The following is a 69,775-nucleotide window of genomic DNA, read 5'->3' as shown; positions in this document are numbered from 1 at the left end:
AACAAATCAAAAATCCAATTCATGCTTGATTAGGCAACTGCTCTTGGCTAAATGACGCCAGGAAAGAAGTGCACATTGTTCTTATAATCATATACTGCAACTGTTTCTCTGGTCCTTATCTCTAAACAATTGCTACCTTTCAGTCTAGAAACGGTTACTTTTTAGCACTGGGTGATGTTAAATAAGTTCCACTGGCATAAAAACATTCCCCAGATGATTTACAAGTATTATTACATGAATCTTACTAACTGTCATTTATTTACATTTTTATAAACGGGGGGTGGGGTGGGAAACTGAGGGTGCAAAGTTTACAATCTGAGTCAGTGGCAGCAGCAAAAATAACGTGAAGCAATTCTAGACCTCAGTGGTGTGGGTACACACACAATGACAAATTATTGAGGTTGAGGGAGAGACTTTCCTCTCTCAACAAGACCCACGTCAGCTGTTGGACCCACCACCACGAACACGGCATCTGTTTTGTTTAAACTGCAGAAATTCTATGCAAAAGAAATGCTAACAGCTGCAGGAATCAGAAGCAAACAGTAGTGGGGAATTGTTAAGGCTTTTCTATAGGACATTAAGAGCTAGAGGGAAAAAATAACTCAGAGCAATCATTACAACTGTCAGGTTCTTTGATTAAAACCTACCATCCACTAAATAATACAAAATTTCACCCCTTCAGATACTAAACGAATACCTGGTTGCACTCAACCAGAAGGCTCCAGCCCCACAATCAGCGCAACTAACGAAACTCCAATTTTTAAAACTCATTACTTTTGTAACTTTAATAGACATGAACTGGGTTTTGTTATCTCTCTTGAGCTCCCAGTTGTTGTGACATAGATAGGGACTGTGTGGCTTCAAGGTGAGGCTTCTGATTTCAGGTCTGAATCCAACTAAGTAAAAACAAATCTGACAAAAGCAAGTACCCAGACAACATGATACCTGAGCTTTGTTTCCATAGAAAATCAGGATATGAAGAACATTAACCACTATACCCAGAACAAACAGTCTCACAGTCTAATCTTCTTACACAGTAATTCAACTCAGAAACCCAGAGGAAGGCTCTAGACACAAAAGTTCTTAAGTCAAAAAGCCCCGGGAGCAACTCCAGGAGTCTTGCTTGAGAGGCTCATGGACTGAGCTTCCCAGCAGGCAGAATACAACTACTGGAGAGCACCAAGGACCAACTGCTCCACCAGAGCAGAGGAGCTGGAAGGGGTGGCAGGGCAGGGGCCTTAGCACCAAGACACACAACCCCACACTGGGAGCTCTGGCACAGGCCCCAGGCAAAGAGGGGAAGTTCCAGGCCTTTCCCAGCTCTACCTCACCACCCAAACACCTGCACGGGCAGCCCAGATCACTGGAGAGGGACCAGGGGCACTCAAAGAATCCAAGATTAATTAACTGCTGGAAATTACAAACCAGAGTCAAGTCGTTTAATCCAGCTAACAATAAGCCTAAGCCAAAGCACTGCCACGCTAATGAACACTCTCTCTTTGGATTCTTACACCGGCAGAAATAAACGCTGCAGAGTCTGGAGGTGGCAGCTCCCAGCTGATGTTTCGAGGCATTCTATACCTGTCTCCATTTCCTTTACTAGAGTTTCTTAATTTAAAACCCTTTAAATCATTTTCATGGATATTACTTCTGGCTCTCCACAGCACGAAATGATTACAAAACACAAAAAAATGATGAATGCTTCCTTTTTTTTTTTCCCAGCTAGCAGGCTCCTGTGTTTATGGAGGGAAGCATTCATAATGTAAAGCACTGTAGAAAAAGAATTTCCTCGTATTATACCCCCGTCGTTTGCTTTTCCAGCATCTTTGAGTTATGATGAATTCAATAACCACTTTTAAGTATTAAACATTTAACACTCAAGCCGAATGTGAGTCTATGGTACCCTCTTGTGTTCAACAATAATATATCAGTTTACTGGATTTTTAATCTAGATTCAATAGTTTTTCTCAGGAAAAGCTTTTTGAAAACAAATTAATCTAATACTCTGAGCTACCTCTATTTTATTGCGAAGATCACTAAATAGCTAAGAAATTAATTCCGGAGAGAACTGACTAAAAGATTAAACAAATGCCTGATATATTTAAGTTCTAGTTTGTAATGATGTAGTGCGTTGCAAGAACCTCCTGGGCACAACTCTTGCATTAAAATGTAAGAGAGAAATTGAAAATCAAGAATTGAACGCCAAGAAGAAACACAAAGACAGAAGAACATGGAGTAGGAAGCAGAAGGAAGAAGATGACTGTGTCGTTAGAGAGACAGGCTGTGATTATCCTTGTTAGATTCCCAGCTAACAAACATCCTGTGAATTAGTGAGGTGCCTAAATTATCCTGTGACTCACATTCCCATCTGTGAATGCAGGTACTTATCTCCCCGGGTACGGTGGCTGATTTCATTGCTGTGGAGACTATGACCCGATACTTCCACCGTGCCATGGCAGAGGACACAGTCAGAGGTTGAAACACTGATTCATTGCTTGCAGTTGTATCAATTTCTTATCCTTGGCCTCTTCTAAGCCACAATATTGCTTCTGGATATGAGGAAAAAAGGAAACATGCTCACAAGCAAGTTCCTGAATGAGCCAAATAGAACAAAGGGGCACACAGGGAGAAGAGGCAAGGAAAAACAGGACAGGACAAGCTGGTGACTTTCCTGAGTTGGTGATATTAACATTTACATACCTATCACTAGGGGAGATTGATACCCTCATCTCCTTTACATTCCACTTCTACATATAAAAACACACAAAAACTGTTCAATGAGATGCACAGACACAATTTTAGATAGTGCTTCTCAGGTCAAAATCTCAAATCCAGGTCTGTACATCTATCTTAACCATACTGCTGTTCACCACTTTCCAAAAAAAAACCAAACCACCTGGTTGAGGTCCTTTCAAATTTCAAATGTGAAGAGATTTGGACGATCTAAAATTGTTCCAATAAAATGCAGTAGTGTTACAAAACTGGTTTAAGATTGTTACTGAAAAAAGCCCTTCCACTCACAATCAGAAAAGACTTGGGAATTGGTACTAGTGAGACAAGACAACCAGAAACAGAGCAAGCCTTATGGAAGTGGTACTTCTGAAGGTGGTGTACTGGTTTGGGCTGGAATGGAGAGTTTTGGGGTTTTTTTTCAATAGCAGCTTGTTTGAGGCTGTGTTTTGAATTTATGCTTTAAACGACCCTGATAACACACAAATGTTTGTTATTATTTATGTCCTGCCCTACCAGTGAGGAGTCTGGGGGTGCAGGAACAGCTGGGAAGGGACACGCCTGGAACAGCTGACCCCAACTGACCAGAGGAACAGCCCAGGCCACAGGATGTCATGCTCAGCAATAAAAGCTGCTGGAGGAAGAAGGAATGTTGAGAATTATGGCATTTGCCTTTCCAGCTAATTGTTAATATGTGATGGAGCCCTGCTTTCCTGGGGATGGCTGAAAACCTGCCTGCTAATGACACAGATTTCATGTCAAAATGCAGAAGCTCTGGCTGAAAAGCATAATCAAATAAGGCTTCCTTGTATTCACCTTCACAAACTCCACTGTTATTATGTTCCATTTCACAGTATTAGATGCAGGAAAGAAAGTGAAACACAAAGATGTTTATTTCGTCCATGGAGGGGAAAGCCACATGTAAATAGGGATGTTTTCCCCCTTTATCCTTGCAAACATGAAAGACTCCAGAGGAACAATAAAACACAAACGTTGAAGAGAGAGTGCCTGTGTGAAAGAGAGCAGGAGGGAGAGAAGAATCCTCAAACGTGCAATAAATAACACTTGACACCGCTTGTCAAAAAATATTTTAATTTTAACAAAAGCTCAGCATCATCAGTCTCACACATGAGAAGTTACAGGGTGACATGTAATGCATTCAGGTGTTCTCACAGTAAAGATTAAGTCCATGACAAAGATTCATATGAGTTTCCATAACTGTCATGCCTTATATAAAAATACTTTTCAATTTCATATTAAATATCAGTGTTCCCTGTTCAACATAAATTGTTTCTATATTGTAAGGGGTTTTTTTATCCTAAATTAGTTTTAAAATAGAGGAACAGTAAAAAGTACCTTCCCCCCTTTCTGGAGAAGGAAAACTTAATAAGTCACATAACAAATATTTTCACAAATCATTCCAGTATTTGAGAAAAGGAGTGATATAACAACAACATTAAGATGTAGGGATTTTATATGAGAAATCCCACTGTTCTGTATAAGAATCTGCCTTTAAGGTGTCTAAATTCTCACATTCTAAGTCAACTAATATTTGCTCATTGTAAAACCAACTTAGTTGTTCATAAATAGTTTTTAGTGTTTGTGAACTTAGCACACAGCAGATGAGAAAGAACGTAAAAAGGTGTTAATTTGGGGTTTTTTTGTGGTTGTGTGCAAGTTATTTTAACACAGAAATAACTACGCACACCTTTCATTAATTTTCATTCTCTACAAATCATGAATCATGTGTGTCATACTGTATTGCTTATTTTTCACTTCTGGGTTACTAACCCAGAAGTGATGTGTAAGGCTTCCAAACCCAAAAATCTTCTCAGTTCTACTGTTGAGGGAAATAAAAACTGACACCTTGCCGAAGCTGAAGATTTCAGAATCCTAATCAGAAAACATTTATCCTTCACAACAGTGTCACTGAATTTACAAGCCACTACACTTCTTATACTCAAGTCAGATAGATACTTGAGGTATTATCAGCCTGCTTCTATTAAAGGGTCAGGGCATGTAACCACTGAAGAGGTACCAAGAACTTATCCTGAGGTACATGTACAGTTTGCATAAATACAACTGTATCCTACAGCACATTCAGCATAGGCAGCAAAATAAAAAAATGGCTCAAACGAGCGAGTGTATCAGCGTGCAAAGGAAATTCTTAACAGGATTTGGGAACTCAGCACATCATTTACCCTCGTAACACAAGCAGTTCTTTCCATTCCACTGAGCCAAGTCAGCTGAGCCATCCTGTGGTACTTTGCCATAAAATTCTAAACTAAACTGGTTATTAAAAATAAAACGGAATTGGAGAGTGCTCACAAACAGATATTATTCAACTAAGGCATTGAAAGCTTTAGAACTGGACTAATCCTTTGGATTCCAGTAAACACACTACTTCTGAATGCAGACCATCAGCCACCTTTCCAAAATCACATCCAATTAATAAAATTTAGTTATGGCTCACGCACAAAGGTTTTTGAGCACGACATGATTCAAGTTAGTGAGAAGTTAAATCTGCCTTATAAGGGTAATGCATGCTCATTAACAATGTGAGGTGTTTGATTTACTGTGTTATTAATTCAGCTCTACAATACACAGGAAAAATAAATCTTTTCATGAAACAGCCGAAGTAAATTCATTTCCACATCAGCATCACACGGATCTTCTGCCACCTACAAGGAGCAAGAATAAGAGTGAAATGATTGCATAATTGCTGACTGAGCTAAAATACATTTGAAAGTTTTGAAGACTAACTTTTATGTAGGCAAAAGAACACAATTTCTCTATACTTTAATATCATAATGATGGATTCAGCAGCAATTTTGTTCTGGAATGTATTAGTGATATTGCTGCGATCCCATTAATACAGCTTCATAAATGCTGAATAGTCTTGCTGCTTTTAATCATCATCCCAAAACATCATCTGTCTTGCAATTAATTCAGAGGACAGTGACTGTGCCCACTCTACAGGAGTCCCTCCTCCCAAGAAACGACTTAAGCTGAGGCGCAGTTAATCGTGTACAGTTCTACAGATACTATATTTGATATTGTTACACAGTTGGATCCCCTATTCAAACATACCTTATGACTTCAGACACTGCATCCAGTGGACCACTTAGAGAAAAGACATAAATGCACATAAAAACCAGAGACAGGTAGTATATAGAACATACTGTTAACAATCAGGAGAGGTTTTACAGGTTTCAAATACAGCGAGGGTTAGGCATGAAAAACTCCAGTACTTACTAAGGTTTGACACTGTAATATTCTTCTGGTGTCACAATTTTCAATCCACCAAAGTAGTCGAGGACCCAGATGTTTGTGATGTTGAATTTGGCAAAGAACCAATCGTGATCCTTAGGCCAACTTTCCATTTCAGGGTGGCGACTGAATAATGCTTTTTTTGCCAAGACTGCTTCTGAATCATTCACCTAAACAAAAAAATAGCAAAGTATTACAGTAAGGTAGTCACGTAAAGACAGATTTTAGTTTAAAAAAACCCCACTGCTGAGTGTATTGTGCTCTTTTCAGTTCTGCCATGCTCTGTCACAGGGGACTCGTTACTGAGGCAGAGTCCACTCATCTTCAGCGTGGTGTATGTGAGACAGACAAAAATTCCAAAGCAGCTGATTTTAACATTAAATCAAAAAGGTGCTTTTAAAGTTAGCATGAGCAAGAAAGTACTTCATCAACATAAGAATAAGTCTTTCAACAAAACACAGAACAGAGGAGTATGGATTCTTGCTGAATTATTACAAAGTGATGTTTTATGTGCAATTTTACCTCCTCTGCACATGCTCATTCAAACTGACACAGATCTCAGCTGTGTTCAGTCCTCTGCAAACACACACACACACAAATAGGATGGTATAGCAGAACCTACAGAGAAGGGAAGCTGAAAAGTGTGACAGCACTTAACGTGCAGTGTGCAATGTGCAAACGTTTAAAGAGTTAAATTAACAAGTTGGAGCTCCGAGTATGGTATGAGAAGAATTAACTAAAATAACCCAACTCCATTATCAATGAGAAACTCAGGAAAGCAACTGAAAGATTGCTGAGTGCAATGTGCAAACACAGAGGTGTGAAAACACTAACATTTAGACTATTATCATCTCAGATCTAAATCATCCAGTGATGACTGTTTCTCATCCTCAATCATTGTCCTCAATGACGGGATTAAAATCTTCAGTGAATAACACGTGCAGTTCTAAAGTACTGGTACACAAAAGCATACTGCCCTGGCAGCAATGCCATCAGATATACACTGCACTTTTTTTGTCTCTAATACTGTAACTTTATTGTTGTAACTTTATTGCTCTAATATTGTGACTTTAATATTGTAACTTTATTGCTCGGGCCAATATTTACTTCAACAAAGTTTCAGAAGCACGTTTGTCACAACGCATGGACCAAAGAATTTAGTTGGGCAGGAGAGATGTGAATGAAGTATGAAGCCTTTTCCAAGGGAGTTGCCTTAGATTTCTTAGTTTCAGAACACATCTAGGGGAAGGAGGGAGACTTCCTAGATTACAGTGTTGTCCCCTCAAACTCCTTGTTAAAGACATGCCAACAAAGCTCCTGCAAATATCAACGCAAACTTCATTTTCCTCAAACTACGAACCAGCCTTGGGATATCACAGCACATAACATCTCTTCACATGCTTTTGCACAGAATTTCTAAACCTTTCTCTTCTCCTCCCACTAAACAACACTACTTGATGCACACAGCCTTGTCCAGTGCCAGCTTTCAGCTGCTTACCTTCACAATGCTCCCAACGAAGATTATGTGGGCACAGAGGGGGTTCTGGGGATCATATCTGTGCCTCCTGCAGTAAGGAGTCTGTGCCAAAGACACAGTTAAGGAGGCATTTGAATTGACCTGAAATGCAAGAAGTAAGATAACAGGTTTACATCCTTTTTGCAAGAAAAATGTCATCCCCACCACATTCTCAGCTCTTGGTACTTTATTCAGCTCTTGGTAGTTTCTTCAGCTTTTGGTACTTTATTCAGCTCGGTATTACTGCCAAAAAGAATAAAGCTGTCATCACCTTTTCCTGACTGTATCTGAAAGCCTACTTAGATGAGCTCTGAATCTGAAAGAATGCCCAGTTTTGAAGTGTGCTGAAGCTTTTTAGCATAAAATGCAAATGTCACAAAACAGCACTCCTCAAAACTCTGAACTCAACATACAGTCCAGCTATTTCACCTTCAAATGATGGCATATTCTTATAACTACACACAGAACAGAAAAAAAGGACATACAGTGAACTTCATTAATTCTGGTGGAAGGACAAAGAGTAACTGAGAAGGTAACCAACTGAATTTCACAGCTGTTAATAACATTAGTTAAACCAAAATCAAACAACTCCTTCCTTCAAAACAAGCTGCTGTGAGCCAGTCAGCTCTTTTGAAATTTAAAGTGAATTTTAGACACACTCTTAAAACCTAAGAGAAACATCTAACCTGAAAAGTTAAAGAATCTGCATCTGATTGTTTTTCTAAAACTAATTCGGTGAGCGTGGCTTGAAAAGTACTGGTGCAAAACAGGACTCCCTGATGCAGAATGTCACATACCAAGGTTCATTATCTCCCAGCAAGGAAAGTTCACCTGCTTTGAGAACTTTCACTAGAAGAGCTCATGCCCAAAAGAAACCCCCAAAAGTCACTCAAACACTACGCAGAGTGCCGGCGAACTCCTGAAACGGGAGCCACCACCTGACAGAGAGGAAGCTGCTTAACTACAGAAAAAGCTGACTCATGATTACTCGGCACCTTCTCCCTTGCACGTGACTATCACACGTCAAGTGCCTCTGCCCTGTAACAGCAAAATAAGGATCTGCTGAGGAGCCTTCTGAAGGGAAACGTCCAGCAGCAGTTCACACCGCAGTTTTTAGGTTTTTCTGAAAACAGAAGGCTGTAGCTGGGGGTGGAGGGGGAGATACTATACAAGATAAATTTCTACAGCACTTAGATCCATAACTAAAGCATTTTATTGTAATAAAGTAAAACCCGGCCCGGAACAAACAAAAAGGGTTTATGATAAAACAAAGTCAATAGAAAATTTTTGATTATTTTGTGGTTTGTGTTTCTTTTACTAACACTGCAACAGCTACTGGAACAAAAAAAGTTTTCTTGTAAAGGAGGCACACGATTGCTATGTCCTTAAGCTTTTAGTCAACTCCCTTGGCCACAGGCAGGCAAGAGATCTGGGACAAGGCCAATTACACACACTCAGAGCCACAGTATGCCAATGCTGCCTCTCCTTGTGCGCTTCCCTTTACGGTAAGCTCCAGAGATTACTATTCCTTCTACTAATATCTACTAATAGATCACTATTCCTTCAGCAGCCTGTGTAGGAAAGTCCCACACTGTCAATTTCCAATCTTTTTGATTTTTATTTTGTTTTTTGTTGGGTTTTTTTTTTTTTTTTTGTTTTGGTGTTGGTTTGTTTTTTTTGTGTTTTTTTTTTATGACGTTCTGTGGGGCCTCATTTCTCTGCTCAGTGGTGCTGGAATTTCCAGCCACTGCCTCTATTTGATGCTGCTTCTGCCATTCCTCAAGGCCAGGATGAGCAGGAACTTCTCAGGAGGCCTTTTGAGTGTCAACACAGACAGCACTGCTCATGCTCAGCTGTTCAAGGGATAACAATTGCTCAAGGGATAATAATAAATGAGGTGACATCTATGGAACAGCCACAAACTAAACCACAAGAAGTGTTTCACCTGAACACAAGGAACGACTTTACGCTGAGGGTGGCAGAGCACTAGAACAGCTGCCCAGGAAGGTGTGGGGTCTCTGGAGACATTCCAAACAGCCTGGATGCGTTCCTGGGTCACCTGCTCCAGGTGACCCTGCCTCGGCATCAGGATGATCTCCAGAGGTCCCTTCCTACCCTAAGGTTTTGGGATTCTGTGAACTCAGTGCTGTCGCTCTGCCTTCGCAAGGCTAACGTGAACTTAAAAAACAAAAGAAACTCCAACCAGCGCTTGCCAGTGAGATGAAAAAGCGCAGGCAACCAAGCAAAACCCGACACTCCCTCAGTACCCCGGGCGCTCCTCTGGGTGTCCCGAGGGTGGTCACCGCTCACGCTCTTCACACCCCTTGCCCCGCTCACCTCCAGGTCCTGCACGGAGATCTCCATGTCCGTCAGGTACAGGTAGGGGACGCCGCTGCCGCCGAAGGGCCCGGGAGGCCCGTCGCTGATGGAGAAGATGTTGGCGAAGGGGCGGCCGCGCAGCCCCTCCTGCGCCGACAGCGTGGCCAGCGCGCCCCAGTCGCAGCTGTGCAGGACGAAGCGCGCCATGCGCGCCGCCTCCTCGGGCGGCGGGATGGCCCCCACGGCCGCCAGCAGCAGCGCCGAGGCCGCGCAGAGGAGCAGCAGCCCCGCCATCCTCCCCCTCTCAGCCGCGCTCTCGGACATCGTTCCCCGCAGCGTCCCCGCCACCGACTGAGGGGCCGCCCCGCCGCGTCCCGCACAGCCCCGGCCGCGCGCCGAGGGGGCGGGGCCTCTCCGCTCCCCGCCAATGGGAACGGCGCTGCCCTCCCGCCTTCACCAATGAGAGGCAATTCTGGGAGTGAGGGGTTGGCCAGCCGGGCATCAGCCAATGGGCTCGCGAGGCTCGCGCTCTCCGGCCAATGAGAAGCGCAAGGGGCGGGCCCAGGAGCGCAGATGTTGTAAACAACCTTGAGGGCGCTGACACGGCGCCCGGCGGTCCGTGAGGGAGGGAGGGAGGCGGGGCGGAGTCACCTGCAGCCCGGCAGTTACCGAGAGGTTACAGGTCACAGGATGAATTAGGTGGGAAAAGACCTCTGAGATCACCGAGTCCGACCTGAGACCGAACACCACCGTGTCAGCCAGACCATGGCACTGAGCGCCACGGCCAGTCCGTCCGTAAACACCTCGAGGGAGAGTGACTCCACTGCCTCCCTGGGCAGCCCCTTCCAATGTCTGATCACTCTTTCCATGAGGAAATTACTCCTAATGTCCAACCTAAACCGCCCCTGGCACAGCTTAAGGCTGTGTCCTCTCGTCTTACTGCTGGGAGACGAGCCCGGCCCCCACCTGGCTACAGCCTCCTTTCAGGGAGCTGAAGAGAGTGATAAGGTCATCCCCGGGCCGCCTGCTTTTCTTCAGGCTGATTCTCCCCGGCTCCCTCAGCTACTTCTTATAGGACCTGTGCTCCAGACGCTTCCCCAGCTCCACTGCCCTTCTCTGGACACGCTCCAGCGCCTCAATGTCTTTCCTGGAGTGAGGGACCCAGAACTGGACGCAGCGCTCGAGGTGCAGCCTCAGCAGTGCCGAGTACGGGGGGAGCTGATCCAGCTGGTCACACTCTTCCTGATACAGGCCAGGATGCCACTGGCCCTCTTGGCCCCCTGGGCACACGCTGGCTCGTGTCCAGCTGCTGTGGACCAGCACCCCCAGGTCTGTTCCACCGGGCCGCTTTCCAGCCGCTCTGTCCCCAGCCTGCAGCGCTCCATGGGGTTTTTGTGACCGAAGCGTTGGTCCTGTCGAACCTGGCAGCGCTGGCCTGGGCCCGCAGAATTCCCTGGCAATCAGTCACCTGTCGGTGGGGCGGCAGGAGCGGCTCCCCCGGTCCAGCGGGGCAGGGATCCCGTCGGGCTGCGGGGGGCGCTGGCGGGACGCGGCTCCGGCGGCTCCCGGGAGCGGCTCCCGGCCTTTCTCGGCGGCTCCCGGCGGCTCCGGAGCCGGTCCGTCCTGCGGGGCCCGGGTGACCCGGGATAGCCCATGGCACGGTGCCCCGCAGCACCAGTCCCCTGGCGTCGCCCCTGCCTTGTCTGCCTGTGGAAGTCTGTCAGATCCTGGAAGTGTTCAAAAAAACTCGCGTGGATATGGCACTTGAGGACGTGGTTTAACGGTGCACGCGGCAGCGCTGGGTTAGTGGTCGGGCTTGATCTTAAAGGTCTTTTCCAACCTGAACAATTCTGCGGTCAAAGGGTGGTCGTGGCACCATCAGCCCCGCTGTCCCTACCCACTGCCAAATCAGTCTCAAGGGCTGGTTCTGTGTCACCGCAGGTGTTTGTGGCCCAGCTTTCCCTAAGAGAAACTTTGTCATTAATTACAGCAAGCGGGGACTATCTTGAACTGGTTTAGACACCAAAGACTATAGGATGATTTGCTATTGGGCAGAGCTCAGGTCTTATCTCTTGCACACTGCAGGCTCTGTATGTCAGAGCCCTCTCTTCTGGTTTTCCTAGTTGAACACCATTCCATTGAAGGCCACTTAATTGCATTACTTACCTAAATAAACACTGCTGTCCTATACAGGTAGAACCAAATAATTTTTCCTCCAGCATTCCCCTTGCCTGCAGAGCACGGACAGAGATTCCTGCCTCTCCTCTGGATCCCAGACACACAGAGCCTTCTGCTGCTGCCTTCTCCTGGAAAAAGAAAAAGAAAAAGAAAAAGAAAAAAGGGTGCTCTGAACCCCCTGATGTGCAGACATTCAGCTCAGGTAGGTGGTTGAGCTTGGGAGTGACAACCACTCCAGGAAATAAAGCCATACAGGTGGCCTTGTGTGTAGTACAGGACAAGGGATATTTCAGGGCAGAGTGCTGAGGAGAAAACCAGAGGGAGAAAGGGAGTGAGTTATGAGAGAAGAGACTGTGCTAAAGGTTGTCTGTGTATGCAGGATTATACAACTTGTTCAGGTGAGGGGCAGGAGTGGAACATGTTGGAGGGGAAAAGACAGGAGCTGCTCTGCACGAGTGAGAAGAGTGTGGAAGAAAGGGTCAAAAATGGTCTAGAAGAAGTATCATAGAAAAGAAAAGGGGATGAGGAAAACAAGATGTAACAAACTCACTTTGTTAAGAGTTTTTTATGGCTAAAACAGAGACATTATAAATTGCTCTTTTCTGTCCCTACCAACATGTGTGTGCACACACAGAAACTGCATGTGTCTCTCCATTTTCAGTCCTGCCCTTGGAGAGCCTGGGAGCTCTACTTGACCTATTTGATGCGGCCAAAGGGATGAGTGGGGGTGGTGGTAGGGTATAAGTGTGTGAATGGTGTTACTGGGGAACAGCAGGACATGACAGGGAACAGGCAGGAGGTGGTTGGTGGGGTCAGCACAGGAAAGAAGGGATACCATAGAGAGCATGTGGAAGTAACAAACAATAAGTGCCACAGGGGGAGGAAAAAAAAAGGATAGTAAGGAAAGAAGATAGGATGTGGCAAGCAGGGCTAGCAATTCTTTATTATTGTTATTATTTTGCTCAGAAAAAAAAAATCATGTTCTAGATTTAGATATATGTATTTGCTGAATGTGGCCATCCCTCCTGTTATAGGAAGGGTGCATGTTAATGGAACCACACAGCCCCTGTGGCAGGAGAGTCAAAGTGAACCTCGTAGAGAGAGTGGGAGATCATTCCTCAGTCCCCCTGCCTCTGCTGGGAACACATGGTGGTATCTCAGGTGCCAAGAGAAAAGGTCTGCCAAACAAGGTCTGCCAAGTTTTCCTTGCCTCCCCCTGCCCTTTTACAGCCTTGTGGCACATCTGCAGCCTTCCCTGTCCCCAGCTGCCAAGGGCTGCTGCTGCCTGACCCCAGTGGATTTGGGCTGATGAGTCTGGTGGGAATTCAGTGCTCGGCAGGATTTATGGAAGCAAATAGCACTGGCTTTCCTCTACGGAGAATGGGATTTATTAATCTGAGTGGTCTCTGCAGTGGACAGTGCACAGTGATGTATAGAGTGTCTTGAACATTGCAGTGAAAAAAGAGGGCTTGTTTTGGTGCCCTATTTCTTGGATGGGCTGTGTGGAGTGAACCTGTAGGATGAGGGATAAGGTCTTTAAGTCATTCAGCTTGCTCTGAAAGGATGAGTTAAGTCAATCTCCAGGCTCTCTCACTTGCTCAGCTGGATCTCAGAGAAAGGAGAAGGATTCTCTCTGCTCTGGTGCAATATGTCTAGGGGCTCTCAGCACCCTTGCATAACAAGGTCAAGAAAGTATTGCCAGCCAGTACTTCTCATTTTCAACTCATGTGCTTTATTGCATGAAAAAACCCAGTAAATAGGCAGTTAATATCTCACCAAAGATGGAGCCAGTTTACTCCTTCCTGCAGGAGTTGGCCAGCTCATGGATCAGTCTTTATTTCACTGTGTTTTACATGTGATGGGCTCCAGGCTGTGTCTCTGGAGAAGGTGTATTTTAGCCAGAGAGTGGGCTAGTGTACCATCATGCTCTGTCTGCTCTCTTCACAGTTGGATTTCCCCGAGCCAACTCTCTCTTTAGACGGCCTGGCTGTGGGATGGGCTGGGCAAGGTTTGGCTCTGGGATGGGCTGGGCAAGGTTTGGCTCTGGGATTGGCTGGGCAAGGTTTCTCCTCAGACAGCAGTCTGGCTGTGCACTGGTCCAGGCTTCCTGTCTCAGTCATGCAGTCTGTCCGTGAACAGAAACCTGCCTGTGTCCAGATAACACTTGCAGGCTGTGCAGCCTCGCTGTGTGTAGAGCTTGGCCAGCTCTCTGCATCCAAATGACAGCCAGAGTGATTAAAGTGATTAAAGCCACTTGCCGCTGTGTGTGACAGACTGACCTGTGAGTCAGCTCTGGCAAAAGCTGAAGCACTCAGTGCTTTGAAGTGCCAGCACTCGGTGCCACATGAGACCCACCATGCAAATTGTTTCTAAAAATGTTGGTTAGATACCCTCCTGAGGAGATATCAGTCCCTCCAAACAGTGTAGCACTGCTGCTGTTAGGAAATGGCACACAACACAGACCTTTGCTGAACACAAAAAGGTGTTACGTGCTTTGTTCTTACCCTCAGAGTTCCCGAATTACCTCGGTTGGGAATTTAGCTTTTTTAACTGACCTTTTCATCAGTGTTGTTTTTAGAAGATAGTTACAATGAACGTAGTGCTGGCCTGGTATTCAGCTGAAAGTCCTCTTACCTTTTTTAGCAGCCACCACACAGGCAGTGGCAAGGCAAGCTTCCCTTCTCCATAACCAGTTGGGGATCAGAAATGTTGTCCCATTTTCAGTCAGAAAATTGTGCTGTTCAGTCAGCACTTGAGCTGAGGAAGCTGTTGACGAGGGCCACTGCTTGTGACACTGTTTTCTAGGATGTTGAGAGACGGGCAGTGGGACTGGCCCGAGAACAGTGTAATCAAAAACATGGTTGTATCCGACACAGACACCTGGGATTGTATCAGCACTCATGTTCTGAGTGGTTTTGTTTGTTCATATTAAGCTTTGTTGTGTATTAAAACTAGTAACTGATAGAGGAGTTGTTCAGTCTGGAAGCAAGGTTTCAGTGGCTGATGCTGGTAGTATTTGTCCCATCACTATATTAATACAATGGGTTGCAACCATGCCTCTTAATACCCCAGCTCACTTTGTTCTCTGAAGTTAAGCAGATCAGCAGTGAAAGAAGAGCTTTCCAAAGAAAGAGGTGACACCAGCTGCCTGTACACCACCCGCCAGCCCCAAGTGGCCTGGTGTGAATGAGGGTGAGCCACCTCAGTGTGACCTCATTACTACGAGCATCACAGGTGAAATGCTCCCTGTACCATACAGCATCTTCCTAACTTTACTCTGCTTAGGGACAGGCTTTTGCTCAGAGCCTGGGAATTAAGAAGCCTTGTCCATGTGAACCATGATTTTAGCACTCAGGTGCCAGCTGGCAGTCAGGGACACGTGAAATGATTCAATATTTCAGTTAGTCTCTGTCACCTACTTTTCTGTGTATGAAAAACACACGATCTCACACTCCCTGTCCAACACAGCTCAGCAAGAGTCACTTATAACCTTTCATTTAATGCAGGCACCTTTGGTAACGGGGCTTTCTTTCCCTCTCGCCCCGGTTCCCAGGGGTGCTCAGTGTCCGTGTGTCCGTCTGGGTGCTGGCACGGTGTGTGCCCCTGTGCTCCCAGACGTGCCTCGCTGCAGCTGCACGGCACAGACCAGAGAAATGCCGATGGTACAGAGCGTTCCAGCTGACTTCATTTCCTGCTGATAACTCCCCGAAGAGGAGGGTGAGGCTCGGCGTCGGCAGCGTTAGTTTAAAATGCTGAGGGGCGAGGGCAGAGGCTTCAGAGCACAGTGAGCAGAATGGTGGGTTCAACAAAGGGAGTTTCCCCTAAAAAAACGCTGCTCACGTTCGCTTCCTGTCAGGTTGCCATTGTCAGAGGGGCTGGTGTGCAAAGCCAACCCAAAACAGGATGTTGGCTTTTAGAGTTGATTGATCTTTGAAATGCAAATGCTTTTTTTTCCCCGTGGTTACCTTATCCCCCTTTTTTTTTCAGTTGAGAATTGAGTTGCTTGAGTGGGAACAGGAAGGGTTGAGACCCGTTTTCAGGCAGTCAAAAGCTCAACATAGTAACAGCTGCTGGGTAATAGTATGAATTCTGGGAAATCATGTGGATAGCAGCAGCCAAAGCCAGACAGAGAGGTGGACAGAATGATTTCAGATACTGGCATTGACAGGTGAGCTCTACCAAACCCTCGACAAATGCCTCGACAAAGTACAGAATTTCAATCTGTCTTTCAGGAACCCACAGCTCCCTCCACCCTTTGCTCACCCACCACCCTGACAAACATACCTTCCCAGATTTGGCAGCTACGCAGACACACCCGAATGAGGTTGCTGTGTGGGCACAAATGCCAGAGTCAAAGCTTCAGATGCCCTCAGAAACTTTTTTTACTAGCTAGTCTCTGAATAAAGAATTGCCACATCCCTACATCTCCTCTCTGTCGCTCACTCCAGCACCCTGTGGAGGTTCCACTGTCCATCCTCTACAGCTAAAATGCAGGAGGCCAGCAAATATTAGAAGTGGTGTTTCTGAGCATGGCAGAACTACTTATGCTACCTGTTTTGCAGGAATGCCAGGATAAAGGAGTTCCTTGCACCTCTCCCCCATGTGGTGCCCGTAGCAGGAGTACCAGTTCATTTGGCCTGAAGCAAACTTGCTGGTTTGGCCTCACATATCTTGAAAATAATGAGCTGGGAAGCTGCAAAATCCAGGCAGCCACAGTTGCAACATTTTCTCAGTCCAATGAAATTTCCCCCTACAGCCCCTTTTAACGGCACTTGTACTGATGAGGATGGGGTTTTTTCCCCCAGAGCAGAACAAATGTAGCAACTTTTTTTTTTTTTGCATATAAGAACAAGTTAATCTCCTAGACACTGCTGTATCCCAGAAAGTCTCTAAGCAGAGATATACACAGGGATGTAGAGAGTCATACTCACAGATACCTCACATTCGTACTTGCATATGTGCATCATGTAAAACACCCAGTTTCTCAGTATAACCTCCCTTAATAATGTTTGTTACAAAGTCCTGGCAGTTGAAACATGTGGGTTGTTTGCTCAGAATTTCTAGTGTTTTTCAGTCCAGAAAAAAGAAAGAGGATAATCAAGCCACACTTCGTGTCTTCCTGTGTGGAGAAAAACATGCACCTTATTTCTGTGCATTCTCTCCTTGCTTCAGAAGGAAGAAAGATTTAGCATTAAAAAACTGAATACTGTGCACCGTGCTCAGAGCAGTGGCGTTTGGGAATCCTGCTGGCAGAGAAGATTTGCTCTGTGGCAAGATCCTTGGGAGCAGAAATAGAGTGAAGAATTGTGGTGGGGGCAGCTGCAACTACCTTTGCTTTATTGGTATGGGTAAAGTGATACTGGTTCTGTCTGGCGGTTTCCTTTTCTGTAGAACTAAGCAAACAGTTTCCTCTGCAGAGTACAGCCCCTGAAAGCAAAAAGAAAATACCAAAACAGAAGGTGAGCAGCATGAAGCAGCCATTGGAGATGTGATTTTGACAGTCTGTTACATGACAGAAATCTTGAAAACAACACTTGTGACCCATATCCAGTGAAATCCCTGAGCTTGAAATCCTCCTTCTGTCCTGAGAGCAAGCAAAGCATGGGCAGGAGAAAAATCCTGCCCTCCCTGCTTCTCAATTCAGTTCCTATTCCCTCTCCTGACCTATCATTGTCAGGACTTGAAGAAATGAATAGGATTTCCCATCAAGCAGTTTCATTTTTATGTTTCTTTTAGGTCTTTAATCTCTCTTCTTATATCTACAGTTGCAGTATCTTTTGGTTACTTGCAGCAGAGGGGTTTCAACTAATCTAGTGTTTCAACAACTGAAGATTAATTAGTCCTCTTGCCCAATCTTCAGATTGCAGCAACTCAGCCTATCGCTCTTTTGGCTGGGGACAGAGTAACTGTTATATATTGAATTTGGGAGATAATGAGATCACGATTTAAAGCTGCTAATTCCACAGGAGTCCCACAGCTTGCAGTACAGCAACAGTTAACTACACTGTAAGGACAAGTGTTGGTAACAGTGAACTGGGATATCACGGTGCTCGCATTTAAATCCATTCTGGAGTGTTTTCAGCCATAGCCAGCAGGGACTTGTGAAACACTGCAAAGCAAAAGTATGCATCCCTTTTAGAAAAATATGCTTTAACCCTCTTCTGCCCCCAAGGTATCCTGCCAAAATGACGATATGACATTGTGTCACTCTGCAGCTGCACACAAGACAAGGAAGCCAGCAGAAGACAAAGGGAGCGTTTCCAAATTCCTCTGCACCACCCTGCTCTGAGAGGTGGGGACTGAAATTCTTGAGAAGGAAGCATATGCAAACAGTTGCTAAAAGAGATGTCCGGTTTGCAACACTGTGATCAGAATGGAAAGGGAAACTGTAGCAAAACATTCCAGAGGCTTCGTTTTCCCCCATCTGAATTTTTCTATCGCCGTGGAAGCTTCTCGTTTCCAGTGCACAAGTTTGTCCATCCCTGTGGAGGGAGGGAAGAACAACCTGCACCTTCTGATCTGGTGTTGTGAGGCACAATCTCAGGGTGGAAAGAGCTAGTCCTGCTCTGCAGCTGGACAGTGACAACCTTGCATGGAGACCCTCTGCTTGTGCCCACATTTGAGCAACACCCTGTTGTCTCTCTGGGGAATCACCCAGCAGATATTGTCCTTCCTGGGGGTCCTAGCACCAGGACATGAAAGCCTTAAATTCTGTTCAACCCCAATACCCTCTCTCTCCTCCTATTCTGCCTCTCTAACCACTCTAAAGACAGTTCACTGCTGACCTAAATTACTGAAACGTGTGAAGGAAGAGAGAAGGGAAGCTGCAGTTAGAGGGAAGGAGATCGTCCTCACAAACGACGAGGAGGAGACCCTGCAGACTTGGAAAGGGAAGCGTGGATAGGGGAGATCCAGGCAGGGACGCTGGGGCAGCAACCAGAAGGAGTGGAGAGAAATAAAGACAAAACAGGGGTGGGTGGGTGGGAGGGGAATAAAGATAAGGTGATAGAAAATACAGAGGGGAGAAAGAAAGGAAGGGAGGAAATGCACATGTGGTGTCCCCAAGTTTGGGCGCAGCGGCAGAGTTTGTTGCTTGTTGTCTCCTGAGCCCAGCACTCCGGGAAGGACAGTATCTGTTTAGATTTGTGTCTAAATTTAAACCCTGATTGCCTTGCCTCCCCCTCCTCTCCCCTCCCTCCCTTCCTCTCACCCACCCGCCCTTCTTCCTTGTTCGTAGTGCAGGGCCACTCGCTGGGCTCTGTCCGTTTTCAAGCTGAGCAGGGGCTTGGATATAACACTCCCTCCACGGCGGCACGATTTTGCTCTGGCTCGGCTGAAGTTTTCCCACAGATAAGAGGGAAAGGGGTGGGGAAGAAAGATTGCCCCGAGGACACCTCTTTCTTGCAGGACATGGAGGTAAAGAAAACTTTTATTTCCACTAGCTTGTGACTCGCTCCTCGATCTGCTTTAGCTCCACCTTGCAAAGCAATTTCTCACTAAAGGCAGCTTCAAAATCTCTCTTCGCTGGAGTTCAGATAAAGGTCTCTTCCCTCCCACTCCCCCAGCCCTCATGCACCTCAGACTATTTTGTGGGTTTTAGTCCAGATTTTGAAAGTAGGGGGATGTTATGGGAAGAAATTACATCTGTGAAAGGGGAACGAGGAAGGACTGCCATTTACTGTTTTAATCTCGGAGATGGGAAAGAGAGTTAGATTTTAAAAGGTATCGCTTTGAAAGGGGGTTTTAAGAAGCCTTTAAAAATGGGAACATAAGGAGAAGGAACAAACCGTGCAGGCTTGGGAGGCTGCTTGGGGTTGATTCCTACCCAACCCATGCAGCAGCAGCAGTGATTTGGACCCCGAGCTGTGTGAACCCCCTCGTTCCACGTGGATTGGGAGGTGTCACTTTCGTTATCAATAGAGCATTTTGGTTCATGAAAGAGGACCCAAGAACTGTTGCTTCAGCAAGGTAGATGAGTAGCACACCCCCGGAGGGTTTCTAGTCCTTTTTTCTCCGTGCCACATGTCCCGTGCTTCGGGAGAGTTGGATCTCGTGTCTCGGTGGGGGGGGGTGGGCACACAGCTGGTGGACAGCAGTCTGGCTTCCTTGGTATTTACGTCCAAGCCTTCTCCTGTGTAACACCCTCTTGGGCAAGGCAGTTCATCTCCCCTTGGTTCTTTTTCCATTCATTCAAAATGGGAATGATGGTGCTGGTCATGTCGGACTGGATTTGCAAGCTTTCCGAACAGTTTTTTTTTAAGTGGCAAAGGAATAAAAATATTTATTTTTAGGAGGGGCACAGGAAATAGAAAGGTGATTACAACATTGGCAAAACCTCAAATGACGAAAGAGAGGACATTTGGTATTTCTCTTAGCTAAAGAGAGATCTTACTGAACACTTTATATTAGATAAGCATTTTTCTGCATGGATGCAGTCCCAACAGTTGCAGGCGACACGCAACAGAGCCAGGGAACAGAGTGCTTGAAGCACCACTTAAGTTTGCCTTTGAAGATTTCCAATGCATAGCTCAGCTGGGCAGTTCTGATAACACCCAGGTGCTCACATTGCCAGCCTTGTTATCTGTGCTGACCGTCCCCACAGGCAAGGGTTAAAGATCTGGTGTGTTCAGGCATGTTCATGACAAAAAAAGTCCTCAACCAAACTATCTCAATAGATTTTGGGGTGGAGAAAAGACCAAGCAGTGATCAAACCAACTCAGCACAGACTACATGTGGCATGACAGATGTGTAGCTTTATAAGGGTTTTCAGGTTTGACAGAGCCCGATTCAGTAACTGCTAATACTCCTTTTATTCTTTTTCACTATATAATATCCTGGGATGTCTCAGAGGGGATGGGGAGCTGAGCTCTTAATTTTTATGTCCTCTATGCACAGTAAGCCACATATGGAGCAAAGACTGACTTGGGGCTGAAGCAGATATTTTGTCATGTTGAGGACACTCTCCCCTACCCCCTCTCCTCTTCTCCTCTCCACACACAGAGGACTGCACCCCTTGAGTATTTTCTGTTGTCTGCCACAGCGGTGTTTTGGAGTAGGAAGTGACAGACCTGCCATTTCCTTTGGGAGATGTGTGACACATGTGACACATGTGGAAGGTCTGATGATGGTCAGGAAGCTTCTCTGAAGTATCCAACCTAAAAGTTCCCTGCTCTTGATTTTGCCCCTTTACCTCTATTTCACACTTTTTGCCCTGGTTACCTTTTTTTTATCATCTATAGATTGCCGATTCCATTCTTATTTTTAAAACATCTCAATTCCCAAGCTATTTTATAAGTAGTGCATTTGGTCCTGCCCCAAGCCTCCGAAAAGCTGTTTAATGTCCCAAAGGTAAGAAGATATTAGACAAAAATAGAGTCAAGAGCAAGAACTTGAGTTCCCATCAGTTGATTTTCTCCACTCTGTTTCTTCCTGAGGGCTTTTCACAGGCATTGTAAACAGGACCCAGGGATTCAGCACAGTCTCTTGCTTTAAAACCAGATTTAATGATCCTGTGCAACAGGAACGAGAAGTCCTGTCATTTCCCCCTTTGCTTCATCGTTGGCAGGCAGGGCTGCTCTGTGCTTTCCTGCTGGCATAACTGGTAAGCTCTTTGCTCTAATGGGACACATGAGGATTACCAGCATTAGGGGAAAAAGGGCAGAGGGCTGACCTAGACAGCTGATTTCCATCACATCTCTGGCAGGAAGACCCTAGTTTTGAAAAACCCACAGAAGTGAGATAGCTGGGATTGCTTTCTCGGAGTGGTTAGTGTGGGTTTGCCACTCCTTAGGGACTAGTACCTTAACCATTCTGCTGTCAGAAATGTACCACATCGAAAGAAGTAACTGGAACCATTTAAGACCCTGAAGAGGGAGAAAAAGGCAGCAAAATGCTGTTCTTGCAGTTCATGTAATTTTGGGAGTCTGCTGATCTTCAGTTTGGGATTTTTTTTAAGATGCAGCTTCTTGATGCAAGTTAGATTTCAGAATCATTTTTCTTTTCAGTGTTAGGACTGATGAAAGGAACTTGAAATCACGAAGCTTGTACCAGAGCCTGTTAACATGAGGAGTTCATATAAAAAATGTGTAAAGCTGCACTGATGAAAGCTAAGCCATTTATAAAACACTAAACATTCTTTGCACTCATGGTACAAAAAGGATCAGAAATTTTTGTGTTGCTGTGTTAGTTTACATCTTCGGATTTGGTCCAAGCTGTCTAATTCCCAGAGCTGCACCAAACCTTGCTGCAGATGTGAGCTAAGGCATCCGCTGAAAGTGCTTGTGGCTTTCTGCAGCCCAACAGCAGTCATGGCATTCCTCTTCCCAGCCTCTCTGTAGGAGCTTGGGAGCATGGAGACACTTGAACTTTGTTCACACAGCAAAGGGAAGCAATCCAAGACTGAGTTTTGCTTTAGGGGCTCCCTGTGGTGTGATGGGTTCCTAAGCCGCAAAGGTGCAGCAACCAGGTTTATTTTGGGAAAGCTCCCCTCTTCTTTGTGCCTACCAACAGCTGTAGTTTAATTCTGTGACATCTCCATTCCCATGTCTCTTTTCTGTAAGTACTCCTGCTAGATCTTCCTTTTTCCTGTTGATACACTGGCTCAAGAGAGGGACAGCTTTTCCAGGGCTGAGGGCAGATCTCTGCTCACTTCACCACTTCCCTTCTGGGCAACCTACTGGGCATGGCTCCAGCCCCAGACCCTGTGCTCTCCCTGCACCAGTGTTTTCATCTTGGTCATCTTGAGTAACTGCTTGGAGTCACTGCTTTTTTCAGTAAAGCCCCACCTCCTGTGTCAGGTGAGGATACCACAGAGGGGTCCTACCCCACTCCTCCAGTGAGCAGCAGAGCAGTGTGAAGAAAATTCCTGAGTCCGCCGTTCTCCATCTCACTGAGAGACTGCAGAAACTTCCTGGGGTTCAAACACATTCCTTCCCTCAACAGGCAAGGTCAGAAGCACTGTTTTGCTTTGTGCTGTGGTCTGCCAGACATCACAACATTTCCAGGTCCAGTATCCCAGTTGCTGCATCATTCCCACGGCCACAAGGAATGACACCCTCACCCAAACGACAGGGCAACTTGCTTTCAGAACAGGCACTTGCCCTGTCCTTAGGAAAACTGCACGAAGGATATGTGACCTGTCATCCAAGAGGACTGAAGTGGAGGGGATGTGCAGTTGATGGGGCTGAAATGTGTGACCATCGTGGTCCTCAGAGCAGCAGGACAGTAGGTGAGCTGGGCTGAGAGAGGTCTCTGCCCACCCTTGCAGCTGTGGAGCAGAGATTAACAGGCATTATGCCATGGTTAGGCCTACCAGGAAACAATTTTCCTTTCTCAGGAAACTCTGATGCTTGACTTTCACTCTGAAAGTTAAAACAATAATTGTCCCCTCTTTTTGGTTTTGCTTACAGAACAGTTTAACCTCAAATACACTTGTTTTCAGTGTTTCCTCCCAAACTCATCAGAGTGACACATTTGTGCAGGGTGTCTGTGTAGATTAAGGGAAGAGTATTTAAATACATCAGAAGAGGTACCATATGACCCTATTTTATTCCTCAGGTCTGGGCAGATTTAGGACCTGCATGTCTGCAGCAGAGGCTCCTGGAAAGGATCAGATTTGCCAGACTTCCATATCACAGCAACTGGAGGCCTCTCACTTAAAGGACAGAAAACAGCAAACCCAAACCTCATGGGCTGTGCTGTGACCCTTTCTTGTACCTAGCAGAGACCCCAGAGTAAATGGAATTCAAGCTTTTCCCGTGTCACCAGGGAGGGCTGATTCTTCTGAACCCCTCCTCACTCCCCAGTGTAACCTTTGGTTGTCTGAGTGTCCCAAGTCATGGGATTGCATTTTGGAAACACCTTCTATCCTGTACTCCACAGTCTAATTGAGCAGCATATTATGCATACCTTCTCATACATTCCCAGCATTGCCTTATCTGAAGAACAGGGGGAAACATCAGCATTGCTTTATCAATACCTGCTGCTAGAAAACCTTTTTGTCATGGAAATAGCCAAGCCCATACTAACTAGGGTTGATTTTCCATTCTGTTTTCACCTGGTTAGTTAACAGTAGTTAACAGACTTGCCAGATTGACAGCTGGTGTAGATGCATGGCTTTTTCTTTCGTTCTTCATCATCAAATTTCAAAAGAGCTCAAAGCCTATGCAACTTACAAAGTTGTGAGCTGGTTTTTGTTGCATACAAGAGTCCTCAGGCAAATAAACCTGTTTGCCCTCTGTAACGAGATGCACACAATATTGTGGTCAGTGTGGATTACTGGTGGCCAGTCTGCAAAGGATATTGATTCACCACTGCCAGCTTCGACAAAGTTCATCTCAGGCTTCTCAGATGCACAGAGAATTGTGAAGTGTGTGGTTTGGAAAGCCTAGGTATCTGAAGGGTGCAGACCAGTGACTTGTTGTGCACAGAAAGGCAGAAAAATGCAAAGAAGGAAATCTGGCTCAGGAGAATGGAGTTAAACAAGTCAGTGTGGCTTCGCAGGGAGACAGAGAACAGTAGTCTAAAACTTTCAACACAGAGGAAACAGAAGGAGTTAGTGCACTGGAAAAGCAGCATGCCTGGGAATAATGGGATCCAATTAAAGGGAAGATTTATATCTTCCAAATAGCAGGAAAGATTTGTAACATGAGGTCTGGCAGGGTTTGGGATAGTGTGCTGGAAACCAAATGTAGTGGAAATCTCTTTCCCATGAATGATTCAAAAATAGACTGAGCTGACCATAAGAAAGATAATGGCAGGAGTGATCTGTTGTATTCAGGCAGTAGCATTGACAGGGCCACCAGAGGGGCCAGGACCATACTGTTTCTGCATTTCTTCCACGTGTGGGGCTGCTGGCAGAAGCTAGTGGCTATTCAGCATCAGGGCCCAAAAGTGTTTATGATTCCTCCCTGCTGCAGTATATTGTTCAAGCCCAGCAAACTACTGCCTGTGGGAAGCTTAGGTCAAAATAAATTGGCATCACATCTGCAAGAGTCTGGGAATGGTTATTTTATTGCCTGTGTAAAACACAAAACCAATTTTATTTTTATTCTTTCTTCCTGTTTCTTTATCCTTTAAAACTGTGTACTGCAACAGCAATCATGGCTTATTCAAGTCAATCATCTGGAAATACCTTTCTGCTGAGTGCCATGTCCCCCTGATGTAAGTTCAGGTGAAACATGTCCTGTTTTAATATACACACACTTGAGCTTGTGTGCCAGGCTTCCCAGGAATTTCAGCCCTTGGGCCCTACAGCGAGTGCATGTTTAGCTTGTGAAATGTGCCCAGTTTAATTTGATTTCCCACTTGGTCTTTGTGAAGTTGTCAACACGGTCCCTCCACGAAAACCCAGTGTTTTCGTTCCCAGTTTGGAGCTCTTTGTTCCCAGTTAGAGGCAGAGGGGCTCTCCATGCAAACAAACATGGGCATGCACATGGTCCTCAAGGTGGAAGCCGGAAACCTCTTTTTGTAGCCCATGGGAGAGAAAAGCTATCGAGTAATGAAACTGTCATGCTTTATTTCTTCTGACTCTGCTCTGCAGCAGAAAAATCGTTGGCTCATTCCAGCAATTCCAGTGGTTGTAAGTTGAATATAATTTTTTCTTCTCAATACCTTTCATTTTAAGATCTGTGAATTCAGTGACATGCTGGCCAGAGCTTCCTGGTGCTGCCTTGTTCCCTGAGCAAGTGGTGTGCAGGCACTGAGCCCACACTTCCTGGACACCTGGTTCTGGTGGCCCAGCTTACGTCTGGAGAAACTGTGCCTGAGGTTGAAGGAACTTAGTCCCTCTTCTTGCCACAGAGAGAACGGGTTTCAATCAGCCAGCAGGAAGAAGAAACAGAGCACTGAAGTAGGTAGAGTGTTTTGAAGCTCTTACAAACGTTGGGTTTCTCCGTTACAGCATTTGGGGAGATTTTTATGATCAGGTTTACTCAGAAACAGAGATCATTATCTTCTTCAGATCACCCCAAAAAAATCTACATCGAAGGCCAAGCTGCAGCTCAGGAGTTGCTTGTGTGCATTTTCCTTAAGGTATATAGAGTCATTTAACTATGGAAAACACTAGATTTCTAGTGCATCATTATGGCTGACCCAGACTGGGCTGAAAATTCACTTAGGCATTTTCAAATATAACAGCAAATTAAAGCTGCCTGGGTGCATTTGCCTGGAGTAGGACCTGATTTTCAGGGGTCTCACAAACTGGAGACTCCAGGTGAAGTCAAAGGGTGCTAAGACCTGGATCCTCAGTGCTGCTGGGGCTCCCCAGGGTCCCACTCACAAGATGCCTCCGTGGGTATAACTTAACATTCACACCTCAAGCTGGCTGCCAGATGAGTGCTTGCTATCACTTTCCTCCACTCCATATCTGCATACCTTTTGAGACTAAATTCCTGGCTCAGATAAATACGAACCCCCTTCTCTGATCTGCCTGTATCCAGTGAAGACCTAATTTAATAGCAATGTGTTACAAAGATAGCACAGTCCTAACTGATGAGTCCTGGAAGCTGCAGCAGTTGGAAGCTCTGTGTAGGCTCATTTACCCTTGTGATTTTCTATTCCCAGCGGGATAAATTAGGAGGAGTTGAATCCCTTTGCTGCTACAACTAGACTGTCTCTAGTGTTGAGTTTAAATTGGGAGGTACCACAGTCTACTTACGCCATTTATCAGAAGTGTTTTGAACTGTCCCTGCTTCTTGCATTCTCTGTGTCCCTTTGGCAGTTCAGTGACTTCAGTTTTTAATTTAACCTTCTGAGTAGCTTCAGATTAGATAATTTATGCATATTGTGTATGCACCTGCTTAAAGTCCATCCTCTTCAACCCCTCCTTTAGGCCGAGAGCAGCCTCTTCCTCATCCCACCTGAAGCATCTTGAGTCTGAGCCTCCTCCTGTTGAAACTCACCTTTTTTTTCAGATCTCTGCTAAAAGCGGGGCTTTTTTGCTGACCCCAAGCAATGGAGAAGCTAAGCTGGGTAGCAACTGAAAGGTGAGACCTTCCCTACTGCAGGGATTGTTCCACTCGCTCATCCCGCTTCCTTCTGGACAGCTGCCCAAGTGTCTCCGTGTCCGTAGGTGAGAGCAGGGTGTAGCCTCACGTTGGGCCTACAACTGCAGGGCTGTGTGCATCACTTAAAGCAAAACTGTGATGGAGATGGCACAAAATAATGATTTTCTGCAAGGCATGTTTTAACCAACAGAAAGCTTCTCATCTCAGAGGTTCGGTATCAGAAGGTAACCACGGCTCATGCATTTTATTCCCCACTGAAATAGTGCACGCGCAAGTCCAGCCTTCCTGGCCAAATCTCACTCTGTGTCTTAGTCTAGAATTCTTTGCTCTCATGAGATTGGATACACTTGCCCTGCAGACTGCACTGTATCTCCTCTCCCTGTGGGCAGCCTGGGAGGTTTTTCCGGTCGTTCCTCCATTAGCTCACCCCTTATCCTTCAGGAGCAGCAAGAACTGCCCAGAACAAGGCCTGGAAGTACACACAGAGAGGCACCAATTAATTTGGGGAAAGTTGACAAGCTGTGTACAGTTCCCAGACCATTAAGAAAAACAGATGTCTGGGAGGGAAACATAGGGAAGCTGAGAAGGATCCTGGGGAAAACCCTGGCCAGGAATAGAGCTCCATAGAAGCAGCTGGTGTGAGCAGCTCACTAGGAAAGCAGCTTCGTGTTATGGTGGCCACCTCTGCTCTTCATCAGAAGAACTGCCATGTCACCCATCAACCCATGGAGGAATTTGGTACTAGTGAGAGTGAGTATCTCGAGGGCAGATCCCAGGTCCTGTCTGTACAAGCTGCTAAGGACATGTGGGAAGCAATAATCTCCTGGCCAGCCAGACCGACATCCTGCTCACAGCTGTTGTCGGCTGTAGATCAGGACATCAGCATCACTCCACCAAGGGTACAGACCATTCCACACAGGGAGTGTCTGTGGATTCCTAAAACAACACAGCCTCATCAGTTTACTTTCTCAGTGGATAATTTCTGAGAAATAACCCCTTTTTCCCCACATGCCTTTCATGTGTATTATCTGCAATTTAGATGTCTGCAGTAGCTCATGTCTGGTTGTACCAACCAAGATTTCAGGCAGCATTTATTGCTAGAGGGGTCCCATCAGATGGGGAGAAGGAGTTAATGACAGGACTGTATATCCTGCCTGACACACCAGGAAAGCCAGACATCTTCCTGAACTAAGCTGAAAGCTGCGTAGGTGTTCATCTAATTTAATTTTTGAGAAATGAAAAGTAGTGCTGCTTGAAAGAGAGTGGGGATTTCAATTATTTAGGAAAGTGGTGCATTAGCTCTCAGATGACACTGGAGTCCTGGTGCCAAGTTAATCACAAAACTGTTTAGGTTGGAAAAACCCTCTAAGATCATCAAGTCCATCTGCTAACCCAGCATTGCCAAGGCCACCACTAAACCATGTCCCTAAGTGCCACATCTACATGTGGACTTTTGAACACTTCCAGGGATGGTGCCTCCACCGTTCCCCTGGGAACCTGTTCCAGTGCTTGACAACCCTTTCAGTGAAGAATTTTTTCCTAATATCCAATCTAAAACTCTCCGGGGCAACTTGAGGTCTTTTCCTCCTGTCCTGTCAATTGTTTCATGCCCACTGTCCTCCTTCATCGTGACCTTCTTTAAGAGACAAGCTGTGGGCTATATTTGACAGGGCATTTCAGAGTAAGGGACCTTGTTTTCAGTGTCCCAATCCAAATTTTCATAACCTCAAATAATAGGAATGCTTAGTGTATCTGCTGCAGGATTCTGGCTTGCTGGCAGCACTCACGTTTAAGAGGCACAAAGTATTTCCCAAAAACCACTTAGAGTTATTGTGAACTTTAGGAGCTCTGGAGCTCTAGAAAATATTTCAGATGCGTTACTGGTGTTCATTTGGAGCAAGGAAAGAGCTCTGCAACATCGACATTGTTCTTGTAAGGCCAAATGGTCTCATTATAATGAGAAAAAAAAGGGTTTTTTGAAACTGTTTGTTCCAGATAAATACAGCCCTTATTTTTAAAACAGACATATTAACTCAAAGGAAATATCAGGACACTGAGTTTCCAGTGCTTCATAAAGGGAGGAGGCATATAAGTCTAGCCTTCTAGTACAGTCTAACTTAGTAATTGCAGAGATCTTTGTTAAACTTGCTGGTTTTGTGATTCAGTGCTTAAGATTACTGATGGCTGAGCTCGAGTTTGCAGTGGACAAGGTAACTCTGAGCAGCAGTTGGATGGTTGGAAACAGATTTCCACCTACAATAGCCACACAGTGAACTATCAGCTTTTGAATCTTTCCGTATTTATTTTTTATTTCTCGTATTTATTTCGATCATCTTAAATACCTCATCCTCCTCTAAAAAAAGCGTGTCTTGCCCCCACTGCAGCAAAGTCCTGAATGGAGACACTAAGTGCACCCCAAAGGCTCAGGAGGGACAACCCCTGAGGTGTGGTATGTCTGGGCTAAAAACCCAGGATGGGTGAGTTCCTGGGGTTGTGCTCTTCCAGGTGACAAGAAAACCCCCCTTGCAAGGAGCTTCTGCAGGGCTGGCTGCCATGCTGCCTGTGTGGGCACAGCCCCTCTGCCTTGCTTTGTTTTTCCACTTGTGTGGCTGGGTATGACTGCATCCAGCCAGATATCAGCTTTATCCACAAGCCTTTTCCTGCTGCCTGAAATTATTTCCATGGTGGCTGCCTGGCCTGTCTGCGAGCAGCTGTGCTGGGCTTGTAATGAGGCAATTACAGACGCACGGCCCTTTTACAGGAAAGGCGGGGGCCGTTTCTCCTTGGACTGATTGGACTCCTCAATGAGGCTTATGTGTTTTCCCTTCTGTTTTGGACACCCCAGTTGCCTTGTCTGTAGGAATTGGCCTGCCTGGCAATGTAGATTTTTGCCTCTCCACCTAGCTCTCCTATTTTTTCCTCTTCACTGTCTGCAGGCACATGTTGTCATGCATCTTAAAAACCCAGTAATCCCGATGATCATGATCTCCACTTGCTGTATGTCACAGCTTCTCCCCACTGTAGCCTCAGGCCTCGCTGGTGCTTAACACTCTTTCAGCTTCCTACCACTCATCCCAGCCTCCTGTCTTCTCACTGCAGCAGGATTCACCTTGCCCTTTCTTGAGTACCTTTTGGGTCTTTGATCTTGGATGCTCCGGCACTAAATCTCATTTCAGTTGTTCCGTTGTTGCTACTGCTTTCAAAACCTTTGAGCTTCTCCTTCCTCTTTTATTGTTGACTTAGTGGCCTAGGGAAGCCCTAGTCTGACTCCTCTTGCTGAGCCCATGCCAGTCACTGCACCCTGGTGATTGCTGGGGTAGAGCTGTGCAGCTGCAGGCAGGAGGGGTGAGCTGGACAAAGAGGGGCTGAGATGGGGAAATCTGTTGTCTCACTCGCAGAGTTTCTTTGAGACACCCTTATAATCCTGCTGGATATTATCAAATCCTTAAAAATCTTTAGAAATCACACAGAAATCCCATCTAAAGGTTAGTTGGCTTTGTGGGTGCTGGACCCCATTAGGACTTGCTTAGGAAGTTTTGTGACAAGAGGTCATCTCAGTTATTGTGCCCAAAGGATCCTGTACACACAAACTCCAGAAGGCCACTTCTCACAGACACGGAGGTGAGATGCAGACACCTGATCTGGGTGCTGCTCAAATGCAGAGCCATGATGGGGCTGATGATCCTTTTAGTCTGAGCACAGCACCCAGTGCCTACATCCAGTTGGGTGCCACCATGAGTGGTTGTGCAGCACCGTGACTGTGGGGCTCAGATCCCTCACTACAGGTTTCCTTGGGCTGCTCTGCATCACAGTGTAGCTGTTCTTAGGATGTGTTGTTGAGACATAGTCTGCCATGAAGGTCCAAGTGTCAGGATGGAGCTTGTGAAGCCCTGGACTAAAATTCTCTCCTGGATTTTGAGTAGCTGAGGACAATTATCATGTCCTACATCAACTACAGAACTAATGAAGAATGGAAAGGCTGCAATCCACACCTTCAGCCTGGAAAAAACCTTGCAACCACTGTAGGTTCCTCCTACTTCACTAGGCACCTGCCTGCTCACATTAAAGTTTAACCAGTGCCTGGGCTGCTGCTTCTGCACAAGCCTGGATTTGGCTGCCTGACCTGTCCATGTGTCCCTGTTACATTCTCTCTGTCACATTCCCCCTGTCCCACATCCTCATCTCTCCCCACCACTCCTCTCCCCATGAGAACACTCTGAGTGTGGTGAACACAAGCAAACAGGATTGGGCATCTCACAAAAAGCACTTCTCTCAGAAAACGAAACGGTGCCACCCATGTCTTGCTGGAGGTTTGTACAATCACCTCAGTCATGGGTTGCCAAACCACTATGTATACACACCAAATGACTGATTTACACTTTAAATGAACTCCTTCCCTGAGCAGCATGTTGTGGCTGGACAGCCAGAAGCCCTGCCCAGGGCAGAGCAGAGCCAAGAGCTGCCCGTGTGTCTCTGTCGGGTACGGGCTGAGGTTACACACACGCTGCCCCTGCACAGGCACCGTGCCCAGCAGGGACCAGGTGCTGCAGTTCACTGCCTCTTTTGGTAATGATGGTCCTTGATCAAACCTCTCTTGGCAGCCCTTGCCAGGTGCAATAGGACACTTGCTCAGTGGCCTGGGCTCCATTCTGTACTCACAGGGTGCGGGCTTCAAACTCTTTGGTCTGCCTGGTTTTTAATCCAGGGCTTAGGGCAAGGCTGGGTCAAGCACTTGCCAGCCTACCTGTTACAGCTATGCCAACACTTAGCAAATAATTCAAGGCTTCCTGAATTCTTCCAAGGCAGAGGGGACCTCACACACCTGCCTGGTGGTCTGAGTGCTCTCCTGACAGATAAAACCCTGGCTTCCCTCAGGACCTGTGGAGCTCGGAGCAGTGGCTGATACGCATTAAAAAGCACAAGCCCATACGTTGCCCTCTCAGCAGATGCTCCTAACAGAGAAGGTCTGGGGTGATGCTGCTGAAATGGATCAGCCCATGCAGTGTTGGGAACATGTGGCACCAGGCAATTGCCAAATACTGTCGTTACTGAAAGGTTGACTCAAGATCTCACTTGTGCCTTTCACAGTGATATTTTTTTTGCTCCTTTTGCTAATCTCACCAGGCAGATCTTGGCAAGCAGACACCAGGCACTCCTGAGAGCTTCATACCATGGCACAAAGGAAAGAACAACTTGCCACAAATCCAGCCTCAAAAATTTTCAACACCAGCCACAGATTAGTGCGAGGTGGCTGGCATACCCTTGCTATACAAGGACCTTCCAATCCCTAACATGTTAGGACATGTTGCTAACAAACTCCGCAGAGGCAAGCAGGAGGCTGCTTTCTCCACTTTGGGCCCAGGGGGCTGTGAGGACAGCAGCAGCAGTCCCAAATCATCAAGTTAAAATGAGACTTCATGTAGTTACTCTGCTGAGAAGAGATGCTTTTTGGAAGGCGTGGAGAAAGCCGGCACTGGTACCGACCACCCATCGTGAAAAACGACACTGTAACAGCAGCATCCCACCCACTTTACAAGCAGGAAAGCATCGGCAGCAAAGGGAGGGACTTCTCATAGGGGAGCTTAAAATAATGATTATCTCATTTTATTTTCGTTACAGTCACTCTCTGAAACAGAAGGTAGATAGTTTATTCACCACTTCTGATTTCCTGATGTCTACAGGTGTTTCCTGTAGTTCTGTTGTGAAGGACACAGCTCCTCGCCATCGTGTCTGGCACTGGCTGCTCTGCTCTACCTGTCTCCTCCCGCCTGGCTCTGCTGACAGAGGCACCACGCCACCTAACTCCAGCCACCGCTCAGTGGCCACATTGGCCCAACACAATTTGGGTGTTTTCTCACTCACAGTAACCATTTGCCTCCACGTTCAGGTGCCTTGGGCAGTCCCAAGGTTACTTGGAGGACAGAGAAGGACTCTGAGCAGGGTCTGAGCCAAACAGCAATGCTTTCTTGAGAAAAGCTGATTCCAACCACTGTCCTAACTATCCAGGCTCTATTCCACATAGGCATGGGTACCTCAGACCACTGAAAGATGGAAAACCATCAGGAGTCTCCCCTCTACTTTTAGCAGGCAAGGTGGGGAGTACACGAACCATTTATTTCCTGCATACTGGACAAGTTCAATACAGTGCTCCTTCCTTTGAAAAACATTTGTCCCTTTGCTAGTTCTGGATACTTATCTCCCACCTCCGCCCAATTCCCAAATCTTGCTTTAGTGAACTCTTAAATTTTGGCAGATCCGAGTCTCTGTAGTTTTGAAATTACTGCACTGTGTTTGGGAGCTGCTCGCAGTCTTCTGGACGGAAGATACTGAGCTAGAATATCGTCATGTTACCCTTTGGGCAGTGCTTGACCCTGAGTGCCAAGATGGCAGCAGTTCACAAGGGAACTCTCAGAATGAGAAAATCAAGACCAGACCCGTTGCAAGTCTTGAGAAAAATGTTGCCCTAAAGCAAACTCTTTCCAAACACAGGGAAATGTTACATATTTTTACATATTTTATGTAAAATGGGATTTTTCTGCCCTTTCTCCTAAAAACAAATAAACATACAACCCTTCTTTGTAGTCTGCATTCCTCATACTATTCTGACCTGTGTTACAATCAGAGCTCCTTCTTCTTTATCACCCTTGTTAAGGCTGTGCAATAGCCTTGCAGTTGAGGTCAGGCACACACTCACCCTGTGTTTGTTCATCTGTGGAGGGATAGGTGTTGATGTGGGTGCCACTCTGGGGAGGGATGTCGTACTTCTTAAAGTTGTTCCTGCAGCAAACTTATTTGCAGACTCCCAGACATGGACTGGAGTGATTTACACTCAGGCAAGAAGCTTGGGAGTGTTTCAAAGAGGAAGAGTTTTAGAGGAGACCTGACATCTGTATTCCTGGGATGTGCATTTCAGGAGTTCTAGTCAAATCTCTGTAAGGGCTGCTGTGGTTTTCATTAAGACTAGAACTGAAGAAAGCTGCCCCAGATCACTGGGCTCTTACAACACTGACTGCCTTGAAGGTAGCACCTGTAACCAGGAGTCTTTACTTCCTCCTGCCTGTCTCCAAAACTTCCATGTCCTGTGTTTTTGACTTTTTTTGACATTTCTCAATTAATGAGCATTCCCATGTCTGAAGGAAACCGGAATCTGCAGCTGTGTGGAGATATGTGCAGAAGAGATGTGAGCCAGAGGAGTCTCAAGGCCTTCTTTGGGGCTCAGGAGCTCAAACTGGTCACAAACCTAATCTGAGGTCCCATTGTCTTCGCAGAGTATTTAGAAATCTGGAGCCCAAACTCTAGCATTCACAATTCCCACGGGCTGCAGACTGCCTTTCCTTGAAGCTGCAAGTTTGAAGATTGAATCAGTGGCATGTGACATCAACCAGATGTGGAGGCCTTCTCCGCACTGGCTGAGGTTTGACAACGTAAAAAAAGCTTTATCTTGGAAGTGCAATGTTTCTGCACAGTTGTGCACCCTCTCATGTGAGACATTACCTCCTTTTGTTGCAAGTCAAACCAGAAACCTGTTTACACGACCTTTAAAATGCCAGTCTTGACAAACAACAGCCAAGGATTTTGCAGAGTGTGCTGGGGTCATCACTGTACACCCCCACAAACCCTTGTACTCTTTCATAACCAGACCGTACGTCCTGATATCAGTCCCAGAATCCTCTTTGGATCTTTCAAGTGGAAATCTCACTTTCTTTTCTCAGCCTTTCTATTACGTTTCACTCTTGCATCCTGGTAGAGAGGGACCCATGGCTGTTTGAGGCCAGTTGTTCCTCTTTGCCCAGCCATGGCATAGCAGCTTGGAGGAACAGGATGAGGACTCTGCATGCTGACACTTGTAAAGCTCACAAACTTCTCATCTGGGGTGTGAAATGGAGAAATTTATCTTCTGATAGAGGTTGATCAAAGAAAACACAACAGAAAGATGGAAGTAGAAAAATATTTAGGATACACTTGAAAGATCTCCAAGGTATCCTGGTCCTCTCCTGGAAAGTAACTGTGGTACAGCTCTGAAAAATGAAGTTCTCAGAGGTAGCCTGGCCCCACCAGAGGAAGGTGCAGAGGTGGCTCACACAGTAGCTTTTGCTCTGGTGGAGCACAGCACAGTAACTATCCCTCCTGTTCTACAGCACATGGTAGGAATTGCAGGTAGGAGACTTGGCCTTGCTTCCCAGGGTGCTACAGGCTATGCTGGCACAGTGATGGACAGGACTGGCTATAGGACATCACAGAGCCACAGCTGCAGCCACTTCTAGCTGGGGCTTCTGCCAATAATTAAAATTTACTACAGTGAGACAAGGAGCAGCTTCCTTGCCGGATAAGATACCAAGTGAATAAATAAATCACATAAATCCCTCCTGAAACAGAGAGCTGGAAAGTGTCCAGTGAGAATGATGTGTGAAGAAGAGTAAAGAGAGAGATGGGAAGAAGGATGCTTCTCTGGGATGAAGAGGGGTCAGTGTAGCAAGAGGAGTTTTGTTTATTCAGGGCTTGCATCTTGGGATGTGTTGCTTCTTGAGCCAGAGGCCCAGCGTGGTGCTGAGCTCCAGTTGGAACAAGCATCGTGAGATTTCCTTCTAGGGATGTAAAAATGGGCCAAGGCCATTGTGAGCCCACCCACTTCCTGGGCAATCTCTCCTGAGCCTGCACTGATGCTTTTGTGGATCACAGGGAGAACAGGCAGGCTCAGATTGTGGGTAGCAGCATCTCCTGATTTTTGCTGCCCGGCTCCTCACACTGCGATTTGGGTATTTTTCCACCTTCTTGCCTTTCATTTTGCTCTTTTGGGGGAGTCTGTGTTTTAAACCTACCCTGCTAGTTTGCCTCTCCCTTCTCAGCCCAAACAACGTTCCTCTTTCAAGTATGATCCTGATGCCACTGATGTACTCACATGGATACAGATAAACAAATTAGTTCAGGTTCTGTTGGCAGGAGGGTGCAAACCAGGATTCATCTAAATGTCTGATACAAAGAGATGGCTTTGAATGAAATTACAAACTACATATTAGAGAGATTTTTCCATTGGTAACTTAGGTCCAATATTAACTAAAAACTATTCTTGAGCTTTTTTAGTTCACATAAAGAGGAGTTCCTTATGAGCTGCCCCACCTAATCTTATCTGCACTTAAAAAATGTGAGAGCCAAAATAACTGAGATGCATTCATGGTGCATTCTCCAGAGTAAAAGTTCATGTCCTCTGCAGATAGACAGGAAGTGTACCTTAGATCATGCACTGTGTGAATATTCAGTGCCCTTTTGCCTCCAGCTTTCCTCTGCAGTTGAACAAACGATGGTTCTGGGAGAAGGGATTAGCTCTTGCTGATGGAAATGGTCACCCCAAATAGGTGGGAGGAGCTGGTGCTGCCATCACTTCTCCACTGCTTGGTCTGTGAGTGTGCAGGACACCCCCAGTTCATCAAACCCCATCTCTGCAGGGGGGTCTTTTCAGGAGAGAGGCAGCACCTCACCACAGGAGTAGGAGACATTTACCCCTGGGGAGTCCTATTCCCTATTAATGCTACAGCTTAATACACCATTCCCAAAACACTGCTTTCTGTCTCAGAAACAGGTACTTGAGGGTTTGAGAATGGCTCTTTTCAGCCAAGCCGATTGCAAATGAGTTCAGGTAGGCAGAACAGCAGGCACCTCTATCTGATTAAGCCTGTGTTGCTCCCTGAAAGCTGAGAGAGCTACCCCAGCGTGCTTGGTATAAGCTTTCCTGTGTAGACAAGGCCTGTGACTGTCTGGCTCCTCAAATCCTGCAGCTACCTTGCTGAAAAATGAGAGGGGTAGGTGTCCTGCCGGGGCAGGCTTTGTGCAGAAAGCATGCCCTCCTCCTTCAGAGAGCTGAGCCAGGCAGGGAAGAGGAGATCTGCAACAGGCTCCTTTCCCTCCTGAAATCCAGTGCCTTGGTCAGAGGTGATGCTTTAATTTCAAAAGAAATCACGGCACTGCTTCCCAGTGCTTCTTGCAGGCCTCCAGTCAGATTGTGATGATGGTTTATTTGGATTTCAGTAGTTTCCTCCCCACAGATGCACCCCCATCCCTTCCTTGGCTGAGCAGGTCCTGCAGGCGTAGAGCTTTTCCTCTGCCATGCAGGAAGGAGAACCTGCTCACCAGCCACAGGTGTGGCTGCTGCAGTTTGAAGTGGGGCTTCTGAAGAGACACAGTATTTGCGGGGGTTTTGTGGGTGCTGAATGGAAACTTCTGGTTCACTGGGCTGCTGGTAACGTGCTCCCTGCGGTGGCTCGCAGGTGCTCCCGGGGTTCACAGCCTGCACTCGCTGCACCTGGGCTGGGTAGCAACAGCTTGCAGGGCAAAAGACCAGTGCCACAGACCAGCACAGCCTTTACCATGCAAGCATGCAAAAAATAGGATTTTACTTCCTTATCAGCCCTCTGAACAGGAGGACACATAAGGATGTAATTTCCTTGTGCGAAAGGATAAGGCTCTGGCTGGCGTGGTTAAAGAGGGGCAGGCTGCCCCTGCCACCCCACCATCCCCTCCCACTACAGCACTGCAGGGCTGTGCTGTGCACTCCATTGCTGGAATGATCTGGGTTAAAAATAACCTTGTAAAGAGTTAAGGGATGTATTTTTAGCCCAGATCGTTTCAGTGATCCAGTTCACAGCACAACCCCACCAACCCTCACTGGTGCAAGGGAGGAGGGGAAGGGGGAAAGGAAAGGTCAGGGGAGAATGAGCAGCTGGAAACATACACTTTCTCTCTGCTGAAACCAAGACCTTATGAAACTGCACCCCAAAAGCACTGGCCACCTCTTGTTTTCTTCTATCAATCTGACAACTGCCTTCTCGTGGTGCAGTGTTGAGAGCTGGGTGCTGAATATCACTATTTCTGGACCCTGCTTCTGTAATCAAGACATTAGCCCTGAGCCTCGAGTGCCTTTTTGTATCTGCCTCTGAGACATTGTATTTGTCATTCCTTTTGCCCTATTTGCTTTTGCTGAGGTGGGTTGTGTGTGCAGCAGTGAAAAGCCCCTGTGAGAGTCACAGCGGAGCTTTACAGACCTTGTGGGAGCACAGGGTGCGGGAAGGCGGCTGGCAGGATGGACAGGCTGCAGGGAATCATTCCTGCAAAGCTCTTTGGAAACAAAGGAGGGATGTGGAGGTCAGAGACTGGCCTCAAAACCAAGTCTAGATGCAGCTGCACAGGAATGGGGGGGCAATTGCACAGGACCCATAACCATCACTGATTTCACAGCCACTGAATACTCCAGCCTTGCAAGGTGCTGTGGAGCTCATGCATCTCAGAGAAAAGGTGCTCCATCTGGCCAAACTATCCCACCCACAAAAGCAGCCAAATCAGAGGATTCATGAGAGGGAAGGAGAATAGGGAAGCACAGATCTCTGCTGTTATTCAGCTGGTATTTAAGTGCTGCTTAAGGCAAAACATTCCACTGCATGACAGCTAGCAGAAGGTTGCTCTTTTCATCAGTCAAAACAGGTACACAAGTCCTTCAGTATCTGCTTCTGATCCTTTCAGGCTTGCATTTCCAGTATCATGGACAATTGACTAAATTGGTGGGATACCAATCCCATGGGATGGCATCATGACAGCCTTCAATAGCTGAGGCCTTTTGAACCCCCTTGTGCACCAGTCCCAGCAGAGCTTTCAAATTCACACCAAAAGCCACCTCAGGCTTTTCCAGTTTTCCACAGGAGTGGAAATTCTCTGTGATTTTGATTTCATACAAAAGTCATTGCCTGTAGTGACACTCAAATCCATCACCTTTAAGAAAGGCTCTTTGTGAGTACCCAAACAGTATGCACAGGGTCTCTTGTGTGGGTCTCTAACATGCACCTTTCTCTCACCTGGTGCCCACAGTGGGTCCATGGGCTGTAGCAGGAGAATTGGCAAATGTCACCGAGCCAGGTAATGACACTGCTGTAGTGTGGGGTCCCCTCTGTGAGACATTACTGCTCCCACATCAGGCAGCCTTACTAGTCATCTACTGGCACATCAAATTACCGGTGCAGCTGGGACTGTGTGAGCCAGAGCTGACTGTGCCGCAGCTTCAAGGAGTCTCTGCTCAGAGATCTTCTCAGCTGCCTTGAAAAGATACAGCAGGGATGGCCTGGGACATTTCTAGCGGTGTTTCCACCAGGCAGCCTGTGAGAGGAGCAGGGATCTGTGCTAAATATTCAGTGGCCCCCTTCAGGCAAGCTGCAGAATCAGGGATTGGTGGGCAGCTTTGCTCTCACCACAGAGGCAAAGACTCCGAGGCACAAGGGAAGGAGAGGTTTGGTGGGAGGCTTGAATTGGCTCATTTGTACCTAAACCACAAAGGCAGAGCTTTCTTCTACAGTGCTGCTAAAAAGAAACACGGTGTCGAAAACTATTTTCACATTTACTCAATTTTATAAACTTGTTTGGAAGAGGAAAGTGGAACAAACCCTTTACAGAGAACTTGGTAGTTGCACTTCCTCTTTTGCAGACAGTGCCATGCTTACATTGATGGTATAATTCAATTCCTGTTTGTGGCTCTGTCTGACATTTTTCAGAACACAGAATTCTTAGACACCTATTTTTATGGAACAGTAAAAGACCTCAGAGTAGCAGTTACCAAATTACTGATGGGCGAAGCCTTTAACATTAGCTCGCTGCTCTTAGCCTGTGCAGGCTGATTGTGGTTCTGTTCTGAAAAGGAAAAGAATCAGCAGTTGGCTGCAAAAAGTGTTTATGAAAAAAAAAAAAAAAGAACATCATTCAGAAAAGTGTTGGGTTATATGACCAAAATGTGAAATGTGACCAGGAATGGGAGAGGAAGGGGCAGGAGGGAGCCAACTCTGAGCTCCTGGGCGAGAGAAGCAGATGCATGTCTTGGTTGTGGAAGAGGCTGGTACAGGCTCTGGGGTGAGAGTGGTAAAGTGAGGCTTCCCACCTTACCCACAGTGGCGGGAAGGAGGAGATGAAGACTGACAGCCCAGCTCCTGGAAGTCAGGGGAGTGGTGTTCTCTTTGCAGTGTAAGGAGTGGAACTTTTTGCACCCAAGTGCCCCGGTTCTGCACTTTCCCCTGACTAGAAGATACAGAGCCTGGCACAGCATCTGGAGGAAGGGGGGGGGGGGGGGGAATGCAGAAAAAGCTGAATACAGGACACCAGTGTAATTGCCAGAGAGGATCTGAGAAAGGACTTTTCCTGTTGCAAAGTGTGATCAGAGAGTCTGCAGCTGGCAATTTCGGGAGGACACAGCCCGTGGGCTACTGGTGCTAATCTTAGAATGGCATGTTCGCTGCTTCCTGCGCCCTGCCTGGCCAGAGCTGCCTCGCAATCAGTGCCTGCCACCAGCAAAACAAGAAACACGTGGAACCCTTCTAACCTCACAGCTCTGATCAAAGAAAGAGAGCTGTGTTTTCAGACTGTAAATTCAAAAAAAAAAAAAGAAAAAAAGAAAAAGAAAAAGCACAATCGCCCCAAAAACAAGAGGTCAAACAGGCCCAGGCCAACAGGAAGTACAGTGTCTTTTCTGAGTAAAGACAAAAGGCTGTGAGGGAAGCTTTTGGAGAAAAAGGGCCTGTGAGGGAGGTAACCCTTCCAGCACAAACACTGAACACCTGCAGCTCCTCAGTTTCAGCACAATCCTCACTTCAGGTGTCTGTTCTGCCATTCCCATGTATCCTGGGAGCTGGTATGCTGAGAGCCAAGCCTCCCAAACCATCTTGCCTTCTCCAGGTTCATTCTTTGCTCCCTCCCCTTTCCAGCCTGCCCTGCCTTCAGAGCAGGGATGAAGTCTGCAGCTGGGAACTGCTCTTCCTCCCCACTTAGCCCAGCCATCATTTTTCATGTGCAGCAGGTTGCTGATCTGCCTCCCTCACTGTTTTTTCCATTCCCCTTATCTGCCACTTTCCCTGCCTGTAGTTACTCTAATGGAAGGTGAAAAGATGAGGGGAAGGTGCGTGAAGGTCACTGAGAGGAAGCAGCTTGATATGGCTTTCCTAAATGCAGGAAAGCTAGTCCAAAGTGCATGGGAAGCTTAAAAGTGAAGATATAGTCAGGATCCTGGAAACAGGGAATGGCAGACATCTACAGGGGCTTGTGGGCCTGGGGAAAAGAAGATAGCATTTATTGGGAGCATTTATTTACAGCTCTCTGAGAAAGGGAAAGGCCCTTTTCCAAGATGCAAACAGGCCTCAGCCACACTGGTCTGTACCAGGCTTTTCAGACTAGAGACTCCTCCAAGCTGCGGATTATGAGATGATCCTTAACATAAGCACCTCGATTTGCTTTTAGTCTAGAAACTAGGAGTCTGAAGGAATCCCTTCCTTAACATGATATCAAGTTTCCACAGCCATTTCTTCAGTCCCTGTGGCACAGTTACCCAGAGGGAATGGTCCACACATAGGCCAGGTTGGTGTTTCAAGGGCCTTTCACCTCCAGCGGCGCTGAAGGAGCGGTCGTGTTCATAAAGCAGCAGGTCCCTCCCAGGCAGAGCAGCGTGAAGGGAGAGGGGAGAGCTCTGCTGGAGTCTTTGGAGAAACAGAAATATATTCTTCTAGCAATGGCCTTTGGGGAAACTTTCTGGCTGAGTATTGAGGCAGTGGGGTGAGAGGTGTGGTGCTGGTCACGCACCACGCTGATGGTGGTGGTACAGGGAGAGAAGGTATGAGGTTTCTTACAGATGGTTCACAAGCCTGGTTTCTTCTTCTGACGTCTCCACCTCTAACAAAACAAGGATTGTTGGTTACTTATTCTCAGTTCCTCTGGTTTGGTTTTCCCTGGCATCAGATACCAGAGATGAAGAACAAAGGTTTCCTTTCATCAGCTTCGATTTCAAGGCTCTCTACTCACATTGCTCAATACACACATAGCAAAGAAAACAAGGTAAATGTGGGATGACACCGGGGCAGTGTGTTGTGGGAAGAGCTGCATCATCCACACTCCAACAGGAGCCTCCTGCTTCTCAGCTTGTTGTCGACCCAGGGGAGGGGAAGCTTCTCTCAGCCGTGGTATTTCCTCCCTCCCCCCCACCCGCCTGAGTATTTCATTGCCAAAAAAGCAGAACAGCACAGGGACACATCCCCAAGCAGATGTTGGCTTGCTGCAAGGACTGGGAATGGCTTCTCATAGCAGAAGTGCTGGAAAAGGAAGGATGGTGACCAAGGCAGTGAAAAAGGTATGGGAGAGCTGAAGAGGTGCATGGGAATGTACTTTATTGCCCTGCTCCATCTGCTCACTACAAGGATAAGATGGGGAACAGACACTTGGTTTGAAATGCCCAGTTTTCTTCCATTGAAAAGTACTGAGTGTAGGCTCTTCAGCAAGAGCTGAAAGGCTCTGCATGAATATCTGATTTTCTGGAATATTTGAAAATGCTGCTAGATCCTGTCATCCCAAACCTCTTGCTCACAGGCTAGATGATTGATGCCAGATGTGAGGAACTCTGCTTCAAGTCTGTGCTTACTCTTGAACTTTATAACACATACACAGGCTTGCCTTTCCCAGACTTTGCTCATAACGTGTTGTTCCTGGTTTGTCAGAACAGGCCAGCAGAGACCAACTCAGAGGTGGACAAGTCGGCATCACCCTCAGTGGCTCAGCTAGCAGGGAAATTCAAGGAGCAAGCAGCCAATATCACTGGAAAAGAGGTAAGGAACTCTGCAGCCACCGGTAGGAAATCACGTGGGAAATCAGGCCCTCACCTCTGCCTGTTGGAGGATCAGTGACCTGAGCATGAAGCCACCTTGACTTTGGATCTTCGCAAAGGATTCCTCTCCTCATGCAATGCAAGTTGTGGCAGTATCTTCTTCCATGCTTTGCCGATTTGTGGATGAGTGTTTTGGTAGAGCTGCACCTCAGGACACCCCAGGCACTGTAACTGAGATGCTGTAAAGCTTGGTAGGGTGCACATATTTAGCCAACAAGAGCAGACAGCAACGCATGCACTATTTGGGCTTGCTTTTGTGGGCAGACAGCAGCAGTGAATAACGAATTAGCTATTACTGAGCCACAGGAAAAGAAAGCAAACAACAGATTATGCAGTGTAGGAAGCCAGTGGCAGGTCATCAGCACCTCATTTGCAAAAGGAGAAGGTTTCCTCCAGTTATTCCTTCTTTACTGGTCTGAGAGAAAGCTGTCGCTTTACTCACCTTCGTTGCCTCTTCCCAATGACATTTCAGACTCTGTGCCTGTCTCTGTCATGCTGAAACTCTGATTTGTTGAAAGCCCACTATGCCAAGCATTACCTCACAAGCTGTCTTTCACCAGCTAAGCAAAACACTAGAATACCTCTCTTAGGAAGAAGGGAGAGACATGGTGTTTATGAAAGGAGATTGACACTTTAGGAGAGCCCCCTGTATCATTATGACTCTTTTTTACTCCTTTTTACTGGTGGCTCTCTTCTCTCTTAAAACTGAACTGCTCCCTTCTGCTGCTCAGCTGATTTCAGCATGTCCCGGGCTGGGCCTAAGGGGACCCTCCCTGTCACCCCTTCTGCCTTTGGCTGGATGCGGTGGTGACCTGTGCCCTGCAGGGCTGGCATACCATCATAAGTCAGAGGTTAGCACTCCCACAGCCAGGCCCCCGGATGGGAGTAGCCAATCTCTTCCCAAGCACTATTTTTTTCCCCTCTAGTCGCCAGTGCACCACCGCATCCATCCCATTACAGTGATTTCCTTTTTTTTTTAGGTATGGGATTAAATTGCAATAAGTCCCTCACCCTACAGAAGGCAGAAAGTTCCCAGACCTCTCTTGTGTTATCTGCAGACCTCTGCTGCTCCCAAGCCAAGGCAGCATGGAGGGGGCCTCACTGTGGGGGGAAACTCATTTTCTCCAGAGACAGAGGAGGACAAAGTTTCCTGTCTTTTCTCTCCAAGCCATCTGTCACTTCCCCACTGGCTCTCTCAAGCTGGATTCAGATTAATGGCTCAGTGGATGGTCTTTAACCCTTGCCTGCCCCATGCCAGTAGAGAGGATCCCCTCAACCAGGGAACCTCTGACACATCCACTGTGGCACAGTGCAGCATTTCATGGTTGCAGAATGATGGGGTTTCAGCGAGACATATTATTGCTTCCTAGCATACAGCTTCCTTCCTATAAGGATATAAGGGCAGGGCTGCCCTTGGCTGTTTAGAGATGCAGCATTGCCATGGCAGGATGCAGCACCAACCAGAAGTTAAGTGACATCAAGTCTACAGGTCCTCCATGACAACCAGCTCTACAGAGGGCAAAGACACCCTGATCCAATTTTTCACATTGCCAGCCTGTGAGAAGACAACAAAATTATCCAAATATTTTATTGTGGATACTATCCAAGATCCACAATATTATCCAATTATTTTGCCTGTTAACACATAAAAAAAGTGTGTTAACAGCTTGGCAGGAGACTACAAACCTGGCATACAAATAGAGACAGCTTGGCTTCAAGACCAGAGCAATAGTGATGTGCTATGCATCTCTTCCTTCCTAGGGAGCTCTCTTGTACTTCTGAGAGCCTGAAGACATTCAGAAGGAACCAGTGTCTCTGCCACTAAGTTGTCTTGTTCTTTCTCCCCTGGAGAATCTGTTTCTTAGTCAAATTAAAGGTTACACCTGAGGACTTATCCCTGTAAACTGCTTTTCTTCATTCAAGAGAAACAAATGGAATTGAAATTCCAAAAAAAGTCAGAATTCCCCTTTTCGTCCTTAAAACCTATCAGATGCAAAACAGGAAATCATGAACCAGGTAGGCAGCTGAGAATTAGAAGGAAATCCTGGTAATGACAGGAAAGAGAACAGTTACAACCTCTTCCAGTGCAAGGGGGCTCCAGCAGGATGCTTTGAAGACGAAGTTTCTGGGAAGGTTTCTCCACTCTCCAGAGCTTGGAAGAGTGTCCTTTGCACAGAGCCTGAAGTGTTGTGGCTCATACTGTGCAAAAAGATACAGACTACTTTTCCAACACTAGTATTGGGCTCAAGATGCTGCAGGATTGGGCTCTAGGTGCTACAAACACAGCTGGCATGCTGGCCACATGCCCATGTGCCATGCCCATGTGCCATGTGCCATCCTGCCTTTGGATGACTCCTTTAGGCAAGCTGAGCCCTGCCACCCAAGCAGGTCACTGACACAGCATGCCCTTTGGTGCTTGAGTTTCACTCCCTTTTTAAGAAACCTGATTTCCCTGCTGCTGAGTTGGTTGTTTTCTTCTCTTAGGTGCCACCACATAAGCCAACTCGGAGGAAACCACCATGCTCCCTTCCACTGTATTCCCACAAAACTGAGACAAGTGACAATGATGAGCAAGTGAGTATCAATTTAATAGGGGGCAAGACCTTTCCTCTCTGCAACCTGCTCTCTCCTGAGAAATGGGTTTGGAGGTAGCAGAGAGGTCAGGCTGTGCAGCAAAAGACATCAATCATGCAGAATCAAACCTCCCCCTGCTCACACACACATGTACTGACTCAGAGTCAGCTCCATGCTGTTTTCTGTAGCATGGATGCACATCCCATTTCCACTGCTTTCATTTTTACCCTTAGCACTCTGATGGATCCATCCACTTACCACTGTTCAGGAACCACTGGAATTTGTGAGATTTGAACAGTTCTTAGCACAGGGAGCATCCGTGGTGTGTGTTGCCTTCAGGTGAACTCTAGAGGTTTGAGTATAATGGTGCAATAGTTCTGCTTGTGAGATTTTTCCATCTTCGGAAGAAGGGAATAAATAATCCAGAGTGAAGAGGGGGTTTGTCAGCAATACCCACAGAATATTTTCTTTAGGTGTCCTCCATACAGCACCTTGGAACGAGCAGGTCCCACTAAGCTGGCTGCTCCTCCCTAAATTTTGTGCTCAGGCCCTTTCTGGTCACTTCTGTCCTTTGTACTTTAAGGTATGAGGTCTACCCACCAAATTTCACATTGTCACCTGCCCTTAGCAAGGGAGTAGCTCTTTGTCCTTATATGTCAGCCACATGCCAAAGGAGCAGCAAGCTTTAAAATCTTAGACTCCTTCCTTTTCCTTTGGATCTGAAAAAAGCAATGTGCCCCTTCTCAAAGCAATGCTTTCCCTTTCTCAAACTGTTTTCAGCCTTTCAGAGCTCTGCCTTTCCTGCCTATACTACTTGGATATCCTTTAACTCTCTTAGTCAAGTGGTGGCAGAAAGCCTTTCCCCTCACAGAAAGTTCACAATGTTTGCCAACATTAAGGCTTTAAGAGGTAGAATTTTAATCTGTCTGGTCCTGAAATAATACCAGGGGAAACTATGCCATAGGCTACATACCTTAGTGAAGGCAGTGTAGAAGCAAAGCCATTACACATCACCTAGCTCAGACGCTTCAAACAGCAGACAATCTCCTTTTTTTCCCAGGGAAAGGGTACATGTATCTAGTCCTAGGATGGCTAGCACTTTCTGCTTACCTCTTCCAAGTTTTCTGCCTTTATTAGATTTCCTCTTGTCCTCCTATTTTACTGTGAAGTGTTCGTGTTTCATTTTGTTTTGCAGAAGCGGTCTCCAAATGCTTGCCCCCTTCCCAAGGTTAAGGTGAAAAGCTCTCCCATGATTGAAAAGCTGCAGGTAGGTCCCAGAATAACCCACATGGCTTCCTCAGCAAATTAAATCTGACAGGCATTTGTCACAGCTACTTCCCTTGCAGAGCAGCCACAGGGGAAGGGGATCCAGGAGCCAAGAGTGACATCTGGGTGAACAGAGCAGTGGCCTCACACATAAGGACCCACCATACATAAAAAAGGAAGGCAGAGCAGGTCTGGTAAGGGTAACAAGCATCAGAAGCAGTCCAGTGATCCCCAGGTGTGTCCATAAACACGTCAGTGCCTGGGTCAGGATCATTTGGATCTGTGGAGCCCATGGCTGGGCATGGGCATGGCAGCAACCCTGCTCAAGTAGGGAGCCGGGGCTGGAGCCTCAATTTAAATGCAGCTCTCCAGAGAAAGTGAGGGAAACCCTGACTGAGACTTCTTCCAGCTCTTTCTTTGCAGCAGTCTAACTCAGACTGAGTCACCTGCACCCTGTCAGGGAGCTGCCCTTCAGCACAGGCACTTACAACCCTGGCAGTGGGGAGTGCACTCCGGGCTCTGGCTCTCCCCTGCACGTGCCTGGAAGCTCTGCACTTTCCTCATCTGGGTTCCCCCAGTTACTCAAAAACACACCCAGTGCTTCCAGTCCTTTTTGTATGTCTCTGTGGTGCCCGATCCACGCTGCTGAGGGCAGCTCAGCACCCGATGGCCTGAAGGCAGGGTGCTCTGGCCCTGCCAGCTGTCCTTCCTGGCAGCATGTGCCACTCCAGAGCTCCTGGCCACGCTGACACAACATACCCCTATTCATATCACTGTCCCTCCTGAGGCATCCAAGGACATTTGCCTTTGAGAGCTGCTGAGTGAGAGCCCAGCAGGAAATGTTTTGCCACAGTGAATCACAAGCTCGCCTCTTTCCACGGTGTTCTCACAACTGTGCAGCTCATTCAGAAGATCAGGCTGGAAAATTGGACACACACAGGGAGGGTTTAAATCTTTTGGTTTAAAAGTGGTTGCTGGCTGCTTGTTCAGATATGCTCCCAGCTCAGCCACTGTAGACTGTGCTGGCTCAGCTGGGTCACCGGAAAATCCCGAAAGGCCCGAGGATGACAAAAGAACACGTCCTGAGTTCCAGCTGCCGGGGAAGGACAAATGTCCAGTCATAACTTCTCTGCCCAGACTTGTTTGTTGACAGTGTCACCAGGAGAGACCCAGGACCAGAAGGTCTGTGGGCTATGACAGCTGAGAGCTGTGGCAGAGCGAGGGTTCCCCTGCGTGGCTGTCGCGTGTAGCACACGCCGCTGTCATTCACGCGCATGACGGCGACTTTTCTTTGCAGGCCAATCTGGCTTTTTCTCCAGCTGCTCTGCTGCCGGGAGTGTCTCCCAAAAGCCCTGGTCTGAAAGCCCTGGTTTCTCCATTCAGCACACCTCCCTCGACACCCACCAGCCCAGGCACTCAGACCCAGCCCAGCGAGGCGAGTGAGACGCCAGTCAGCTTTGATCAGCCCCCGGAAGGCACCCAGCTGCAGTTCTACAACAAGGTAGGATATGTGCTGGGATTTCTTGCTTGCTTATCCCCTGGGGATGAAGAGGAAGAGCAGGCTGAGACACCCAAAGTCAGCAGTATCTGTGTAATGAAGGCAGCGTCCTTGGTTTTGGGGTTCTAACTTGGACGAGGAGTCACAGTTCCAATTGGATGGTCCCTGGCACCATCTTTGCAGAAGGGAGGCTTATATTAGGGTGCTGCTTGTCCTATAGAAGAGTCTTTCAGCAGCAGGGAACCCTCTTCTCCCTACCTCTCATTAGCAGAGCAGGAAAAGTGAAGCCACCAGGGTATCGATTAAATTTCCCACGTTTTCCTCTGTTGTGCTTTCCTGCTTTTCCAGTACCTCTCTCTTGACTGCTCCAATGGCTGCTTTTCCTGCCCCCCAGGTGCGGACGCGAGGATCGATCAAGCGCAGGCCACCCTCCAGGAGGTTCCGAAGATCTCTGTCCGAGTACGGAGACGGGGAAGATTTAGGGCTCAACATCTCCTCTCCAGAAAATGGTGCCAGGGAAGATGAGGTCTTTAGGCCCAATGACAAGACACAGGAGGCAGAAACAGGGAGCAAAGAGGAAAAGAAACAGGCAGGGTCTGATGAGAAGCCCCCATCAAGGAGAGGATCCACCAGGTCAGAGGATGGATTTAAAGGGAGCAAAGAGCAAAAGGAAGAGTCAGGGTCTGATGAGAAACCTCCGTTAAGGAGAGGATCCAGCAGGTCAGAAGATGAAGAAAAAGGGGATAAACAGGCAGAGGAAATGAATCCTTGCAAGAGTAACAAAGGGAATACAAAGGAGGAGGAAGTGTGTCATGATGCCCCAGGGAAGGAGAGCTCTGCCCAGCCTACCTCTGGAAACAAGGATGTGTGTGAGGGTCCCAAGGGAGAAGAGCAGCAAGGCACTGCCAGTGAACAGGAAAAGGGGGACAAGGAGAAGGGAGAAGCTGAAGCAAAGGAAAGCAGCGAGAGCACAGACACACAGAGAACATCAGACACTGAAGAAACACCACTGGCACCTGAATCACTGCAGGATGCAGTGGGATTAGAGACTGCCAGTGAGGCTTCACCTTCAGCCACGCAGGAGCAGGGCACGGCATAACCCTGACACACAGGTAAGGCGGGTCAGCGTGGTGTGATGCCTCCTAAGACACCGGAAGGTTTTGGTATTCAGGAAAATGGCAAATGTGACAGAACACAACAATTTTGCTGCTCCCCACATGTCAAAAGTCTCAAATGTCAAGCCTGCAGATGCTGCAAGGCAGGGCATTCAAAACAACCAGCCTTTCTGGGTGGTGTTACGGGGAGAAAGGATGGAAAAGAAGCAAAGCTGATTTTGCATTCAGTATAATGGAGAGGCTCTGCTCCATTGCTGTTTTGAATGCAATTTGAAAGTACTTACAGTAAAAAGCACATTTCCCCAGCAGTAACCTTGTATATACTATATCAATTATGCCTCCTTATATACACATATTTATATGTGAGCACATGTTGTATATATACATGAATACATACATATATTCTCTCTCTCTCTGTGTTTAGCTTGTTAGCTTTGCCAGCAAAAAGTGTGTTTGCACACACACACCAGTGCATGATCAGCCCTAGGAGCATGGAAACATGGCCCTTTGCCACTTGAAATAAAAGAGGATTTCCACTGGCTGAAGCAGGGCTTAATTCCATGTACCTTCTTATGTATTCTGTAACCACTGATAATGTAGCCACAGATGCCTGAGGAAACGTCTCATTCCACCTCACCACCTGCCTCCTCTTCAAATGTTTCCTTGTTTTGGCAAGGAGCAACTGAAGGAAGGAGGCTGGTGCTCAGGCTGCCTTTGCCTCCTAGGACAGAAACTACCAAAGTACCCCCAGGACTTCCCAGCACTGTGTTTACTTAGACCGTGATTATTTTTCATTATTTCCTTACTTTCTCCCTCTCAAAAGGACATACCCAATCAGGGTAGAGGAGACATAACAAGTGAATAGGAGCCATCTAACCCAATCAAGGTGGAAGCTACTGGAAAACCTTCAGTGGCAGGAGAGGAGCAGAACGCAGATATCCCCTGAGGTCCAGACTCCTCACAGAGCTGAGCGACTCCTTGCTGTCTCTCTGCTCTGCACCATCATATTTTGGGACAGCTGGAACAAGAGACTGGTTTGCAATCTCTTCAGAGTTCAAAACTCAGGTGTGTTGGCTGATGTTCCTTGGCAACATTTGGGGACTGAGAGACCTGATACTTGCTGTCCCAGAACCAACAACCATCACCACTCCTGGTCCTTCTGCTCCTTCATCCTGCTCCAAAATGTCTTTTTCTTCTCCCCTGCATTGGTCTTAGATGAAGTTCATCAGCTACAAACACACATGTAATGGTGCCTTTTTCATAGCTTCTTTTGAAATACTTTGGGTTTTTAAACTTCAGTAAATAATGTTTTAACAGTAGGAAACAGTATGTTTTCTCCATATGTGCTCTATGGCAGACAATGTGAACCCTGAACACAGGGAAAACTCTTAAGACATTGATTATACAACATAAAATCCCTCTGAAGTGGGTCTTGAACTGGCTGGTCTGTGAAACAGCCAGCAGGGGCAGGCTGGTAGGTTCTGTGTGCTTCAAATTTGGGGTGTTTTTAGTGCTGGTGGAAAAGTGACAACGAGCAGATTGGATGCAAAGAAAAGATGTGCTGAGTAGGTCAACAGGGCAAGTTTTTTATTTGGCTCTGGGCGCCATCCCAGATTTAGAAGGCCTGCCTGTCCATCAGTCTTTCCCACTTCCAGACCCTATCCAGTCTTTTTCAAAACTTTTAGTGTGTGGCCACTGAGAGCCACTCAGGATAGAAACCATCCTGGCTTACAGGAAACAGCCCATTAATTTTGGGCAGGTCAAAGAAGTCTTAGCTGGCTGAGTTTCCAGTTGTATGGCCTGACTGACTGAATTGGTGAAGGTCAGACAGCCAGTCCCTCCTCAATACTTAGGCACTGTACTGGATTTGCATTCACCCCTGGGGTACTAGTTAAAGTCATGGGCTAGCAGTTGCCAAAGGAGAAAAGACTTACATCTGGAGACTACTAGTTGCCTGTAAGAAATAAGTTATTTGGGGAAAGATAGATAAAAGACCCTCACTTGGCCAGTTTCCTGACAGCAGTGCTTGAAGCTGAATAAAAAGCTGCCTTGGCTCAAGACCACGGGGGTCATGTCCACAGCACATTGTGGAGCTGTGGACAACTCTGGGCTCGCTGGAGACAGAGAGCCAGACTTGCCAAAAGCTGAGCCGAGGTGTCAGCTGGCTGTTGGGTGGTGTGAACGGTCAGGGGCCAGTGCTTGAACCCCACCTGAGTAGTCAGCAACACAGAAACAGCTGCAGAGACCGAGGGAAGAACCAGCCATCCCAAAGCTCCTCCTAGCAAACGTTAAGCTGAGCAGGGTCAGGGGTTTGGGTTGTTCCTGTCTCTCTGGACACGCACAAGTGTTTCACACAGCACAGCTCCCTTCTGCCCTCAGGCGGGCTCTGCGACACAGCAGAGTTACAAACCTGGGGGGTCTGTGGGATACTCCCTTTGTGTTCACCAGCTCTAAAACCGTGAGAAAAGGAGAGGCTCTGTGCCCTGCCTTTCTTTTTCCCAGGTAAGAGCTCTGAGGTGACATTTGCTGAGAGCCAGCGGCTCTGACCCTCCTGTGTGACGTGAGCTTGTTGGCAAACACAACCTCCACATCCCTTTGAGCCATGCCGTGGAGCATTGTTGCCTTTGAATCCATTGCAATCTGTTTGTTATAGCTTGTATTCCAGGGCAGGCTGCAATCATTCACTGTACCCCCTTTCTTCTCCCAGCAGAGTGTCCCATCTGTATGTGAGCGACTGTGCCTTACTGTATATACAGACATGTGTGGGTCTGTTTAAAGAATGTGTATGTGTGTCCCCAGCACGGGAATGGAAATCCGAGGGAGAAACAGAAGAAATAAATGGTGGAATAAAAGCAAAGCAAAACAAAAAAACCTGTGTGTTTTGTTTCCTCACGGAAAGATGAAGAAGTCTGAGGAAGGATGGAGAGAGCTGGTAGCAGCAGGCAAAATAGGGGTGGGATTTCCACTCCCATCAGAACAGTTTAACATTTTAATATGTTGTGGTTTTTATGTTTGGGAGACAGCAATAACCAACATGCTCAATCACAAAGGAATGTGTTCCTTGGGGCAAGCAGTGACACTGGAGACTGCCACACTTCCTGCCCTAACCCTGCAGGTATCTGGCACCTGGGAACAGGAGAAAGCAAAGCCATCTATCCTGCTGCCCTTTCTCCAACAGCATCCTTGAGAAGCATAAATAAACAAGGCAACACACAGTGATTTTTCTGTCGAGATTTCCCAGCTTTTGGCAGTCAACAGTTTAGAGACTTTCTGGGCCAGAAGTTGCATCACCATCTTTGTCCCGGATGGCTGTAAACACACCTGGTCAGATGGGAAAATGCCCTTAGCAAGATTTAATTTATGCAATCCCTCTGGTATGGATGGTGCCTGAAAGATCAAAAAAAAAATTAAAGCATAAACGTTGTGGGCCAGAAGACCTTTATATTGTGGGGGTGAGGACGGAAGACTGAGCAAGAAAGAAGTGGAGAGGGGAATGCAGCACAAGGGCAAGGAGACAGTGTTCGTGTGCGATCTTGGTTCTGTGGTTGTTTCTGGTAGGGCTGGGTTCAAACTAGTGTGAGCCGCGGGAAAGTATTGGAAAGGCCGAGCCTGAGAGCAATTACTGAGGGGAGGAACGGGGTTTCTTGAAAGATCTGGGGTGCAGAGGCACGGAAATACGAGGGGGAAGCATTGGCAGGATAGAGCACATCGGAGGCAACGCGGGATCCAAACGAGCAGCGTGCCGAGGGCTCAGAGACCAAAGGCAATGCTTGTGGCTCCCGTGGGCCCCTCTCCCGCCCACGGGTCACCCTGGGGGTCTCCGGTGGTCCCCGGGGATCCCTGGATGCCCCTGCGTGTCCCTGTGGGACCGCCCGCCCCGCCAGGGGGCGCCGCGCACAGCGCGGGCCGGGATAAACCAACGCCGCTGAGGGTGTGTGTCCTATTCCCCCCCCTTTCCCATCCCCCGGGAATGAGCTCGCCCGGCTTCGAGCGCCACCGGCCGTGGAGTAGGAATGGGAATGGGAGCCGGGGAGGGGGGGGGGTGTCGCTTCTGCGCGCCTGGGAAGAGCGCGGGAGCAGGGTCTCCGCAAGGGAAGAGAGCGGGGCGGCGCGGGGACCGCCGCACCCCCCGCGGGACTCGGAGTCACCGCTGCCAAGCGGAGCCCAAGGGTCGAGGGAAGGGCGATGCCCCGGGTTACCCTGGAGAGGGAGGGAAGGGGGAAATTGCATCAGTTATGGAGAGGAGCGATGTGCTCCGGAGCGGCGGGCAAAGCCACCGCGGGTGCGGTGGTGGCGGGGAGGGACAGACCCACAAAAGCGCTGACGAGGGTGGCTGGGGCGGGAAGGGGGCGGGAAGGCAGTGAACTGCTGAGGCGGGAAGGCTCCGGCAGAGCGGCTCGTTGGTCTAGGGGTATGATTCTCGCTTCGGGTGCGAGAGGTCCCGGGTTCAAATCCCGGACGAGCCCGCTGGGAAGGTGGCGCTGGGCGCTTCCTGTTTTGCCGGCGCGGTTCCCTCCGGGAGCGCTTTTGCGCCTCGGGCCCGCCCGCAGCGCGGGAAAGGTGCGGGAGCGGGGCCGGGGGCGGTGGAACGACGAGGAGCGACCTCCGGGGCGTGCGAGGCGGGGAAGATTCGAGGTAGCGGCGCCTGGTGTCAGGCGAAGAGGAAGCAGCCTCTCCCCGGTGAGTTTTTAACGCTTTTCTTTGCACTGAAAAGGAGCGGGTGGCTCTCGTTGTCCCTTCGCTGCTGCTGCCGCCGCCGCCGCCGCCGCCGCTGCCCGAGGAGCGCGGGAGAGAACGCGGGGTCGCATCGCTGAGCGGAGAAAGGAGCTAAAAGAAGAAGGGGGAAAAAAAATAAAAAAGCGGGCTCGTCCGGGATTTGAACCCGGGACCTCTCGCACCCTAAGCGAGAATCATACCCCTAGACCAACGAGCCGCGGTGGTTGAGGTGTTCTCTCCGTTTTACAGGAACGCTCCGGTGATGCCGCCCGCTCCTCATCGGGGCGGATCCCGGGCGCGCGTCCCGTCCCGCTTTTCCCGGCGCTCCGGGTTCCTGCCGGGCACTGCGGCAGCCCCTTCGCCCGTGGCTGCGAGAGCTGCCCGTACATGGCGAGCGCTGGACCGCGGCAGCCGGACCACAAACCCCAGGTGAAGCAAGGGGGAATTCGTTGTTCTTTTCCGTAATTCCGAACTGTGCGACGGCCAGGCAGTGGCGACGGTACTCCCCGACCTTACAGGTGAAGATTTTACTCAGACCTGTTTAAACAGAATCTTCTTACAGCGCTGGTGCTGGTCGGTGCTCCCTTGGCTCATCTCCCTGCGGTAACTAATTTTGTTTATATTCCAAGAAGCTGAGGGGAAGGTAGGCGGGAGAGATGGGGAAAAGAATTGCTTTCATTTCATGGGCTTTTTTATACATCAAGGTTATCAAGAATACTCATGGCTCAAATTGTTCCTTAGCTTCAGTTCAGCACTGGAGTAGCTCATCAGTCGCATCCCTTACCATCATAAGTTTTCCTCAGAACACTTATCCTTGCATAGTGGGTGATCCAAGACATTTTTCTTAATCAAATTACAGAAAAATCAAATTGTGGAAGAGAAGACTGAGAGTGGATCTCATCAAGGAATGAAAATTTCTCAAAGGTGAGTGTGAAGAGGGTGGTGCCAGACTGATTTCGGTGATGCCAACAGGACAAGGAGTAATGACCATAAACTAAACCACAAAAAGTTCAACCTCAACATGGGGAAGAACTTTTTTCCATGGGGGGTGGCAGAATGCTGGAACGGGTTGCCCAGGGAGGTCATGGAGTCTCTCTCTGTGGAGACATTCCAAACCCACCTGGATATGTTTCTGTGTAACCCGCTCCAGGTGACCCTGCCTTGGCAGGGGGGTTGAACTGGATGATCTCCACAGGATCTCCATGATCTCCACTGGATGATCTCCAACCCTAAGAATTCTGTGACTCTGTGAAAAATAATTACCAAACTCTCCAAGGACCACATGCAATTACTGTGCTGCTGCCAGCTCTGAGTTGTGAAAGAACCACTGCATTTCTGTTTAACCAGAGTAAACATGAATGTGGCATTATCTGCTAGACACAGCTCCTCCCAATTTGCAGAAGAAAAAGCAATGTTGTAATAGGCACCCAATACTTTCTTGTACAAATAGAGCCTGCTTTTTTTCTTTCTCTCTCATGTTCTTCTCTTACTCATTCAAAGTGAGCATGTTGATTGGGGTATTTTTTGCAGGAATGCATATCTTTGTACGCTAAGCAGTGTCTACTGCACAATTCTTCTAGGAGATACAAGATAAATAGAAAACAATCAAAACCATTAAAAATGTAAAATCGGTTTGGATATATTTGCTTCTCCTCCTAGAAGATATTACTTTTATTTTTTTTTTCACATCATAATCCTGCTTGCTCTCTCTGTCAGTCTACTAGAGATGTCTCCAAAACCAGTAGGATAACAAAGATCTGAATTTCTAACACAAACAGCAGCCATGAAAAAAATTATTTAACCTCTTTCCCAGTGACACACGCTGGTTTTGGTCTTCCTTCTGTGATAAGCAGAAGGAAAAAAAAAAGACAGACACAAAAAAAAAAAGGCACAAAAATGTTTTTCCTCAATGTTGATGTTACTGTGTGTGAGAAAGCTCAAAAACCAGTTGGGCAACTCGACAGCAGCCTGCCAGGTGGCTGCCGTGATCTGAGCAGTCCTGCCCTGTCACTGCTGCTTCTCTGACCTGAGAGGGAATGGATTCAGCACGAAGGGAAGAAACAACTCTCCTGGTCTCCATATGCAGGCAGAAAAAAAATGAGTTTGTTGCCAGCTGACCTGAATTTCTAAGAAATTTAAATAAATACTGGTATTATCACTAGGTGGGGTAGAGTTGCATAGCTGGAAGGGAAAAGGACAGCAGCAACTACAACTGTATTTGGGTGTATTTTAGCTTCTCAGAGATCTGGGTGCTGAGGTGAGTTAGGGAATTGTGTGGTACATTTAACAGGTTACTCTGAGAAGTGTTCCGAGTTCTTTATGTCATAACCTTAATGGTAGCATCTCGTAGCATAAAAATGCAGTATATGTTCCTCAGGACAAATTAAGTTGTTCCTGGACCCTGTTTCCTCTCTGGAGATAGTAGAAGAGGATAATTTGATCATATCTATTTGGATAAAAAATGATCTGCTGTAAGCAGACCAGATACTATCCCAGATGTTTTCTGGATGGAACAGCTGTGTTACTACACAACAAACAGGGCTGTACCTGTGACAGTGTGATCTCAGCTCTGTCGGGAAGGGAGAGTGTAGGAATCCTCTGGTAAGGGACACGTGTGGTCAAATCAGGCTTATTAGTACATAAAAGGGAATGTGTAAGCTCTGTGGAGGACAGTAAATTTGAGAATGAGAAAAAGGCAACATTTAAAAAAGACAAAAACACTTTAGGTTTGCTGTCTTGGAAAAACGCCTAGAAAGGTGAGGCCACCTATAGGTTTCTGCTCCATTTGGAAAGCAGGGATATTGGTGAGTTGGATAAAGGAAAGTCAGAGCAACTAAATGAGGTACCAACCAAACAAGGTGGTAATTCCCCATGATACAAAGAGTTGCCCGTGTTGTTGATATTTGTTCCCAATCCCTGCCCTGGATTTCTGGTAGCCTGGGTTTCTAGAGAACCTGTACAACAGTTGGCTGAGAAACATGCTCCAGAGCTTCCCCTTAGGGTGTAAATAATGAATGCACGAGCTGTTACATTTTAAATCCCATCAGCACTGTAACCTGGCATCTTGCATCACAGCTGGAAAAAGATAATCTGCCTGTGTTTTTGCAGGAGCTTGCTTTGTCATGGCTCTCCTCAACATGGCACATGGGAGAGGGGCTTTCCTGTGGCTTCTTTCCTGTGCAGATGTGATGAGGTGGCCAGAGAGCGGCAGAGAAACTGGTGGCACAGGTCCTGGGAGAGGACCAGCGTCCTTGGAGCACTGGGCAGGAGCAGAGCACACCACAGGCTTCTGAAGTCTCATGGATGCAGTGAGCAATAGCCTTGTGATATGACTCAGCTTGTGCAACTTGTTTAAAATACACGGCTTAGGAAAAGACGAAACACTTAAAAAGAGGTTCCCAAAAGTGAGGGGGAAGAAGGAAGGATGAAAGTGTGGTCTCAGGAGGCGTGTAACAGCAGGGAGTCCAGTCAGCAAGCTGAGGGAAATTCCAAGCAGGTATTTTCAGGCGAAAGGCAAAGGTGGTTATGTGATTGGCGTAGCAGAACTTCTGAAGGAGCCTGCACTTACAGGCAGCACACGCCGAAACAGGCTCTCTGAGCTAACAGTGAAAAACAAGCAGGATCTCGGTGGAGGCAGGGGAACCACCACTGTCCGTGCTCAGAGCTCGCAGCAGCGCTGTCCTGCTTCCCTTGGGATGAGCACTTGCTGACTGTCACCGCAGCACGCACCTGGGGGAACTTGAGGCTTGCCCATGCCCCGAGAGGCTGGGGCACTAAACGGGTGCTGCGGGAGCACACTCCCTGGAAGCGTCTCTTTGGAAAACTGGGCTGAGCGATGCACAGCAGGAGCCTCGCACAGCTCAGAGTGTCTGGGACACCACGCTGTGCTGTGATCAAACCGCTGTGGTCCCTGCGGGCCACAGCCACCCCGCAGCTCCCGTGGGGGTTTTGACCAAGGGAAGCACAACACCACTGGTGTGACTGGCAGTTATTTCCAGGCGGATTTAATGCCGGCTTGGATGGTCGGTACAGTGCCTGCAGAGGCACTGGGATAAGCTTGGGGCAAGCAGGTTATCTCTTGGGCAGCACCAGAGCCTGAGGCTACGGTGCTATGACGAACGGCTGAGGGAGCTGGGGGTGTTTATCCCGGAGAAGAGGAGGATCAGGGGAGACCTTATCACTCTCTGCAATTCCCTGAAAGGAGGTTGTAGCCAGGTGGGGGTCGGGCTCAGCTCCCAGGGAACAAGTGACATGGCCTCAAGCTGTGCCAGGGGAGGTTTGGGTTGGACATTAGGAAGAATTTCTTCACGGGAAGGGTGATCAGACATTGGAATGGGCTGCCCAGGGTGGTGGTGGAGTCACCGTCCCTGGAGGTGTTTAAGGAAAAGACTGGACGTGGCACTGAGTGCCATGGTCTGGCTGAGACGGTGGTGTTCGGTCACAGGTTGGACTCGGTGATCTCAGAGTTCCTTCCCAACCTAACTGACGCAGTGATCCAGTGATCCCCGGGATTCACCGGCCCGCGGGATCGGCGCCACAGCCCCCGGGCGCGGCGCCCCTCAGCTCCGCCCGCCGGCCGCGGGGGGGCGCTAACGCCGCGCCCAGCTGGGGGGGCGGGACAATACGTTCCCCGCGCGCATAGGTCGCCCGAGCTTGACTGATGCCTCTCTTGCCCAATCGCCGCGGGGAAGCGGGGCGGGGCGGAGGGGGTGTGTGTGACTGACAGCGGCGGCGGCCTATGGGCGGGCGGGGCAGGGGGCGGGGGGCGGGCCCGCGGGCGGCCGGGGGCGGACAATGGGGGCGCCGCGGGGAGGAGGCGGTGGTGGCGGCTGGAAGATGGCGGCGGGCGGAGGCTCCGCGGGCCGGCCCGGCGCGGCGTGGGTGCTGATCGCCGCCGCCCTCGCCGCCGGTGAGTCAGGGACGGGGGGCCGCCGGGGCGTCCCGGAGTGCCGCTGCCGGGGCGGAGGGCGGCTCCGCGGGCAGGGCACGGCGCTGCCCGCCCGGCTCGGAGCCAGGTTCGCGGCAGGCGAGGCCGCCCGCCCTCACCGCGGGAAGGGTCGGGGTGTGGGGATGAGCCCCGGTCAGGGCGGGGGTGCGAGGCGGCCCCGTGTCAGCGCTGGTTTCGCCGAATGCCGGGATCACCGAGGTTGGAAAAGAGCTCCGGGATCACCGGGTCCGACCTGCGAGCTCACACCGCCGTGGGGTGTGAGCTCCGGGTGCGCGGGTCGCCTTTGTTGGGGAGAGGCACAGCGGGAATGGGGACGCCGGGGTGGTGGTGAACGACTCGGAAAGGGAGCTTTGGTTCGGTCACGGGTGAAGTATTTGGGTGGAGGGGGAATTGTGTCAGGCAGATGATGCGGCTGTGACTCGTGCAGGAGGAGGGAGAGTCGGTGCAGAACCGCAGGATCACAGACACGGTCGGGCTGGAAGGGACCACGGCGGGTCACCTGGTCCAGCCGCCCTGCTCCAGCAGGGTCATCCCGGAGCACATGGCACAGGATTTCGTCCAGACGGTTCTGGAGTATCTCCAGGGAGGCCGTACAAGGCCATGGAGCAGTGGAGATGGCAGGGATAAAGCTTAACTCTTCCGTGGCTCATGTTCTCCGAGGGCAGGGAGTTCCATGTCGGCTAAGTGTGTGTGGATGCTGGGCATGGGTATTGATGGAATATCCAATATGTACATATTCAGGATGTCCAGTGGTGGATACTTTTGGTTGGCAATACTTGCTTAGAGGCTAAAACTTTGGTGAGTATTTCAGTAGGAATCGGTAAAGAAGCCTGATGCCTTCTCAGTTCGCGTGCTTGGAAAACTGTAAAACTATAAGCCCATCTGGAAGGAGGTTTAATAAGAAGCTGTGCTGAGCGGTAAGAAGCTTAAAACTTATTTCATAGAATCATGGAATGGTTTGGGTTGGAAGGGACCTTAAAAATTGTCCAGTTCCAACTCCCCTGCCATGGGCAGGGACACCTTCCACTGTCCCAGGTTGCTCAGAGCTCCATCCAACCTGGCCTTGAACACTGCCAGGGATGGGGCATCCACGACCTCCCTGGGCAACCTGTGCCAGTGCCTCACCACCCTCACCACAGCAAAGGGCTTCCTCCTAATATCTAATTCCTATTATTATTCCAATTCCTAAATCTATTTTCAAACAGCATTGTGCGTATTTGTTTAAGATTATTGCGTTTTGCAATAAACATAAGTAGAGATTGCTGAGGCTTGCTGTATACCTTCTGAGACAGCCTTGATATTTAGATTTAAGTAGGTAGGTATGATACATGCATAGCTTACAGTAAAACTAAGTTCTTTGGAAATAAATATGGAGACAGGAGAAGAAAGAAGCATATTTCCCCTGACCACAACAAAAGGTACAGTAATGCTACAGTAACAGCTACAGTAGCTGGGAATAGTAGATCATTGTACAAAGTCTGAGGTATGTAACCAAATACAGTGCCTTAAAACCAAGCAAAGCTACAAGATACTCTTTTGAAAGAGACTCCCTAGGGTGGAGTCTTGCTAAAAAGTGAGGTTGCAATTTAAAGGAATAAACTAATGGGTGATAAAATCACTGTCTTGTCTGTGTTGAACTGTGTTTCTGTTCCCATTCCTACAACTGTCGATTTTGTTTTTAACTCTGGATCAGAAGTTATGTCCACGTTGGCTTCTTCTGTCCATGCTTGTACTGCACATCCTTAATCCTCCTGTCTGCTTTGAAAAGCAAGGTTTACATCTCTGCAGACAACAGGGGTTTAAGCTTATTTTCCTGTGTGTTCCTGCATGTTTGTGTTAGGAGTTCATCTTGTTTGCTTATGGTCAGTCATGTGAAAACTCAGTTATTCCATTCCCTTTTAAGAATGAAGGATCATTGTCAAAGGTGCTGACTGTGATTCTGTGGACATTTGTAGCATAAGCAGTTAATCTAGGTACAATCTCTTCTGTGCATGGATGAGCCTTGAACAATCAGTCAAGACTATCAAGAGTGGATTATTTTGCAATCCTACATTTATAAGCCATGTGAGCATCACTTTAAGTGGTATCCTGTCTGTGTCTGACATGAGGGTGCTGCCTGATAGTCTCAAAGAGTGTCTAGACATTACTGGAAAGAATAATGATACTTTTACTATTCTTTTTGGTACTAACAAAGCCTGGGGGTTTTTAAATTTATTTTCTCCTTTTATACACTGCTCATACAAGTGCACATGGGCACACACACAGTGGTCAGTAACAGGCAGAGGGGCATTGACATGTTAAATTTTAGCTCAAGTGTCTGCTTCTGCTTTGAGCTCCCCTGCCCATCTCAGTTGCTGCTTGAAATGTTTTCTGAAAATAACAGCGTAAGTCAGGAGTTGCAATGCTCAACTTCGTGTTTGTGCCAGGTTCAGTCAGAATTCCTGCATTCACCCCGTCAAAAGCTGTTAGTTCTTCTAAGCTGAGTCCACTGATCCTGCAAGTAGGGAAACTTCCTTGCCTGTAGAGCTCAGCAGGGAAAAGGTGGATAAACTCTTCTCTCTGCTGGTTGGGTTGAGGGTGGGCCTGATGCTCAGCTCGCCTCGTTTGCTGCAGCAAGAAGTTCTTGAATGTGTTGAAAGGTCTTTGCCTCAATATTTTGGTGGTAAAATGTCTTGTTTCTTCTTGCCCCCAGCCACCCAACACCCTCAGCCTCTCTGCCGGTAACAGCACCCGGTGACTCTTTTGTTTGTTATCTGAATTGCGATCGATCGTGTTAAGCAACACAGTCCCTTTGTGGATTTACCTTTTGCTGAATGATAATAGATGGTGAATGTCCCGTGTCCCGCACAGAGCACCTGCAGCCAGGATGGATGGCCAAAAAGAACCATGAAATCTAGTTTTACAAGGCAGATGTCATGTGCTGTTTGTCTTGAAAGATTTTAATCTGAGTAGTTTCTAAAGAATTATTGTTTTGATAGAGAAGTGCCCTGTAGGTCATCTATCTAAAGCTTATTACTGGACCCATAGTGGGAGTTCTCCAGGTGTGATGTGAGGTGGTTTACTCATGTGTGGCTCTTTCTACGACCTACATGTAATTAACTGGTAAATTAACAAAATAAACAGCCTTGTATGCAAAAAAGTTTTGTTTTGTTTTTTTTTTTTAAGCTGTTGAATGCTAACTCAGGATATCCTAGGAATACATCAGATAGCTGGAAGGTCTGGGTATGAAAACATTTACATCCTTATGGCGTGTGTCCTTTCTGTGTGTGTGTGTGGTTTGTTTATCTTGGTTACTTTGCTGACCTGGGCTGGTGGAACCCCCCAAGCAGCGATTAACACAGTAGAGAAAATGGGCATGTCTTGTGTGAGAGGAAGCTGTGGCAGGAGAGGACAGGCAGTTCTGAATTGGTTTTTCTGCAAGCAGAAGAGGCTTGTGGAACTAACTGCAGTGATTTACTGTTATCTCTTTTCAGCAGTCATTTAGAAGAGCAAGTGTTTACTCAGACGAGGGCTTAGCAGTAAGCTGCACCCACAGCACAAAGGATATGCAAATGCATCTTAAGGCAGGGTTGAAATCAGTATTTTTTGCTATCTGAGCAGGTGGAAAGATGACCCTTCAGTCAGGTGATTTCACTGATTTATTTATTTCCACCCCCCATCTCTTTTATCTTTAAAATGGCAGGGTCATTCTGTTACTTGTCCTGAATAACCTTTTTTTTTTTTCCTAATTGAGTATGTTTATGTCAAGTAAATGTATTGATTGGTACCTTTTTGGCTGGGATAGAGTTAATTTTCTTCATAGTAGCCTGTACAGTGCTACATTTCTGATTTGTGATTAGAAGAGCCTTGATAACAGTGTTTTAAGTTGGTTACTTGTTTTACCTTGGCTTACACAGCCCCAAGACCTTTCTTGCTTGTCACCCTTCCCCTCCAGTGAGTGAGCTGGGGGTGCATGAGGATTTGGGAGGGGACACAGCCAGGCATGACCACAGGACACCATGCTCAGCAATAAAAGCTGGGGAAAGAAGGAGAAAGGGGAGCTACTTGGAGTTAGGGCATTTGCCTTCCCAAGTCTCTGTTACACCTGATGGAGTCCAGTTTTCCTGGAGATGGCTGAACAGCTGCCTGCCCATGGGAAGCAGTGGATGATGGTTTGTGCTTTCCCTGTTCAACTGTCCTCATCTCCCATGAGTTCTCTCACTTTTACGCTTCAATTCTCTTCCCCGGTCACCCTGTGGGGAGGGAGCAAGTGGCTGTGTGGGGCTGAGCTTCCTGACAGGGTTACATCCCACAGTCCTTCCCTTTTGCTGCTGTGCCTTTCACTTCTTGTATTTTTTTTATTTAGCTGTTGAGTTGGCACTTTCCAGTTGGTGCTGCTGCTCAGTCGTGGCTTAAAGTGCATAAGGAACAGGAAGGCTGGTGGTTCTCGTGGACTCTCTTTCTTCCAACCCTGCAGAAAAAGGTGCTTTGTAGTACACTGGCATGCTTTGTGTGCATGATGTTAAGGGGCATTAAGGGAACTCGGCCTGAAACATTGCTTTCACCCTACCTTCAGTGTTTAAAATCAGAGTGAGATTCTGATCCTTAAGGGAAGGTTAAATTCTGGGCAGTGTGGCTGTTGTGGCATTTTCACTTCATGAGATGGAGGTAAATCAGGGCAGGTGGGTGAAATGGCCCACGTTGGTGTTCTTAGTTGGCTGCAAGCCACCTGTTATTCAGTAACTTGTTTTGGTGAAGATGGTGAACAAGGCTTCCTCTTGGTAATAAAGGCACTGCTCTAATCCAAGGGATGGCTCTAGAAATGACCACACCTCTAAACTAGGGAAGTGTTGTAGAGGATGCTGCAGGGGGAGGCCATAAATACTTCTCAAAAGAGAAGCATTCCTGGGAAGAATGAGCTGAAGCAGCTCCTACTCGGTGCTTCCTAACCCTGCTCAGTTGTTGTGCAAACCTGGTGTACAGTGGCCTGGGCTGGGTGTTGGTCTGGTCTAAAAAAACACAATGGAAAAAGGGCTGTTTTGAACACGGGTTAGTTCCTGATCAGATCCACCTCACTACGTGTGCATGTGAGCTATTTAAACTGGCACCACCACTGACAAATTCTTGTGAAACAATGCTTTGAAATACATAGCACGGGCTTTTCCTTTTGGTTTTGTGGTTGTGCTGCTGCAGGTTAGAGCTAGTTATGAGTTTCCTCAGCAAAGAAGTTGGCAAGTGAGTGCAAGACTGCTGGGAGCGAGGTGCCGGAGTTGGCTGCAGGCGTTCATGGATCAGTAAGGAATCTGGCCCTCCGAGGCCTTGGGATTTGCTTGAACTGCTGAAGTATTGGCTGTGTGAATACCCTATTAGCTGAGGAGGGTGATCACCTGGATGACTTAATTTGATCCACCTCTAACTCCCGCTCTGCTGAGTGATGGGATTTTGTTTAACAGGTTTTAATCGAGTCACTCTGTACACAGGAGAAAACCCCCCCGTGCTCACCTTTCAGGCTGGAAATACCAATACTTGGCAAGAGCTGGACATGATGCTGGTTCAGGAATGATGACTGGTAATGAAATGCTACTGATACCTTGGATGGTTCAAAGTGTGTCTTCTGCAAATGTTTCTTGATGTTGTCACTGAGTTGGTTACAGCTTTGTAGATTGATTACTGTAAGAGGGGGAAAAAAAAGGGCAAATTCTTGATGTCTGTTTGTTATGTAGCCTTTTGCACTGTATCCCCTTGTGAAATTTGCATATCTGCATCCTAAATTCTGCTGCCTAGTTTGTTTTGGAAATTGGTGGCTTCCATGCTGCTAATGATAGATTTTGTCAAAAAGATGCTGCGTGCCATCAGCAGTTGGCAACATGATTGGTATTTTTAACACAGTTTCACTTGAAATAGTATCAATAACAAAAAAAAATATAGATAAGTTAAAAACCTAGAGGGAAGCTTTTGTTCCAGCCATTGGCACATCCGTCTCTACTGTCCACTCCCTGGGGTTTGGGCTTTGTTTTTGTTTGGCTGTGCTTTTTTGTGTCTACACTTCTGATCCTTACCACTCTCATTTCTTTAGTAGTTGTTGTGACAGTTTTAGTGGATCGCTCTAGTAATTTTAGGAAATGTCTGTGATGGTGGGATGCTTTTTTTCACTCTCTCTGCCATGTGTTGAGCTTCTTGTAGTTCTTTAGTCAAGCAAGCTTCATGATATCCTATTTGTGGGAAAAACCCGGTGTGTTTCAAGGAGACTCTTCTAAGATGTACTCCTTGTCTTCTTGTCTGTGCAGCCCTTCTGTAACCCTAATTCCCGTTTTCTGGGATCTTTCCTTGTACCCAGGCAGTAATGTGCTGTGTTTGGTAGTGGCTGTGTTAGTGTTGCAAGATTAGAGGCGGAGCAGCTGCTGGCATCACCTGATCCAGTTACCCTTTGCACTTTGAACGGCTTTGCTTGACTTGCCCCTTTGTGGTTTCCAGTCTTCTGGTTTGGTTTTGTCAACAAGAACTGCTTACTTGAATCTGAACACTTGTAAACTTACTTGGTCACGGATGGAAAACCACTTAAGGGCTGCTGAGCGGAAAAATGAGATGTGTGCTTTGGAAAGTACCTGAGATGTTGATGGGTATCCCATAGGGAGGGAATTATTGCTTTGTGATCCCCAGGGAAAAGTTCCCAGAACAAGGCTAGAAGTTACTTGCCTCAAACTAAACAAGCATCTGCCCAAACCTGACATCTAACTGATCCCGTAGTTGGAACATGGAGCTGTGCACATATAATGCTTGCCTGTTCGTAGATCTCAGCACCTTTACAAGCATCTCAGTTTTATGAGTTGAGAGAGTGATGCAGCAGTTAAATTATTTACTCAGGATCAAACAAATCTGTGGCCTGGCTGGCAAGGAAGCTCAGGCATTCTTTGCTGTTCCTCATGCCTGTTCTTAGTTTCTGGTTAAAGCATGGCTTTGAAAATAAAGCTCAGCAGACGTTCTTCTGCTGCCCCTTGGCAGAGCAGTGAGCAGCTCTGTGTTATTTGGAGGAGACCACTGGAAAAACTAACTCTGCAGTGTGGGAGCAGAAAGTGGTACCCAAGTTTGGTGGCTCTGAAGACTTGTCTTTAGGTTTAGGTCAGAGTAGGTGCATGGAGGTGTGCAGGGCTGAGATACATGGATGTTACTGGCTGCTTTGCCAGCTTTGCCACAGCCTGATTAAGGCTTCTCAATGAAGCTGTTTTCCTTTCACTGGCAGTGACAAAATGCTATTTTTTCCCTCGTGGTTGAGTCAGGCAGAGCTCAGCTGAATGCGCGAAGCGGCCAAGAGAAAGCGATGTTGTGTTAACAGATGCTCTCCTGAGCCTGCCTGAGCTTGGGGGTTGAACGTTCCCGGCAGCAAGGCACCAGGAGGTGGTAGGTGTTCATGGTATAGGTGTCAGCAGCTTTTCTCTCCATTTCCTGGAGCTGCAGGGTGCTGCAGGACTGGCTGTGTTGCTGCAGACAGGAAGCTCTTTCCTTCAGCAGCCTGAGTTACTTGACGAGATCAGCAACCTGGGGAGCTGTTGTGGCAGCAGCAAAAGGCTGTTCCGGGCGTTTGAGAGTGAAACTAAACTCTTCCTTTGAGGCTGTGGAATTTAGTTTTAGTTGCTCTGAAACTTAGATGTTATGGTTGGTTGGTATGACTTCATCTAGTCATCATTTCTGATGCTGGTTTGTGTCCTGTGTAAATGCGTGGAGTGTAGACATCGAGGCCTTGGTGGGCAGGGGGGCTGCAGCCTCCATGAGGAGAGGCTGGGGCTGCCTTGTGCCTGACACATCCAATTCTCTATCTGAAAATGTTTTAAAAAATCTTTTATGTTTCCCAGAGACCTGGTGGTTAATGTCCAGTTTAACAGCTTAAAAGCTTTATTGATTAGGTCTAGCTGAGAAACAGGAGGAACGTGTGTCAGTCAGTATCTTCAAAGTTGCTCAAGAAAAATTTATGAGAAGCCAGTGGTTTACTAAAAAGGAAGAGGAACTATATGAAGATGAACCCAAGAAGCATCAATCATGGAAGCTCTGCAAACCCCCACCAGGGCACAGCTGAACCCTGCAGCCAAGCTGGTGGCATTTCTGCAATAGTGTTTGAGAAAGGACAAAGTACCTCAAAGCACCACATGGGCAGTGAGGAGCAAGGGGAGAAAAAATGTCAGGAGCAGCATTACAAACCTCAAGGTGAGAGAAAGAGGAGGGGAGAAGGTGCTTCAGGTGCTGGGTCCTGTAGGCCCTGGAAGATCTGGGAGACCACAGTGGATTAAATATTCCACTGCAGCACATGGAGAGGACTGAGGTGGAGCAGATATCCACACTGTGGCCCATGGATGACCCCAGGGTTTTCCTGAAGGACTTCAAGCTCATGAGAAGAACCTGTAATGGAGCAGGGAAAGGTGTGAGGAGCAAGGAACTGTTATGAACTGACCACAACCCTCCACCTACCTCTGCCTGCCTGGGAGTGGAAAGGATGTAAAGGAGTTGGAAATGAAGAAATTAAGTTGAACTGGAGAAGGGGGGGAGTAAGGGAAACATATTTTAGTTTTTGTCTTTGTTTTGCACCATCCAACTCTATTTTAATTGGCAATAAATTAAATTAATTTTCACAAAGTCAGGTCTGTTTGACCTGGGACAGTAATTGATAGGTGATCTCCCTGTCCTTATCTCTACCCATGAGCATTTTCATCTTATTTTCTCCCCTTATCCTTTTTAAGAAGGGATAGAGAGAAAGTGGCTGAATGGGCATTTGACATCTAGCCAAGGTCAGCCCACCACGATGACATGCAATTCATATATGTAGAGATATATATGTCTCTATTCATTTTTATATCTATACACTTAATAAGATTTCAGAGCAGATAACACCATGCTGGATTTCGGGTGTGGAGGTGGTCAGACATATGTGGCTCCTCAATACTTGTGTGTTGTCCTTATAAAGTACACCATGGTTTGTTCCTGGGTGGAATTGCAGGCACGGATTTCACTTCTATGTTAAGGCTAAGTGATGATGATGATGAATTCTTTGTATGGAAATTCTGTCCAACGTCTGGATGCTTTAACAGATCTTGTGGAGTTTCAGAGGAACAATTTTGGCATGTCTAATCCTGTCTTTTGAGACATGAAAGCTAGGATTTCTGCACCAGGTGTTTTATCCACAGTGAAGAAATGATGGCCTTTGGGGACATAAGTGCCTGTAATTGCAGTAGGGGACTATAACTTCGTGCTGGATTTCTGAGGTGTTTTGTAGGGTCCTGCAACTGTTTTTCCATGCTGACTGTACAGGGAAACTGTGCTTTGTGGGAGAAGGAACTAAATGTCATGCCAGTGTAGTTGAGAGTTCTGTCAACAGTAGATGTTTCACAACACACTTGACATTAAGTAAAAGTATTTCTTAAGGAAAGCACTGTTTCACAAGTGTATATTGTTTTTGTGACTTATGACCCTTAGTCATTAGAAAACCCCACATCCTCCTTTCTCATGAACCTTCTGGGCTGATATTGAACATATCGGTACACTGAATTTTCTGTCATTTTGTCAAGACCTTTAAATGTGAACTGCTCAGACCCTGTTGAATTAATGCATTCCTTTCCATTTTTCTGATCTGTGACTGTCATCAGCTTGTTACCTGCAACAGCCTGTCTGAATATTTTCAGCTTTCTTTCATCAGACATTTTGATTATTTCCTGATCTTTCATCCATAAGAGACTTGGTTTATGTTGTATACACGATTGTATTGCCAGGCATCTTTAAGATAAATGAAATAAGTTGCTTGTATTAATTAATAAACTGATGACTGGCCATTTCAAGAGGAGGGGAGTGTAACGCTTTTCTCTGCATAGGACAGGAACTGTAGCAGCCATAAGCATCCAGTATTTAGGGATCTGATAAAAGTTTCTGCGTGGGCTGTGTTTGTGCTGGTGGAAATAAGATGCCTGTGCTTACAGCGTTGGCTGTTTACATTCGTGGTTTGTTACGACTCCTAGCGATCAAGTTGAGTTGAATCCAGGGGAGTTGAGTTTATTTTGGGTGTGTTCATAGCCCTCATTAATGGAATGTTTTCATTGGGTCCAAGATCTCGGTGGAGACTGTGGTCTAGGAAGAAATTTTAATTAGGTGTGTGTTAATTTGAGCAGAACTCCAGTGTGTGGAAGGATTTCTTTGTGACACGCTACCAAACCAAATGTTCAGTAAGCTTGACTGCTCTTAATCTCCCTGAAAGCTAGATGGTTAACCACAGTTTGGTTAACTAACTAGATGCAAACTCTCGTGGTTGTGAATGCTGGTCTGCTGTTAATTCTGAATGCCCTTATCTTCCCATCCATGGTAACCCGTGAAGGCTTCTTCCACAGGGGTGATTTCAGAGCGGTGTATCGGTGACACTGAAGAGTACCAGTGGTGGCACAGTGCCTGAGTGTTCTGAGCTGGGACAGGGCTGCATTACCTGCAGTGGTGTAGCTTTGTCACCAGTTCTGTGTCACCCGGCAGACGTACCGGTGGTATTACGAAGAAATCAAAGCTTGGCATCTTTAGATCTTCTTAAGCTCTTGGAGAGAGCTGCACCTGCAGAGTTAGGGAGGTCTTATTCCTTCACAGCAAGTAAGCTAAAACAGTATTCAGTCAGTAAAGCTGATTATTATGTGGTGATGCTGTGTAAGGAGTATGTTGAGTACATCAGTAGGCACTTCATGGAAGGAAGCAGTGATCCTGCACATGTCATGTCTTCCTCTTCTTAGGAGAAGAGGAACTGTCACCCTTGGAGCAGTTTGGTTACCAGGAACTGCAGGACTTACTGGTCTTGCTGACCATCTCTCCAGAGCAAAAAGGACATCACAGTAATGAAGGCCAAGGTACAAACAGGAGTTTTTAGGCTGGTGTCAGCTGAACAGGTGGATAGAAACTCTGAGAGACTCTGCCTTGACCTGCAAAGAGTTCAGAGATGCTGAGCAGGTTTTGAGGTGGAGAGACACGTGGCA

At 47.3% G+C, this 69,775-nt stretch overlaps 3 protein-coding genes and 2 non-coding genes across 9 annotated transcripts in view; 3 read left to right on the top strand and 2 right to left on the bottom strand.

Moving 5' to 3' along the window:
* Window positions 1-3,801: 3,801 nt before the first annotated feature.
* On the bottom strand, window positions 3,802-10,188 carry CREG1 (cellular repressor of E1A stimulated genes 1). 3 transcript variants are annotated; one of them, XM_027663618.1, is made up of 5 exons: window positions 9,854-10,185; window positions 7,499-7,618; window positions 5,986-6,170; window positions 5,821-5,853; window positions 3,802-5,411 (listed from the first exon to the last, which is right to left on the bottom strand). In XM_027663618.1, exons 1-5 carry the CDS (start codon window positions 10,157-10,159, stop codon window positions 5,375-5,377), a joined length of 681 nt encoding a protein of 226 aa, XP_027519419.1. In that variant the 5' UTR covers window positions 10,160-10,185; the 3' UTR covers window positions 3,802-5,374. The 3 variants fall into 3 exon arrangements, 2 of the variants coding, with proteins under 2 accessions (XP_027519419.1, XP_027519420.1); XR_003530939.1 differs by lacking the exon at window positions 5,821-5,853 and having other exon boundaries at window positions 5,913-6,170; window positions 9,854-10,188; XM_027663619.1 differs by lacking the exon at window positions 5,821-5,853 and having other exon boundaries at window positions 9,854-10,178.
* Window positions 10,189-19,242: 9,054 nt separating this feature from the next.
* RCSD1 (RCSD domain containing 1) lies at window positions 19,243-52,030 on the top strand. Its single transcript, XM_027663621.1, has 7 exons — window positions 19,243-19,429; window positions 42,525-42,632; window positions 45,176-45,265; window positions 46,461-46,532; window positions 47,829-48,032; window positions 48,424-49,141; window positions 49,968-52,030. Exons 1-6 carry the CDS (start codon window positions 19,424-19,426, stop codon window positions 49,126-49,128), a joined length of 1,185 nt encoding a protein of 394 aa, XP_027519422.1. The 5' UTR covers window positions 19,243-19,423; the 3' UTR covers window positions 49,129-49,141; window positions 49,968-52,030.
* A 1,508-nt stretch (window positions 52,031-53,538) lies between these two features.
* Window positions 53,539-53,610, top strand: TRNAP-CGG. Its single transcript has one exon. It is a non-coding gene; the product is annotated as a tRNA-Pro (tRNA).
* Window positions 53,611-54,005: 395 nt separating this feature from the next.
* On the bottom strand, window positions 54,006-54,077 carry TRNAP-AGG. Its single transcript has one exon. It is a non-coding gene; the product is annotated as a tRNA-Pro (tRNA).
* A 4,591-nt stretch (window positions 54,078-58,668) lies between these two features.
* The window catches only part of MPZL1 (myelin protein zero like 1), a 33,879-nt gene continuing 22,772 nt past the window's right edge, over window positions 58,669-69,775 (top strand). For 2 of the 3 annotated variants that reach the window (XM_027663524.1, XM_027663526.1), the window contains exon 1: window positions 58,669-58,769. In XM_027663524.1, the coding sequence (XP_027519325.1) occupies window positions 58,697-58,769 (73 nt within the window). In that variant the 5' untranslated portion in view covers window positions 58,669-58,696. Of the gene's footprint in view, window positions 58,770-58,909; window positions 59,007-69,775 lie in introns of those variants that run through there. The other variant, XM_027663523.1, reaches the window with a different exon arrangement.

Source organism: Corapipo altera, unplaced genomic scaffold, assembly GCF_003945725.1.
Source record: "Corapipo altera isolate COAL_440 unplaced genomic scaffold, ASM394572v1 165, whole genome shotgun sequence".
NCBI classification, from domain to species: domain Eukaryota; kingdom Metazoa; phylum Chordata; class Aves; order Passeriformes; family Pipridae; genus Corapipo; species Corapipo altera.
Note: the sequence above shows the minus strand (reverse complement) of the source record. Positions and strands in the feature narration are given on the sequence as shown.

What these genes read in the sequence shown, in the direction of transcription:
- CREG1 (XM_027663618.1), bottom strand. Translation starts at nt 10,159, where the DNA reads ATGTCCGAGAGCGCGGCTGAGAGGGGGAGGATGGCGGGGCTGCTGCTC. An exon ending in TCTCCGTGCAGGACCTGGAG is followed by an intron (nt 7,619 to 9,853) that starts GTGAGCGGGGCA and finishes CTTGCATTTCAG; the next exon opens with GTCAATTCAAATGCCTCCTT. An exon ending in TATTACAGTGTCAAACCTTA is followed by an intron (nt 5,854 to 5,985) that starts GTAAGTACTGGA and finishes CTTTTCTCTAAG; the next exon opens with TGGTCCACTGGATGCAGTGT.
- RCSD1 (XM_027663621.1), top strand. An exon ending in CAAGTGACAATGATGAGCAA is followed by an intron (nt 45,266 to 46,460) that starts GTGAGTATCAAT and finishes TTTGTTTTGCAG; the next exon opens with AAGCGGTCTCCAAATGCTTG. An exon ending in AGCTGCAGTTCTACAACAAG is followed by an intron (nt 48,033 to 48,423) that starts GTAGGATATGTG and finishes CCTGCCCCCCAG; the next exon opens with GTGCGGACGCGAGGATCGAT.